The sequence below is a fragment of the Balaenoptera acutorostrata genome, chromosome 12 (genome assembly GCF_949987535.1).
Source record: "Balaenoptera acutorostrata chromosome 12, mBalAcu1.1, whole genome shotgun sequence".
Taxonomy (NCBI): Eukaryota; Metazoa; Chordata; class Mammalia; order Artiodactyla; family Balaenopteridae; genus Balaenoptera; species Balaenoptera acutorostrata.
Genome location: NC_080075.1, coordinates 87,303,518 through 87,364,465, shown reverse-complemented (window position 1 = coordinate 87,364,465; position 60,948 = coordinate 87,303,518). Strand labels below are relative to the sequence as shown.

Below are 60,948 nucleotides of genomic sequence, written 5' to 3'. Positions count from 1 at the left end.
CAGGTGAGCTGCCTCTGCTGGACGGATTCACTTCATGGGGACCTGCGCTCCGGGAGGCTGCGGGCGGTGGCCCCTTTAAGCGTAATCCTCCTCCCAGCCATCCCAACACGCTCGGGGACTTTCCCGGCCGCAGCTGCGCGGTCCCCGCCGCCCGCGCCGCCGCCGCCGCCGCCGCCGCCGCCCGCGCCGCCGGGACCTTTCCCCTACTTTCCAGGTCCTCAGGCTCCGCCCCCTCGCCGCCACCAAAATACATGCCGCATCCCGCCCTTCCCGATCACGCCGCTGCCAGGCTCTGATCACGCGGCTCCCCGCGGCGCCCATTGGCCGGCGGCGCACGGGCTAGGCGCGCATTGGCTGGCGCCCTCCAGGCCCCGCCCCGTCGGGGCGCGGTGTATTTTGGTTTGCCTCCGCGCCCCGCCCCTGCGGCCGCTCCCTCCCCGGCCGCCCCGCCCCTCCCGCACCGCGAAGGCCGCGCCGGGGCAGAGCCGCGCGGGCGGGCGGAGGCGCACGCTGGCCAGTGGAGGTCCGGATCGCCGCCGCCCGCCGTGCACGTGCGGCAGCTGCCGTGTACCGAACTCCCGCCGCGCGGCCGCTTTGTTGCCTCCCGGCCGCCGGCACCATGCACACGCCGGCCTCCGCGGGCTCGGGCGACGCACGCGCGGTGAGTGGCCGCCCATTGGAGCGAGGGGCGAGGCGGGGACGCGCTGCCAGTGCGGGCCCAGGGCGCGGAGGAGGCCAGGGGCGCGCGGGGCATCACCGCGCGCGCACCGTTAGGAGCCCGGGCGGCTTCGGGAGCCGAGAGGGGCGGTGGCCGCACGAGGCCGCGCCGGGAGGGGCGGGAAGTGGGCGTGTGCCTCGCGCTGCTCTGCGCAGCTTTGTCTACCGCTCCCGCAGCGGCCCCGCCCCGCTGGCTTCAGGTGCGGGGCTATTTCCAGCCATGACGTCACCAGGCCCTGTGAGGAGGTGGCCGTTGGGCGGGGCGCAGCTGGCGGGAACGCGGCACGCGGGCGGCGGGGGCGGGGCGCCGGCGGAGGGGCAAGGACTGTGGGAACGCGGCGCACGGGCGGTGGAAAGGGTGAGGGGGCGGGGCAAAAGCTGGCGGGAAGGTGGGGGCGGGGTAAGGGCTGTGGGAAGGTGGGGGCGGGGCAAGGGGCGGGGCAAAGGCCGGCGGGAAGGCTGCGGGGGGCGGGGCCCGGCGCCTCAACCCTGGCGGGCTCTAGTCGGGGCCTGGGGGCCGCGAGGAGTTCGCTGGTTGGACCTGGGACCTAGTCGAGCCGCGCGGACCGCTGAGAGGCCGAGAGAGGGGTGGGAGCCCCGCGCCGCTCTGTCCCTGCCCACCTATGGGCCAAGCAGGCGGCAGCCCGCACGTCTGTGACTTCACAGTTCCGAGGCCCGGGCTGCGGGCAGAAGTGGGGCTAGAGCGGCGTTTGTAAAGGCGGCGGCGTTGCCTGTGTGCTTTGGGGGGCACCTGGGCAGGACAGGTTGGATGTTTAGGCAAACTGAGTGGAAGTGTGTATCTAAGTAGATGTAAAATTTCTCTGCGAAGAGATCAGTTAGTTTCAGTCGCTTCCCGCCCCGCTCTTGCTTGACGAGAGGCGGCCTGCCGCGCTGGAAAGTCCTCGGGGCCCGGGCTTGTGGCACATCGTACACTTTGTTCCTCTCCCCGCGCTGGCCTTGCGGCGTGAATCGGTGCTCCTGGGTGTGGGGACCGGGGCTGAGCCAGCGCAGGCTCTCCCGCCCAGGGCTCTGCTGAGTGACGGCCTCACTGGTGTGGAGCCTCCGGGGTTGTCGCAGATGCGTCTGTGGGGACGCTCTGGTGGCTTCGCCGACTCAGAAGGGCTGCGCTCTCATCTCACCCAACCTCAGCCATCAGTGTCTTTTCCTCCTCCCCCGGGGACAGTTTGGTACTAGCCACTGCAGCTCACACCTCTGGAAGTAAGTGTTATTAATCATTTTCCGAAGGAGAACACTAGCTTAATAACCCTTGTTAAGAGTCAGGATTTTCGGTGGAAGCCGCTGGCGGACCGACTCCATTCCTCCTCCTGCCCCCCGCCCCGCCGCAGAACGCTGGCTCGGAGCGAGTGGTCCTCGGCGCTCGGCCGGCATCCTTTCCTGGAAGCCACAGCGCGTGCGCGTGCTGCCGGGGGCGGGGCGGGCTTCTGGTGTGCGCGTCCCCGAGCTGTCCGGGTGCCCCTCCCTGTGTTTCCAGGGACTCAGCCGCCGTGTTGTGTCGACTTTAGGTTGACATTATGGACATATGCGAGTCAATCCTGGAGAGGAAGCGGCACGACAGCGAGAGGTCTACGTGCAGCATCTTGGAGCAGAACGACATGGAAGCTGTCGAGGCTCTTGTTTGCATGAGCTCCTGGGGTCAGAGATCCCAGAAAGGGGACTTGTTAAAGATAAGACCCCTCACACCTGTCTCTGACTGTGGGGATGTTTCCACCATTGTGCACGTGGACGCAGCCACACCCGCGTTACCAAAGGACTTCCATTCTTTATCAACTCTGGTAAGAGGAGTGGGAGAGGAGCGATTTGTGCAGTGGCTGGAGTACCTTCAGTAAACATGCTGAAGAGCTCCTGGGGGGATTCACCCGATGCTGGCAAGCAAGTTCATACCCTCCCCTGTATGGGTCCTAAGAGTGAAAACTTCTTTTATTTCTTGAAAATGTGCTTTCCATTGATTGATCATAGCTTGCAGCCAGTGATGAAAATGGGGTGAAAATGTCCATAGGCTGAAACGTACAGATTGATGGGAGAAAGCAAAATGTACTCATTTCCCTGGGGAACTGAGGGTGGAGGCTTAGGTTCCCCCAGATACCCCAGGCCAGGGTCAGGATCAGCTGCCACAGCTGGGGAAAGCCTGTGCTTTGGCACCCGACAGCCTTTGTTAGCTGGGTTGAGACCCTGGCCTCTGCCACCCTGTGGCAGCCAGCTTCTTTCTTGGGTGAGTTGGGTGCAGTCAAGCACTGGTTTTGGTTTTTGTTTTCTTAACTTGTTACAGCTATGAAGTTACTGGGAAAAACTGCTTCTCAACTTGGAGAAGTTGAGAGCTGTCAATTGCTAACAAAACTGAAAATTATAATCTAATTGTCCTGAGCTGGAAGCCTGCCCTGGAAGGAGAGTGTGGAAAACCGACTTGGAGAGGGATGAGAAGGGACTTGTGGGTAGTGGAGAGGATTGTGCAGGTAGTGGGCCTGGCTGCCCGGAGCACGTCTCAGCTTTGGGATCGTCCACTGAGAGGCTGAAGATAAGTGGGAGTGGTGGGGGAGGTGTTACAGAGGCTGGCTGTAGGCAGAACCCCTGGTTAGAGCAGGGCCTTTTAGGGATCATTCTGACAGGTTTTACCTCGCATCCAGTAGGCACAGGATACGTGTGTGATTGATTGGATACGTGTGTGTTAAATGATTACCACGGAGATTTTTAAAACATTTTTGAGAATCTAAAATTATCGTGTAAAGCTTTCATCTTGAATATAAGTTTGATTTCTCATTTGTAGTCCTAATATGCAAATTGTTCATTTCAGTAGCTGTGCGAGGCCAGGAATGGCACTGGCGTCCTTATAACCGAGCAGATGGATGGGTTTGAGAGAGGTCGGGAAAAGGGGAGAAAGCTAGAAAGTAAAGTGTCTCATGCAGCTTTTATATCCACTGGGTGCGATTATGAGCAGACTTTGACCAGTCTTTTCTAGATACTTCTTTGTAAAGACCTTGGGGACAACATGATCAAAGTAAGTTCCTTAAAATTTAACCAAAACAACCTTTTCACACAGTACTTTTTTTCTTTTTTTTTTTTAAAGTGCATGACTCCTCCTCAGAGCCCTGACCTCCTGGAGCCATCAACAGGGACAGTTGTTCCTTCCCAAGTAACTGATTCCAAAGCACCCATGGTCGTGGCTGTCCCCCCAGCCTCTACTGGGGCAGCCGGAGTGCTGAGCAGGAGGTCAGAGAGGGCCCTGCCTGGTTTGAAGCCAGAGCTGCCGGAGCCAGCTGTCAGCCCTCACTGCAGGGCCACGGTGACAAGTGTCATTTGCCACACTGGGGGGTGTCCTGCTTCTGCCCACGTTCCTACCACCCAGACTCAAGCACACCAACTTTCAGCCAACGCGGAAGGAGAAGCGCAGTTTCTGGGGCCTGTTGAAGCTGTGCAGGACGCACACCTCACACGCAGCGTGCTCAGCGTTAACTCAGCGTCCTGTCAGCCTTGTTTGCACAAGTCCAGTGGCCTGAGGCCCACCGACAAAGGCCAGCAGGCAGGGTGGCCCGTTGCAATTCAGACCTGCTCACCAAAGAATTACGAAAATGACTTGACAAGGAAAGCCACCCCTCTGATTTCTGTCCCCATTCCTAGTCCCCCTGTCCTTTGCCAAATGATCCCTGTGAGTGGACAAAGTGGCATGTTACCAGCTTTTTTGAAGCCACCTCCCCAAGTGTCTGCAGGGACTGTCAAACCCATCTTACCCCAGGCTGCTCCAGTGCCCCAGCCTGTGTTTGTGGGACCGTCTGTGCCTCAGGGAACTGTGATGTTGGTTCTGCCCCAGGGGGCCCTCCCGCAGCCTGCCACGTGTTCCTCGAGTGGAATGGCTGTTGGGAATACCAAGTTACTGCCCCTTGCCCCTGCTCCGGTGTTCATCGCATCCAATCAGAACTGCGCCCCTCAGGTAGACTTTTCCCGAAGGAGGAACTATGTTTGCAACTTCCCAGGCTGCCAGAAAACCTACTTCAAAAGTTCCCACCTCAAGGCTCATCTTCGCACTCACACAGGTGAGAACTGAAGCAAGTAGGGCATAGGGAATGTCGGATCCCGTGATCGGGAAACACACGTCCAGCCGCCTTTGAGTGGGAGCGAAGCTGAGAACCACTGGAGAAGGTGGCCGTCTTTCTTTGGTTCTGAAAAGCCTTCATAGTCTTGGGGTGAACGTTAGTACAGCTGTCAGTGGTTTTCCTAGAACATGGTATCTGGTCATCCCAGTAGCTAAACTGTAATATAGTTCTGTGATTGTGAACCTGTGATTGAGAGGCTTTTAGGGTGAGGCTCACGTTCCCCCTTTCTCTTCACATTGCAGTAGACATTCTTTCTGTGCATTTTAGAAAGTGTCCATTCACGTTCAGTAAACATCTTATCAGTGTGACTTAGGCTTACTATGGGGAAAGAGCTCTCCAAAGTATGGAAAAGTTTGAATTCTAGAATGTTTGAACTTTAAAGGAATATTGTTTTTTTATTTTTGGAAATATGTAGTTTTAATTCAGAAGGAGTCACAAAAGAAACTAACTATAATGACTTAATGATCTCTTTATTGTCCCATCACCTCCATCCAGTAGAATTTTCGGCACTGATGGAAATGTTCTCTGTCCATTAGGAGGGTAGCCACTAGCCACACGCACTCGAAATGTGAACGGTGTGTCTGAGGAACCGAATTTTACGTTTTCATTAAGGTTGCATTTATATAGCTACATGGGGCTGGTGGCTACCATGTTTAGCGGAGGTGTGAGGTTGCCTGGTGGATAGAACTTCTGCTGTAGTTGATTAGGGCAGAATGTCTCAGGTGTTCTGTGACACTCTTGTTCTTTGAGTTAGTGTCAGTTGTTTTGTTTTCAAGGGTCCTGTGGTTAAATAGTCTGCTTGTTAAACTCACCTTTCAAAGGTTCACACACATATGTACATATAATAAGCCCAGTTAACAGGTCGCAGGTTCTGCAGTAAAGATGGGCTTCGTAAACTCTCTTGATCATGGAACCCCAGATGTCGGCTAGTGGCCTGGGGGACAGCAGTGAATGGTGAAATACAGTTTAGGAAAGGCTGAATTGGAGGGAGTTGTCACAGTACTTTACTTTGAAATGCTTTCCTGGTAGAGTGGTTTCTAATTAGCACATTAGAACTCCAGTTGTGGCAGCTCCCGCTTGCAGAATGAAGCCGCATCTGGAAGGCGGGCCTTACAGAAGGAGCCCTGCTGTCCTCCACACTGCGGAAGGGGCTGTGTGCTTCCAGGCTAAGGCCCCAAGCCTGGCCTGTGAAGAACTTGCCTCTCTGCCTTTACCATCTCTCTCCAGTTCCACATTTCTGCCCTTCACCTTCTGCCCCCTGCCTGTCTCTACTTACTGAAAACCCTTTAAGGGCCGTCCCAAAGTTAGTTCTTAGAACTCTTTCCTGATCTCTCCTTCTTTATTTGACCCTAGTGGTTTGTTGTGTTTTTCACCACATTCTCCCTTTGTATTTTTAGTTACTTACATACGTGTCTGATCTCACTGGATATAGACTCTTGGTGTCTGTCCCAAGAGCCTGACGCTAGTCATTGGTGCTGCAGGGTCGCTGTCGTGGCTGTATCGGTGTGAACGGGCACCCCTAAGGGGCTCATTGACTTGGCAAGCCCTGCTTTTCACTGAGAGACTGCTGAGGTGAACTTCAAATCACATCCAAACACGGATTCCACATGTGGGGAAGCAGTGGAATGAGGTTTTACTGTTTATTCAGTCAGCTTCCCTTGGTAGAAAGATAAGGTGATCATACAAGCTCTTTTCAGGTTTCCCAAAGTACTTAAATTTAAGTAACCATAAAGGTTCTGAAGAATCAAATTCTTGTGTTATTTCGCAAACACTAAATTGGAGTTTTCATAAAAAATAGAAACCTTGGATAGGTTTACCTTAGATAAGATAGTTTTTCACTGTACCAACATGAAAATTTGTTTAATTAGGATAAGGTCGAGTGAGCAAAGGCTACATTTTTGATATGCTGAAAACATAGGGCACTTTATAAATCCCACGCCGAAGGGTGGTGGTTCTCTGTCCAACATCTGGCCATCTGGTATGCTGCCAGCATTGGTGGTAGTTTCTGGAAACAGGTAACCTTATGCTTTCAACATGGGGTCTTTGAAATCCATCACAGCATCACTGTGATAATGAATTTTCCTTTTAAGTCAACTTTGAAAAACGTCAGATATTTAGTTGATCTCTCTCCAACACTCATTCATTCAAAACCATTTATTCACCACCTGTCATACAAAGTGCTGTGCTGGGGGTTAAACTGTACGTAGATGGATGAACTAGACAAGTCGTAAACCTTCGGGAAGGTAGGTCACGTGACAGCACGCAACAGCATTTAACAAATCCCTTCACAAGGTTGCACAAGCGGTCTATGGTGGTCACAACCTGGTCAAGATCAGGGCTTCAGGATGCAGGAGAGGGAGCTCTCCTGCTGGCTGGAAAGGCCCAGGAGGACTCTGCGGACAAGGGCTTCCCGCTCACCCCTGTACCTCCAGGAGGACACAGTATGGGCAGGACACCTGCCGGGTGCTCTGAAACTTTGAGTGAATGACAGATGCTTGAAGCTTGTAACAACAAGAAGGTAGCTGTTAGAATTCTAACCTGTTTTGCAGTTAAGCTCTTTGTCAGTGTAATAACAAATAGGAAGATGGAATTAATGATTCTGAGAAGTCTTGCAGGTCCTAGAAAGGATCTTTTTTAGATATGCAGCTTTCAGAGAGGGAAGGAGTCCTTTTCAAGAATCTACCTCCTACCCCAAGTCCACAGTCAAAGATTTATTTTTATTTAAAAATATCTTTAGAAGCATTAGATTAGTTTGACATCTTTGGGCCCTGACATATTACGTCTTAGGTGTGGCAGGAAGAAGTGCATCTTGGACAATTTCTTGACTTCCAAATAACCTGATACCAGAATACTAGGATATTACTTGCTTCTTAGGTTTTGATGAATACAGTTTCAAAACGACATGAATTAACCTGTCCAATAAGGTGCTGAGCATTTATGTTTTCTTTACTTTGTGTTTTCTTACCTCTCAGGAGAGAAGCCTTTCACCTGTAGCTGGGACGGCTGTGATAAAAAATTTGCTCGTTCAGATGAACTCTCTCGCCACCGCAGAACTCACACCGGGGAGAAGAAGTTTGTATGCCCAGTGTGTGATCGGCGTTTCATGCGCAGCGACCACTTGACAAAGCATGCCCGGCGCCATGTGACCACCAAGAAGGTCCCTGGCTGGCAGGCGGAGGTTGGCAGACTGAACAGAATTGCCTCAGCGGAGAACCCTGGGAGCCCGCTGGCGCGCCTGCCGGCCTCTGCATGAAAGGTCCTCCAGGGAATTGTGGATGGGAATTTTTCAAAGCCTTTTTTCAGGAATGGAAGTGATGGTTTTCTGTCCAAAAGAAATTGTCTTGAGGGCTAGGGGAGCTGGTTCTGATGAAAGTATGTTAACTTGTCTTTTTTGGTGGGGAACCCTGTTCAATATCTTTCGTAGTTTCAGAAGTTCTTTTAAGGAAAATGGAAGAAAATTTGATAATTTAAATCACCAGCATTCAAACAAACATTTCGGCAGGGGCTTCCCTGGTGGCGCAGTGGTTGAGAATCTGCCTGCCAATGCAGGGGACACAGGTTCGAGCCCTGGTCTGGGAAGATCCCACATGCCGCGGAGCAACTAAGCCCGTGAGCCACAACTACTGAGCCTGCGTGTCTGGAGCCTGTGCTCCACAAGAAGAGAGGCCGTGACAGTGAGAGGCCCGCGCACCGCGATGAAGAGTGGCCCCCGCTTGCCACAACTAGAGAAGGCCCTCGCACAGAAACGAAGACCCAACACAGCCAAAAATAAATAATAAATAAATTAAAAAAAAAACATTTTGGCAATAAATTTTACAAAATCTGGATTTTTTGGATTTTTTTTACAACCTTCCTATTCCTGTTTTGTAGAAATGAGACAGGTTACTAATTTTTATACTGTTTTTTATAAAAAAATATATTGTTGGTTCTCAAATCACCAGTTTCTATATAGATGATTTTACAATCTTCTTTTCAATGTTTAACAACATTTTTATAATAACCCTACTTTTAGTAAAGTTGGCACGTTATTCAGACAAAAAAACTTTATAACTTTGTAATCAGGCCTTTTAGATATAAGAATTTTTTAGAATCAGAACTGGTTGAATAGGGGCCTCTTAAAGAAATGGGGGGAAAAACTTTGCAGTCAGCTTCTTCATAACATTTTCAAGGGAAATTCCAGACAACCATTTCTTTAAGGCTGTAGCCCAAGGAATTAAAATTTTCGTTAAGTAGAACTTAGTCACCTGTGTCCATGGTGTGACTTGTGAAGAATGTACCCCAGAGATAAAATACTCGGTAGATACCCGGTGAGCAGAGAGCTGCTGTAGGGTCTGAGTGTCTGTACTCTGCTGAGAGCAGACCATTCAGAGTCTCCTGTTTGTACCTCAAACCCCCAAAAAAGAAAATACAAGCACTCAAACCCAGCTGCTTTGTCAGTTGTCAGTTTGACTTCTTTTGCTGTGGCCTTATCCAAGTGTTTTGTGGGTAGAGTAACTTCTTAGAGAAAAAGATGTCCTTAGTAGTTGGAGGAACTTTCCACCAAAGTAAAGCTTATGTGAGGTGAAGCGGACATGCAAATGGTCCAGCTCCAGTGTTCTGATTACTTTATTTATTAAGTATTAAGAACGATGGGGAATGCAAGTTACAGTAAGCGGCAGTAATACTACCAAGCTGTCCTTTCATTCATTTTGTTTGAAGGAAATTGTTTTGATCAAACAGAAAATTACTTGGAATGGGGTATTTTGCAATCTGCCTAGAAAATAGACCATGGGCATCACTTTGAAGCTGTGAGCACAGGTCCTAGCATTACAGAGACTATGCCCCAGTGTCCAGGTGTCCAGGAAGCTGCTGAGACTGCTTTTGTTGGGCAGCATTGGGAATCCAGGCAAGAGAGTGCACGTAAGGAACACGGTGATACTGCTCTGCCCTTCGAGCCTGGGAATGGTTTTTATTGTGCCGTATGTATTTAGATTTTTGTCTTTGCCTCTTATTTATTTGCATTTACCTTTATTAAAATGACGGTAAGGTGAAACATTGAATAAATATAGTCAGGTTTTGTGTTCAGGTCTTTTTAGTCTAATAACCCTTGCCTGGTCATTCATTTTATGTTACTTGATACCCATGAAGTATCAACTGCTAATTGACACACAGGTCTGTAAGCGCCGGCTGTGTGTTTGGTAGGCTTCCATGTCTTTGGAGACTTCTGTAGTTGAGTATTCCTACTGGTCATGAGACGTGCTACAGTTGGAAGAGAACCAGAACTCAATGTCTATAGCTTGTGATTCCCCACCACCCAGTTCTTTCTTGCACTCATATCTTAAATCAGCATAAACATTTCTATGTGTATGCTGTAAGTGGCATTAAATTTGGATATTTTTCTTAATTATACGAAGTAATGTTAGTCCTACTAATGTTCTGGTGGATAATACAACGTCTTTGAGTATTTGGTTGCTTGTCACCTTGAACTTCATTCTCTGAGCAGTGTTGTTGCTAAAGGATAGATGTGTTAAAAAAAAAAAAAGGTTTTGATTTACACTTCCATTTCCTGATTAGACTTTGAAATACCTTCTGTAAACAACATTTTTGGCCCTCTGTTGATTGAAAGATTGTAAATTGGGAAACAGCTTCATCTGAAAAATGCAACGTGAGAACCAGAACCCCGCGGTGCGTGTTCAGCGTGGAGTCCCTCCGCTGCGGCCCGGGCATTGGAGGAGGGCGTGGGCGGCATGTCCCCCAGTGCACTTTACTGCCTGAGCAATTTTGCTTGATCTTTTTTGACTTTGAGCCTTTCAAGTAGTTAATAAAAATTTAAATGTTTCAGAATTATGTTTTATGTAACAGACTTTGACTTATTATTTAAATGAATATGTGTGATGTAACTTTTTTCTTTGGATCCTATAAAACTTTTTTGATTTGCAAACTGGACTTGTGTCCTGTGTCATTTAACTGCACTCCAGTGTACCCAGTGTCTGACCCTCCTCTTTGTTTTCTGGGGTTCTTTTCTGCTTTCAGGGCACCCTTTGGCTTCTTCGGAGGGTCCTTTCTGAAAGAAATGTGTGAAGGAGCGGCTTCTGTGTTGGCCAATCTGACGTCAGGACCGGGCTTGGCAGTAGAGGACCGTGGCTGCTGGGTAACCTATGACCCTCATCCTCGTGCTGTCCGTGTGTCAGGAGGGGAGTATGGGAGGCAGCCTCTTCCCTCCCTTCCCCCGCCCCCAGCCCAGGCTGTAAAGGTACGCCAGGGGGCCACGGTCTTCGCTTCTGCTCCTGGAGGACCCGCTCTGCTGGGGCTGTGCATCCACGTCCCGCTAGGGGAGGCCCCGTGGGTGTGGCCAGGCACTGGCGTGGGCTCAGCTCCGGTCCCCGTGGTGCTTGTCTGTGAACGGCACTGGACAGGGTTGGTGGGTTCCCCTGCAGGCCGCACCGTGCTGCTTTCCTCTTACCTCACTGCTCCTTCGCCAGTCCCCCTCCTCTCCCTGACCCCTCACAACCTTGGTGATCTTTTCCAGCCTTGTGACTTAGATAAAAATAACTTCTGTACCGTAAAGACCCCCGCATGTATGTCTCTCCTTTACACTCCGCACCTGGCTTCAAATTCCTGTATCCAGCTCTCTGCTTGGCACCTGTCTAAGCAGCACCCCAAACTTTAGACGAGTGAACTCGTCATCTCCTCCACACTTGCTTTTCTCACAGTGACCCCACTGCCTTTAAAAAGAACAGGGAGTCCATCCTTCTAGCTGTTCAGGTGCAAAACCTTGGAGGCACCCTGGGCTCCTTTCCTGCTGCACAGCCTGTCTGTCACAATCCTGTTGACTGACTGCCTTCCCAAGCCAACCATCCTGGAATGTGATTCCATAAGCCACGCTAGACCCGGTTATGCGTGTGTGTGTGTGTGTGTGTGTGTGCGTGTGCAGGTGTGTGGGGAGGCGGTAAAGGATCACAATGCGCTTTGCATTTAGCAATCCACTTAGAAAAGTCTCTCCAACTCCAAGCCCCTTTGCGCCTAGGTGCCGGCCACACGCCTGTTAGCCTCAACTTTGTGACTCTGTACCTGCTATCCTCCCTCTGTGTCACCAAGATTTTACTTTCTGGCTGTAATATCCACTGTTCTTTGCTTTCAACCTGCCTCTTTGTTCAGGGACTTTTTAAATTAAGGACTTGAGACATGTTGCTAACACCCAGGCCCCATCCTGGGAGGAAGTCCAGGCACCAAGGACACCGTACCCCAGGGGGGTGAGACACACTCAGTCCCTGCTAAGTTAGGGAGGCTTGTTCTCAAAAGCCTCTCACCACTCTCTAGGAAGCCTAGTTGTCCCAGAATTGCCCAGAGCTGGCTCTGCAAACAGGTTTCCTCTCCCCAGCATGTTCTCAGCTCAGCAGACAAACTGGTCAACAGCAAAGATGATAAGAAACAAGTTATAAAATAAACGTCACAGGGATGTAATGTACAGCATAAGGAATATAGTCAATAATACCGTAATAACTTTGTATGGTGACAGACGGTAACTAGACTTACCAGGGTCATCATTTCGCAATGTAGAAAAAAATCAAATCACTATGTTGTACACCTGAAACTAATATAATATTGTAGACTAATTATAATTTAATTTTAAAAAAAGAAGACTGTGTTTAAAAAAAAAGAAACAGGATGCTACAAGTCCAGTGGTGCTGGGGGAGGAGATGCACAGGCAGAGTGAGATGATGAAAAGGTGGGGCAGTGGCAGCTAAGCTCTCACTGCTCAGCTCTGTGATAGCCTCTGGAAGCCTTCCCAGGGCTCTCCTTCTGTGGACTCCTTTAAGACTAGAGGTTCTAACCACTAGGAAGAACTTGCCAGTTTTATTGAATTTGATTGTAAGTCTTGTTGGTCCCCCAAGACTTGTGGATGGGTGGGTAGGGTTATAGATGGATGGATGGATGGATGGATGGATGTGATATGATTTCTATCACGGGGCAGCTTACATTTTAGCAGGTAGATTAGACTTGCACTGTTCAGTAAAATATGGCAAGTTCCTACTGGAGTGGTCAGAACCTCTAGTCTTGAAGGATTCCAGGGAAGAGGGGCCCTGGGAAGGTCTACAAGACTCCTGCCAGGCTGCTTTGTTAGGTAGTGTTGATTTGGCCTGAGACAGGCCTGTGTGCAGGTCTGACTCCATCTAGCTATGTGTTGCTGAGAAAGGTACTCTGCCTTTAGTCTCCTTATTTATAAAGTGAAGACTATGTAGAGACAGCAGGTAGTGTGCCTGTCTCAGGGTCTGGCACTTTTACTTTGTACGTGGAGGAAAACCTTAGTTGTTTTCTACCAAAGGGAGCTAGGGCACAGAAATAACAGAATGGGCTTAGAGTATTTATTCTTGTGCTGCCGGCTGCCATCAAGAGTGTCAGGGACTGTGCTGAACGGCACAGGGGCTCCCACTGGCCAAGTTGTGACAGTTTAAACATTAAAGTGATAGTAGTATGAATTCCACTTCTGCCCATGATGGAGTAACAGGAAACAAATATACTCTCACACCCAAAATAACCAGACAAAAGCTATCAAATGAGAGTTTTCCAGGAGTTGGACGTTAGGTCATGAAAGACAGTGACCCTGAGAGATAGGAAATAAGTGAATCCTGTGACTGCCCAGATTTGCTGCCTTGAGGAAGTTTCCAGATTGTGATGCAGCGACAAGAACTCAGCAGGGACCCAGAGGAGTCCCCGAGTTGAGGAGATGGAGCTGAGGGTCCAGGGACGCCAAGCTATTGGGGGTGAGGGGCAGACTGCCAAGAAAGAGAGGACGGCCCAGAAAACCCTGGAGATCTCCAGAGGGGGTGCCTGGGGGGAGGGGAACACCCTGAAACCGAAGGCAAGTCCTGTGCGCAGGGGCGTGTGTCCACCTCTGGGCTGAGGAGCCGTCTCTTGTATCACTTCTCAAAGGGCCACCCGACGTGGTTAGAGGGCCGCTCTAGAGGATAAGGCGCTCGGAGAGAGTATAGAGGGCGCACGCGGTGGGCCAGGACGTTGGCGGGGCGTCGGGCTCAGTGTGCGCGGTCCCCGACCCCATGCCCACCTGGCTGGATGTTGGAACCCAGGGAGATGGCTCTGTGTGTGGGAATTACACGAGCTGTGACAGGTGGTGCCCAGGTGGTTCTGCTGAGAGACACCCCTGCCAAAGGGCCACAGCGGGGCAGCAAGTCCGCACATGCACCTCTGGGCCCCCGAAGAACCCGGGACCCGGGCTTCAGCAGCCGCGCGGCCCGCCCGCCGGGCCTGGGGGCCTACGGTCGGCCTCGAGGGGGCGCAGCCGAGCTCGGCTCCCCGCGCGGGGTACCCAATACGCAGAAACCGCTCCGGGGACCCTCAGAAGCGCTTCTGCCGGGACTGCCGGGAAAATTCCTGCCGGCATGGGGCCGGGCTGGAAGCCAGGGTCCCCTTGAGTGTCTGCAGACCTGGGTGGGAGCCCCCCCCGGTGGGAGCCCCCCCCCGCCCCCAGCTCCCTCCGCGCGATGCGCGCGGGCTCTGCACCCCCGCGACCCGCCCGCCTCTCATCCACGTGGCCCTGCGGGGCACAGCGGCCGTTTGTCCCTCAGGCTCCCAGCGACCGGGGCAGAGGAAGAGGCGCCGTTGGGCAGGGAGAAGCTGCAGGGCCTCCCCACGCAGCCCGGTCCCCGCCACCCAAGCTGCCCAAGGACGGGGAGCAGCGAGGATGCTGGAACCCCGACGGCGATGGCTCTTCCCACCTCACTCTGCTCACTCGCGTCACATCTTTATTTTATCCCCCAGGGCCCACCTGGCACGGGGCCTGGCCTGGAGCCCGCCCTCTTCTAGTAGATGTTGGATTAAAAAAAAAAAAAAAAAAGTAACGTGTCTGTAACCTGTGCTACTAAGGTCATATTATTTTTATTTTTCACTCAAACCCTCTCCTCACCAGGTTAGTAGAAAAGTCAGCCCCTCCCTCTACAGTTTCTCCCCTTCCCTGCAAGTAGTCCTAAACCTCTCGGGCTTAGTCATCCCAGGCTGGGGTCTTTGTATCCGCCACTTTCCAGGGGCAGAGACACCCAGTCCAAGCGGACACCCTGCTGTGTGGACGCCTTGCTGCCACTTGGTGCCACTGTTGACAGCCGACCACAGGCCCCTGATTTTGGTGGAGGTTTGGACCTTGAAAGCGCAGCCAGGTGCCCTCAGTGCCACACGAAACCACACGCTTCTTCAGTCTCGCGTGCGCACCCCGGGGCTCCAGCTCCACAGGGTGTCCATCGGATGTCATCACCTCTTGAGGACTTAAAATGTGTCACCGCTCCTTCCCAGGGTCCACACGTCACAGAAAAGGCAGCTTTTTGTTTCCAACGGGGTTTCATCACACCAGAAAATTGAGCCCCCGCCCACCTGTTAAGGTCTGATTTGGTCCCAGGGGGTCCAGATGTCACCACCCCAAAGGTCTGGTTTTACATTGTCTCCTTCCTAGGGAGAGCACAGGACTTCAGAGCCTCAAATGTTATTTGTCCTCTCAAAGGCAACCAAGAAGGCTTTTCTCCTGCCTAACTATCGCCAGCCCAGAAGAAGAACCACATCCCCACTCCACATAGGCTAGATCTTCAGAGGGCTTTTGGCTACAGTTCTCTGACAGCCTTTAGCTTCTCTGGAGTGAATCCATGTTTACAGGTGCGCCACTAGAAACAGCATGTCCTCGCTAGTGGAGACCAGATCTTGCTACACGAACCCTGGCATCCAGCAGAGGGCCGGGCTCACAGCAGCAGGGGCTCAGAAGGTGAGAACGAGTGGGGGGGGGGGGGTTGAACAGAAATTCCCCAGGGGCGTCCACCCAGTGGTGCTATCTCACTGCATGGCAGCCCAGCGAGAAGTGGCTCTGAGACTTTGGAACCTCAAAGGCGAGCGTCTTGGAAAAGCTCACCTTAGGTGAGGACAGGGAGCCTGAGCCAGGCGGGACCCCTCTGAGAACTCGTGCGAGGGGCAGAAGGAGGGCCGTGGCCTGGCTTCTTCCCCAGGAGGATGGACACAACATTTCTCAGAGCTGGGAATGGAGCGTGTTTTCTAAATTCCTGGGCTTTGTAGCATCTCAGAGGAACTCACCACCACAGAAGCCAGGAGACACGTGTGTGGCACTGAGACTTTTCCAGACATCGATGTGTCATTGTCACCTTTGACATGGAGACGTTTTTCTTCCTGCCTCTATTTCAGCCACATTCCCCGGCCCCCCCCCCGCCCCGCTTCATGAGCAGGTTCTACACTCAGCTCCACAGCAGAAGGCTGGGGCTCAGAAGCAACACCCAGCGACCAAGAGAAGGCCTGGAGCCGCACTCGGCACCCAGTAGGCCCTCCGTGCACGTCTAGTGCAAGAAGCACTCGCCTCCAAGCCCTGCCTGATTCACAGGGTGTCAGCTTTCTCATCAGTCAGCTGGGAACGTTCTAAGGCTCTCCTGGCCTCACTGCTGTGATTTTCTACCTTCTACCAGGTGGGAAGAGCCGGCGGCCCTGAAGACCCTTTCCAGGTGTGGCCAGTGCTCACCCGCAGCGGGGAAGGCAGTCCCGTGCCCCCAGGGGACGAGAGACCGAGGAAGCCTGGGATCTTGCGATCCCTGATGGTCAGAGCTGGGGGATGGGGCGCGCCTCCAGGACTCACTTTCTAGAGAGGGACGCTGAGGACCAGAGGGGGGACGTGACTGCAAGTTAGTGCAAGAGCGAGGATCAGAGCTGGGGTCTCTGGCTCCTGTCCCACCACACCCACTGCAGGGGCACAGGCCTCTCTTTGGGGAGGCGGGTGGGTCGTGGCTCTGGGCAGCCTCCAGCAGCGGGGAAGGAAGAGTCAGCCAGGCCTAAAGCTCAGACACCTTGTCCCTGCTACTCCAGGCATAGCTGGGATCCAGCAGCCTGGGTATCACCTGGGAACTGGTTAGAAACGCAGACTCTCGGGCCCTGCTGGAGACCCACAGAATCAGAATCTGCATTTCAATAACATCTCCAGGCGACTCATTTGCAGAACAGAGGGTGACTCCTTCCAGCTCGGTAAGGCATACCTCCTGGGTGTGCCCTCCAGAGCGGAACCTCCCTGGGGCCCTCTGGGACGTGTGTTAGAGTTCCCAAAGTGTCCAGTCTGAGCCACACTCAGCTAAAGAGGCTTCTTCGGAGCAGGTGGCAAGTGGGCCTTCAGAAAGGGGAAGCATTTCAAGATCCAGGAGAACCTTGTAGACGGATCTCCCCAGAGACTGAGAGGAGGGGCAGGTATCTGGCAGGTCACCTGCCCATGCACCTGCGGGGCAGCACCTGTGCCTTCCTTCTGGCCTGGATCTGCACAGCTGATCACCTCTTGCCAGCAAGCATGATGGCCAGCAGCCGGCCACGTTCAGGACTGTGTGAATATGGATTTGAAGAGGGCAGTTGTGAAAGATCTGGGAGTAAGTGCATGTTGGAGGTGGCTAAGCTCCAGCTAGAGCCCTGGGCGGGGAAGGGGGATGTGTGCGCCCAGCCTAGGTTCCTAAGAGACCCAGTCAGCTGGGGCTGGGGCTGGGAGGAACAGCGCATTGGCCGCTGGGTGACCACGGGGCTGCTGCAGCACCAGCCTTAGCAGCAGTACTCCTGCTCGATGCTGGCCATCAGCTCCTCCTCGGAGTAGTCGTACGTGATGGCTGACTGCCTCTCAGGCCTCTTGTGGCAGCTGCCTGGGGCTCTGTGGGTGAGAAACATGGACATGGGAAACAAGATGTTACCTTCAAACTCCACATCTCTACTGGACAACCACGGTGGCCCCCTGTATGGAATTCTGATCCATCCTAAAACCAAAACTGAAAACCTCTGCCCTGGGAATACCTCCTCAACCTCTTCCATGAGCAGGCCCCTGCCTGATTCTCTGGTCTCACCTCCGCGACGTTACCCAAGACCTTATGCTGTGAGGAAGCCAGTGCCTGTGATGCTTAAGGGTGAGGGCCCGGGGGTGGAAAGACCCAGCTTGAATCCCAGCTCTGCCACTTACTAGCTCACTGATAATTTTCTCTAAAATGGAGCTGTATTCCTAAATTCATTCTGAGGCATAACTGAGATAATGCATGGACAGCGTGTGACACCGAATTTTGCACCCTGCACAGCCCTCAGCAAAGGTGAGCTCTGTCTCGACTATCCATCGGCCTGACTCACTCCCTGTGCCTGCCCCTTGGGTGGGCGGGGGTGTCTCACAGGAGCTGCCGCGCTGGGACAGGATTGGGCGTCAGGATCCCGTCAGGATCCTGGCCACTCCCCCAACCTGCTGGGCAGTGTGTCAAGTGACCAAATCCCGGCTCCTCATCCTGCCGCCTGGGCTCCTGGAAGTGGTTCCCACCAGCCTGGACCCGGCTGCCCACCCCCGCTCCAGCTTTCTGGACTCTGTTGTGCCCCCGACTTCCCTGTCCTGCAGGCTGTCCCACGGCGGTGTCCACCTGTGCCTGGCCATGGCCTTGCCCCCTTCAGCACCTTTGACAGGTGGGAGGGTGTGAAACCTGGGCCGAGCTGGGTGCCGCCAGCCTGAGGGGCTGCTTCTGAAGGAGGAGTTAGGCCAGAGCTGCCCACTGCCAGGCACGGGACCGTGAGCTCCCACCTGCCAGCCGGGGACGTGCTGCCATGTGAGCTGGGGGGCTGGGCTGGATGATCTCTAAGGCCCACCTGATCACTGCCGTCGCGCTCCTGACTGATGTTCACAGCAGCCTCCAGGGCCCTGTCTGCTGCCCCGGAATGCAGGGCAGGAGCTGGGCTCTGGGCCACCTGACTGTCACCTCAGGGTGTGTGCAGCCTAACAGGCCCCCCAGCGCTGAACAGCAAGGATGAGGGTCTAACGGCGGGACTCCACCTCCCCAAGCCCAGAGATGAGACGTGCCTCCCGCACAGACTTCTGGGGTCACCCAGGCCAGCCCCTTCTCTGTGGTTGGGGGAGAAATGCCTTGCCCACGGTCCCATGGTGACCTGGCTACAGACCGTCCTCACCTGGTCCCACAGCTCAGCAAGGCCTTTCTCTCTAGGCACCCAACGCTCCCTGCAGTTGGGACATGGGGGAGAAAGGGGGTGAGGAGGCAGGGCCGGCAGGAGAGGCCAGCAGGGGAGGCTGATGGGGAGGCCAGCAGGGGAGGCTGATGGGGAGGCCGGCAGGGGAGGCTGATGGGGAGGTTGATGGGGAGGCCGGCAGGGGAGGTCGACAGGAGGTGTTGCAGCCCCAGCAGCCGGGGCTCCACTCGGCCTCACGCCACCCTTGCCTGTCTGACGGGCAACACTGTCCACCAGCGGCCGTGGGGCTGCCGGCCCGGGAGCCTGAAGACCGAGATGGGGTCTCCTCCTACTTGGGGGAGGGGAGCACGACATTAAAAGGGAGAGATGGTTTCTAGAGGTTCTGAGGAGTCAAGAATTGAATGTTTGTTTAAATTATAATTCACTATGTCAGAGCTTCCTAAAGTCATGCAAAACAAAAGCCCATTACTCTTCCCCAGAGAGCGCAAATCAATTATAATTGGGCTACAGAGTCACATGCGAAATGAGGCCTGAGTCATTTGTACTATCTGTTGGGTCTAGAATTTACTGGCCCTTTGACCATGGGCAAATCATACCTTGTATCTGTTTACTCATTAGGAAAATGGGGTGCCTGGCCTAGGGCCTGGCTTATAGTAGGTATCCCACAAGCATTTACAGAACAAATAATGAGCAAATTTCAGCAGCAGCTGCAGACAGAAGGCTCCTGAATCCCTGTTTCCCCTCCACAGGCCCTAGGCTTCTGTTACCCAATCCTCACAGACTTCGGGTCAGGCCAGGTCAGGCCAGCCCAGCCCTGTCCTCAAAGTCAGCCCGGCTGGCTCAGCTCTGTTGCTTCCACACCCCAACCCGGGGTGGGGGGTGGGGGGGGGGGGAAGGGCGTGGCTGACATCGAGGATGGTCAGGACTCGGGGGTCAAGGCCCACAGGCCCAGGTTCACACCGAACGTTCCCTTCAGCAGCATCTGTGAAGCACCTGCTCTGTGCCTGGTGCTGTGAGGGCCCAGAGATGTGGCTGAGAGTGAGAAGAGGTAAGACAGGCTGTCGCAGGTACCCGCGGCGTTACAGGTACAGGCGTGGTGTAAACTGGAGCAGGCACTGCTGAAGGAGGGAGACTCACCAGGTCGACAGGGAGGGAGGGGAGGGTGAGAGTCTCTGAGCAGGAGATATCTGAACTGAGTTTGGGAGGATTTTCCTCTTCAACCTTTTATTACGAAGACGTTCAAGCATACCGAAAAGTTGAAATCGTGGATTCAACAATTAAGTAAATATTTTTTTGCTACATTTTGCTGGGTTTACTTTGTCACATGTCTACTACTTTATCTGATTTCTGGATGCATTTCAAAGTAAACTGCACGCATTAGGACACTTCTCCTTGAAGCGCTGCTTTGAGGGGTTCTGGCGGCAGAGAAGGGGACGGTGGGCTTGTCTGGGGCAGGAAGGACGGGCGCTGCAGGAACCAGAAGGGGAGGGTGCTGGGGGCTGCGCTCCGTGTGCACTCGGTCTGGCGGGTGGGGATGGAGGCGCACGCTGGGTGAGTGGAGGGGCCCAAGGCTGGCCGCTGGCGGTGAGAAACCACAGTGGACGTGGCGGCAGGACACCCGCCGCTGCCGCCTCAGAGAGGTTCCCCTACAGGCTGGGGAGCCCGAGTTTGGGGAACAGAGGAGGGCGGCTGCTGCCAGCCCAGACCCTGGGGGAGGCCGGTATGGCTTCAGAGGCTGCTCCCGGGAGGCACAGCCCTGATCTCACCTTCGTAACTCTCTCCCCTTTGCAGCCACTGAGCCAGGACCCAGCCCGGAGTCCAGGGCCCAGCGTGGTGCTTAGGACGCTCCCACTGAAGTATGTTGAGGGAGTGAATGAATGAATGAATGAAGTACTCCTGGTGAGGGATGTCCTGGAGTTTGCACGTGAGGTGAAGGGACCTATTCATTTAAAAATAAGAAGAAACAGCTAATTTGTTCGAGGCAGAATGTAATCCTCCTAAAGTCCCTGGGGTGATGAAAACTTAAGAAAGTCACTGCCAGTTATCGTTACAAGCGGTAGAAATATGCAGGCGGGACTGAGCTCCACTGGCACCGCGCCCGGCCCAGGTCCTCAGCCGCGCCACGTGCTCGGGCGTCCAGGTCAGCGGAGCAGAGCCGGCCCTGGCGCCCGGCCACTGCAGCGAGACACAGCGCCTGGTCTGGCATGGGAGTGCCCGGGGGCGCTGAGCCCACCCAGAGGCAGCCGTGCTAAGCGGAGCCTGTGATGGTTTGCAAAACAAGTGAAGAGCAGGGGCTGTGAGGGAGGACCGGGAGGGACGCTGCGCTCCGCTGAGCAAGGCTCTGGCCTTGGCAAGGGGCGGAGCCCGCGTCCACGTGCTCGCCGCTGCACCTCCGCGGCCACGGTGGGATCCCGGCGCCCAGAGCTGACCCCTGCGTCCTCTGCCTGGACAGCAGCGGCCCACGGTTTCAGCTTGGCCTTCAAGGCCCTCCTTCTCCCCCAGGCCCTGTGCTGAGGGTCGCCAGCCTGTGCGTGGTGTCCTGCTCAGACCTCTGTGTCTTGCTTGTGGATCCCACCGCCTGGAACGCACCTGCCCTCCTCTCTCCTTGGTGAGAGTACGTGTCCTGCAAGCCATTTAAATGTCAGCTCCTCCACGAGCCCTCGGCAGTTCTGTCCCCTTTCAGACCTCCCTTGAGCCCATGTGAAGAGACCCCAATCTTCAGGAAAAGGTCTCCTCAAATGTTTGTTAAATAAGGGAAACGGGCAAAGTTCTGGCCCTGAAGCCGTTTGGAATTGGTAATAAAAATAGCTGTTGAGCCAGAATTTGCACATCTCTGGTCTTGAGCACGACAATCACCTACCTCCCAGTGACCCAGGGCCGATCAGTGTGACCCAATTAGAGATGAGGAAGCCGAGGGCAGGATGAGCCAGAGGCCCAAGGTCATCCCAGCACAGCTTCCTGGTGCTGGCTGCTCCTGGGGCCCTGGAATCCTCACACAGCCCGGGGCCGTGCAGACAGAGAAGGCCTGGTCTCGGGGCCTGGGGTCCTCAGCTGACACTTGCCAGGGGTTTTAAATGTGTTTTCCTGCTAACACTGTAATGGGATTACAGGGGGCCCACCTGCCATCCTTCTAGGCTGTAAACTCCTGAAGGCCAAGGACTGTACCTCATTCACAGATGAGCCACTGCAAATAGTTTCTGAGTGAATGAGTGGGGCCAGGGCAGGCGATGGGGAGCATCCAGAAGGGGGATGCGGAGGCGTGGGGAGGGCAGGGGGTAGGGTGGCTGTGACTCTGGTAGAGATGTGCTTCCCCCCCGCCCCGTACTTACTCAGAGACACTGCTGCTCTCTGGGTGGTCTTCAGTGCTCCGTTTTGGGGACACCTTGAGAAGGACAAAAGGAAGAGGCATCAGAAGGCTGTCAGTGGCGCAGCCTGCCTTTGCCCTGGCTTTGTGCCGACAGACGGCCACCACATTCAGCCCAGGGCTGAATAAACCAGAGCTGGAAAGTGGAAAGGCTCCGCTGCCGTCTAGTTCCATCCGCCTGTTCTGCGTGTGGGAAGCTGAGGCTGGGAGAGGGGAGTGACCTACACAGCTCACACCGAGACACTCCCCACCTCCCCGGCAGCTAACGGCCAGCATGTCCCCATCTCTCACTCCAGGAGCCAAAGTCCTGACCTCCATCTAAGCACTGCCTGGCAGCCCGCCCTGCAGCTCTGCTGTGCCTTCTCTGTTCTCAGTCAAGGGTGCACAGATGTCGCACGTGTCTGTCTGCAAACTCTTCCAATGGTCCATGCCTGTCCTGTGCTAGCACCACCCCGTCTCAGTTACCACAGCTTTACAATAAGCCTGGACTCTTCCCGGTTCTTTGCACCTCCTTGTATGTGTACTGCAGTCAGTTTGTCCCCCTTGGGGATTTTGTTGGGGTTGAATTAATATACAGATCATTTTAGGCAGACTTGATATCTATAATAACAAGTCTTCCAGTTTATAAACAGGGAACATCTCTCCATTCATTTAGGATTTCTTTAATGTCTTTTAAGAAGTCTTATCGTTTTCCCTGTAGAGGTCATAGATATCTCTTTTTAGACCAATTTCTAGATACTTGATATTATCCTTTCTTAAATAAAATTTTATTTTCTTCCTGTTTGTTTCTGCAGATATATGATTGAAATATATGCATTTTATGTTCAGCAGTCTTACTAAACTCTCTTATTCGTCCTAATAACTTATTTGTAGATTCTTCTGGACTTTCTTTCTTCCCGTTCACATTATCTGAGAAAAATGGCCATTTGATTTTTTCCCTTCTGGTCCCTACACACTTTTCACCTAGCCCTTCTGCACTGGCTAAGACCTCCAGTACTACCTTGAAAAGAAATGATAACAGGCATCTCTGTCTTGTTCCTATATTGAAAGGGAAAGTTTTCATTATTTCAAATGTAATATTAGGTTTGCTGTGGCTTTTTCTCAAGTTGTCCTTTATCAGATCCTGGTCTCTCTGTGTAGGTCATTTCTTCAGCTCTGTCTTCCAGGGCACTGATCTTCTCTTCATCTCTGTCTAATTTCCTGTTAATCCAAACCATCAGAATCTTTAATTTTGTTTATTGTATTTTTCATTTCTTCAAGTTCTATCTGGTTCTTTTTAAAATATGCTAGGTCACTTTCTAGTGGTCCTGGTTCTTCACAGGTATTTCCCTTAAATAAGATAAAATAAACATAGTTGATTATAATCTGTGTCTGGTAATCCAAATAAATAACTGAAGTCTTCTTTGGTCTATTTTTGTTGTCTTTATTTCTTCTAGTGTTCACTTCGTTCTCTGGCTGATTGGTTTTTTTTTCTTGTTTGATGCTCATTATCCTTGAAAACACTTTGTTGGTGGTCTCTGTCCTGAGAGGAACATGCCTTCCTCCAGAGAGGACATGAGCTTGCTCTGTCTGGGCACCAGGGGGCATTCCTCGTCTGGGGCCACTTGAAATTAAATCCATGCATTCAGGTATTTTGGACCACCTAGGTGATGGGAACTGGGTCTGAAAACCTTAAGAGGCAGCTAGACTGTGGCTTTTCTACCCTCCTGCACTGTTCTGTGCTGTGACACTTTTCCTTGCAGTCCCCCGAAGGTCCTGGATTTATGAGGGAAGGATCTACTATTACCTTCATTGGGCCCTAAATTCTGTTCCCTTTACTGCTGGACACCATCAGACCCAAAGCTCAAGTTCACCTGAGGCAAATGCAGCCCAATGTCTCATTTGCATCTCTGATTCTGCCTTTCTTGGATCTGGGCTGGTGATTCCTCACTATCTCACCAGCCACTTAATGCTTCAATGATACTCTTACTACATTAATTATATCCAGTATATTAAGTTGTTTTCAGCAGCAGAGGGGTCTGTCTGAATAACCTTCCACACTGTGTTCCCAGCATAAGGCACTTGAGGGCACTGTGGACACCAGCCTTTGACCCATGAAGCTGAGCAAGGCCATGGCCCAGCCAGATGTCAGCCTGCTTTGTGCACGAGATCCCCCACTGGCACAAGCAGTGCCCTCCAGGACAGGCCATGACTGTCAAGAACCAGTCTTCAAGGAGCTCACATTTCATGGGGAGAGTCTCATAAAAATGCAATGTGATGCTATATGATAAATTCTGTAGCCAAGTTATAAAGGGCTGGGAGAGGAGGGGAAACCAACTCTGAATGGGAAAAACACCATGGGAGGTTTCCAAGAAGAGTGGCAAGAGTGACATCTTAGCTGGAGTTTTGAAAGAGTAGGGGTTTACCAGGTGGAAAAGAGGGGAAGGGCACTTCAGATAAGGAACAGCATATGCAAATACATGGAGTCGTCAGAGGTCGTGAATAAGCATTCATCAAGTCCATGTGCCCTGTTGTGCCCCATGTTCTATTACCCATACAGGATATGGTCCCTGCCCAGAGCAGCTCACAGCTGGGCAGAAAAAAACTAGCGTGATGACACTACTAGAGAAAGATCCAATGCCAGACCCCGAGGTGTGGACTACAAGTGCACAGGTCATCAGAAGTCGTGATTACAATGGTGAACCAAACATGCAGGCCTGCTTCCTGCTTCCATCCCAAATCCTTAGAAATGACAGAAGACGCCATAAGCAAAAAACAAAAACCAAAACCAAACCAAAACAAAACAAACAAAACTCACAAATCTCTAACAGTACTGCAAGACTAGAAAGTAGTAGGGGTTTTTTAAATAAATTTTTTACTTTTTATTTTTATATATTTTTTGGCTGTGTTGGGTCTTTGTTGCTGCACGCGGGCTTTCTCCAGTTGCGGTGAGCGGGGGCTACTCTTCATTGTGGTGCACGAGCTTCTCATTGCAGTGGCTTCTCTTGTTGCAGAGCAAGGGCACTAGGCGAGTGGGCTCGGTAGTTGTGGCTCGCAGGCTCTAGAGCACAGGCTCAGTAGTCGTGGCACACAGGCTTAGTTGCTCCGTGGCATGTGGGATCTTCCCGGACAAGGGCTTGAACCCGTGTCCCCTGCATTGGCAGGCAGATTCTTAACCACTGTGTCACCAGGGAAGCCTGGTAGTAGGGGTTGTTGGAAGACAGACTGGGTTAGGTCGATGGAGGAAACCACAGCCCCCAGCACACACAGGAGGGGACTGTTGGACAAAGCAGCAGCTTTGGGGGCTCCAAGTTCAGAGGTGACAGACACCAGAGCAGGAGAGGGCCTTGGGGCAAGGGTCAGAGAGGAGGGGCCTGCTTGTGCAAATGACAGGGCACAGAGGTGCATCCCTCAGGCTGGGGCAGGAGAGGGAGAATAGCATGGGCAGCCGCTGACACCAGGAAGCACGGGAAACTGTTCCCAGACCACTAACAATGGCCACACTCACCAGGAGCACATCCTGACCTGCTCTGTGACACGTGGAGGCAGGAACCAAACTCATCAGTTCAAAGAATTAAACCTGAGGAAAGAGTTATTAGAGCAGACTGAAAGTGACTTTAAAAGGAGAATGATTCACAGTCTCAGCCAAACAAGAATAAGCTGTTGTGCAAGATAACCAGCTAGAGATTTTGGAAATGCCATCTATGATGGAAGAAAGTAAAATCTCAGTAGGTGGTCTGAAGAGTAAATTAGACACAGCTGAAGAGAAAATCAATTACCTGGAAGATCAAACTGAGATATTCTCTCTGGAAGCAACACAAAAAGACAAACAAATGGGAGAGAGATACTAATCCTAAATAAATTATTAATCAATAGTCTTATTCTGACGTATTCTGCAGACATTGGGGAGTTTTAAAGGATTCATTTTTTCCTTTTAATAGCAGAGCAGGATGAGCTTTCCACTGTGCTCCTTGTGCACATAATCCTACACCGCCAATAGGCAGAACTGGGCTTTTGCCCCCACAGGAAGCTGCTTACATTCTCTCCAAATTCTTTTTTAAAGTCCCCCTCCATCCTCCTATTCTGAGGCTTAATCCCAGGGATTAATCAATCATCAGTACCCAAGTGTGCCCAGTGCTTTGTCAACTGCTGTGGAGACCCACACCCTATACTTTTGAGGTGCAATGTCAACAGAGAAGTAAGTCTTAGACATGTTAACAATGAGCAAAATGATAAGAGCACAGACTGGGGGCTATAAACCTCTGTGCAATCAGTTTAACCCTCAGTTTACTCATTTGTGTAATAGGTACTTAGCCTTCAGGGCTGCAGAGATATGAAAGATTATCTGTCTCTCTCTCTTCTGTTTCATCCCTAGCATAATGCCTATCCTGTAAGTGACCAGTAAACACCATTACGAACATCTGACCCAACGTCCAGCCCAGAGTAGCCTCTGACACAGCCCTGCTAGAAGAGAACCTGAAGGCGTTAGGAGGAGGAGAGCACAGGGAAGATCTTGGTGCTCAAGGCCTGAGAGGTTCCAGGACAGCACATGCTTCCCTGAGAAACTAGTTCTGATGTGTTTCTTGGGAAATGTTAGTTAGTGGTGGTAAACAGAAGCAAGCTGACCCTGGGTGTGTCCTGCCACACAGGCCCTGTGGCATGGGCCGTGGCAGCCGCCTGCCACTACAGGCACTCCCATGCATTGGCCAGAAGAGCCTGTCTTGCCCACCTGGCGCTCTGTCCACGTGGAGGTGGGCTGCACAGCAAAGGTGCACAACTTCCTTCCAGGGGTACCTGAGGCGCCGGCTAGCGTCTGCTAGTGGCTGGTGATCTTGCCGCGGGGATTCAGTATTCCCTGCATATTCCTTTGAATATTCGTGCCTTTGGGGAGTGTAAAGATGAAGAGCAGATGACTCCCAAGTCAGCAAGGAATTCACAGTGGGAAGAGGGACAGAGGGTGGGGAGGGGCGATGAAGATGAGAGAGAGGAGGGGAAGTCACACGGGCACGCACACGTGTGCACGCACATGTACACACACACACTCACCTCCACCGCCTCCTGAAGCAGCCCATTCCTGCTCGGGCAGCTCAGACTAGCTGAAAATTCTTTTTAATTTTTTTTTTATTTAAAAAAAATTAATTGTGGTAAAATACACACATCTTAAACTATCTTAACCTAAAATTTACCATCTTAACCATTCTTAAGCGTACAGTTCAGTAGAGTGAAGTACATTAACCAATCTTGCAAACTTCATCTTGCAGAACTGAATCCCTGTCCCCAGTAAACAACAATTCTCATCCCCCAAGCCCCAGCAACCACCATTGTACTTTCTGTCCGATAGATCTGAGTCCTTTAGCACCTCACCTGAGTGGAATCATACAGTATTTGCCCTCTTGTGCCTGGCTTATTTCACTCAGCATAATGTCCTCGAGGTTCATCCATGTTGTAGCATGTGCCAGAACTTCATTCCTTTTTAAGGCTGAATAATATTCCACTGTACATGTATATCATGTTGTGTTTATCCATTCATCCATCAAGGGACACTTGGGTGGCTTCCACTTTTTGGCTATTGTGAACAATGCTCTTATGAACACAGGTGCACAGATATCTCTTTGAGACCCTCCTTTCAATTCTCTTGGGCATATGAGAAAGTTCTCTCGTATAATATTGACACCAATCTTCCTCCCTGCAGTTTTCAGTCACTGAGGCTGGTTATTTTCTCAGGGACAACAGAGAAGTAAAGTAATACTTTTACTCAACTACCCTTCAGCTATTTTTTATGAAGTCATCCAATAGGGACCCTAGTTCCCTCTTGTCCATTTCTGCTGGAACCAGCTTTTGCCATCACCTGCTGGCGCTTTTCCTCTCAGGTTTTGTAAGAGTTGTTACAGATATGCTTTCTCCCATCAGGAGGGCAACTGAGTGAAAGAGCAAGAAATTGGAATCAAACATTTGCATAGTCAGCCGGTTTCCACTTCTCTGCGCTGCTCTACTCACTACTAACGGGCACACACTGCCAGCTGTAGGGCAGCGATGATGTGCTCCATCAAGTGTGTGCACTGGACGCCCCGAAGCTGCACTCACGCAGAAGGCCATACTCTTTCTTTTATAACTTCCCTGACAGCTCAGCTTTGTTATATCTTTCATTTCTTTACCTGTGTTTCTTTCTGTGGTTTGAATGTGTGGTTCTTCCTCTCGTCAATTTAAGTCTTTAACTTGACTTTCTCAGATGCAAAATGTGTTAGACAGGCCTCCCAGAAGATCCAGCTTGCTGAAGAGGCTCAGGAGCTTGTGAAAAGCAAAGACACAGCGGCCCCTGGTGGCTGCTCCCGGCCTAGTGCAGACACAAGCTCCCAGCCAGCAGGAGGCCTGCCACTCCTGCTCGGTAGGACACATCTGGACCCCGGGGAGGCCGTGGCGCCTGGGCTGGGGCCGTGGGAACCCGGCTGAACTCAGGATGAGCGTGTGATGTGTCATCACTGGAGATCGTAGGGAGGCTTTGAAAAGCCCACACCACAGCTGAACAAGCAGCAGAAAACATCTGAGGAAGAACTGAATAAGATGATTTCTTAAGGTCTTCCCTGGTGGCGCAGTGGTTAAGAATCTGCCTGCTAATGCAGGGGACACAGGTTCGAGCCCTGGTCCAGGAAGATGCCACATGCCACAGAGCAACTAAGCCCATGTGCCACAACTACTGAGCCTGCGCTCTAGAGCCCGCGAGCCACAACTACTGAAGCCTGCGCACCTAGAGCCCGTGCTCCGCAACAAAGCCTGCACACCGCAACTAGAGAAAGCCTGCGTGCAGCAATGAGGACCAACGCAGACAAAAATTAATTAATTAATTAATTAAAAAAAAAAAAGTCTCCTCTGACTCTTACAACTAGGGTTTTTTGAAAAAAAGTGAAGTATCAGTGGTTAATCTTTAGAAAACCCACTGAAAATTTTATTTAACAATATGTATATCCTGCTTCTTCTGTTTAAAGAGTTCTCCCCTTAACTCTTAAATGTTAACAGCTTTATATGTATATATGTACCCGTACCAATAATATCTATAATTGACATGGAACAAGCTGCAGATGTCTGAAGAATGAGATCTGACAGGTTTTGACATGTGTATCCACTGTTAAACCACGTCCATCACCCCCGGATTATGCTCCCTCCTCCCCTCCTCCGCCTTCCCATCTCCAGGCGGCCACTAGTTGGCCGCTGTCACCGCACACCCGTGTGCCCTCTTTAGAAGCCTAAAGACGTGGGGTCAGACAGCACGCACCCTTTGTTGCCTGGCTTCTTTCACGCCGCACGACGAGCCTGAGATCCATCCACCCTGTTGTGTTTTATCAGTAGACTTCCCTCTTCCTCTCTAAGAATTGTCCTTCTTTGAAGCCCAGGTTTGCTTATGTTTCATTATGGAAATGTTAACACATGCAGTGGAGAGAAGAGTGAACTCGGTCTCCGGGTACCGAATCTCCCGGCCTCGGCAGGTTTCAGCACTCTGCCAGTTGGGTTCAGTCCTCTCACCACCGGGGGCGCTACTGTCCCCACACGGCTCCACTTCATGGCTTCCCAGGCAGCACACGCTGCAGGCCCAGTGGACGCTGCTGTGAGGGCTGCTTTGCGTTCCTAAAGTGACAAAGGACTTTTGCAAAAGGAGGCTCTGACTCTGAAGCCACCAGTCCTAGGGCGCCCACCTGCCCTCACCAGGCCTTGCTTCAGGAAAGTGTTTCCAGAGACAGAAGGCCAGGGAGACCTGGAGAAGGTGAAGGGTGGGACTGAAGGAAAATAACAATAAATTACATATCTACAGCGTCGTAACACCTTATGAAGCACCTGCAAATGCATTTTCACACGGGCAGCCAGATCCTCACCCCCGGAGGCAGATGACCTGGCATGGATCCTGGTCCTGCTGGGGATTTGGGCAATCACCCTGCTGGGACCCAAAGGCCTGGGATGTAAATGAGAAGGTAGCCTGGGTGGTCTCTAAGGTCCCTTCAGCTCCAGCAATCTGTGATTCTCAAACTGTGAAGACACCAAAGCAGCCGAGTCTGCTGGGAATCTGAATGGGTAGCCTTGGGCTGGAGGCTGCCTTCTGTGCTGGTGACAGCTTCCAGCACTCGGGTGCTAAGAATCTCCGTCTGCACAAACCACTGCTGACCCTCCTCACCGGAGTCCAGCTGGGGCTCGTCCCAGGCGCTGGGGGGGCCCGAAGCTCCTGTGCAAGGAAGGCTTCCTCAGCATCTCGCTGAGACGCTGCAGTGACGGCCCATCCACCTCATTCCCCCACCTCCCCGCACCAGCACTCAGCAGCAGTCGCTGGGGCCTGGCCTCAGGCAAGGCGCTGGGAGACCCTGCTTCCAACCTTCACTACGGTCAGGCTTCCCACCATGGACAAAGCCCACATCCCGGAACCACGGAGGGAGGGAGCCCCCTGGGGTCACACCTCTGACCCCATCTCCAGGCAAGTGCTTCTAAACACTTTTAAACCTGGCTGTCTTCGTACATCTCCTGAGAGGAAGCGTCTTCCTCCGGCTCCTGGAGTTCTCCAGGGCTCCAGCTCAGGACTCTTCTCCTCCCACCCACATGCTCTCCCTCGTCGCCCCATCTAGATGCTGAGGTTCACAGAGTTACACGCCAGCTCCAACCACCTTGCACAGTGGACCTGAGCTTCTGACGGCCCACGAACTTGTCTGCCTCACATCCCAAAGCCAACTTGCACAACACTGAGCGTCACTGTCGACTCTGCGACACCAGCAGGAAACCCGGGTGCCTCTGCCGCAGCCTGCCTTCCCTTGCTCTCGCACCCAGTGTGCACCTCGCTTTCTCGCATCACCTCTTACCTGGATTTCTGCAGAATCTCCCACCTGGGCACCCTGCTTCCCGCGCCATCTCCTCTTCTCCTCTGCCCTCCTGCCACCCCTTGTCTTTCTAAACACAGGCTGGGGAGGAGACACAAGGACTCTGTAAGGTGGGCGTCTCTGGAGAAGGGAACTGGAGAAAGTGGGAGACAGGGAGGAGGGGAAACTTTCCTTTCAGTGCACCTGTTACATTTTCTCTCATGTGCATGTATATTACCTATTCTGATTTTTTAAATAATCATTTAAAAATAAAAAACACAAAATTTCCACTAGCTCCCTGTTGCCTACAGGATAAAGTTCAACCCTTTAGCCTAGAAGGTTGTGAAACCATGACCCAAACCGATCTCGTTGTCTTTTGCGCTCTGTCCGGCCATCATCACCTTGCTGCCCGGCCATTATGGACAACATGCTGTTCTCCTAAAGCACTTGGTCCCTCTGGTTTTTCTACATGCTGCTCGCTCTTTATGGAATGCCCCCTCCTTTACTGACTGCTGGAAAACTCTACCGATCCTTCACAACCAACTCAGATGTCAGGTCTTCTTGGATGGGAAGACTTCTGCCTTGGATGGGATTATTCAACTCCTTGTATGTAATAATTCCTACTTACCTCCACTCCAGGGCTTCCATGATGAACGCTCACTTCACAACCCTCCCCCAACACAGTATGAGCCTTGGGGGTAAAGCACTATGCTTTACTCTTCTGTGACTCCTAGGTTGATCAAATACCACTTACTGCCACTTAAATTTGTGTTCTTTGCTAGAGATCTGAAAGCAGACAGATGGTAACTGTCTTCAAAATAGTGGCTTTTTGCCAAAAGTCCATTATAGTATCCATCACTTTCAAATCCCTCTGGTGGATCTGCTTTCCGGCCACGTAATCATTTTTAGGCCTGTTTTCACCTTCACATCCCACAGCAGCTGTGACCCAGGATTACTGTGAAGCCCTGGCTGATGGTAAACGACAAGAAAGAGTTACCCTGGTCCTCCTTTGCTAGAGCAAAATGGAACCTTTGCAAAAATGGTGGACAGTGGATTCATTCAGCCTAGAAGACAGATAATGATCTTCCCTAGATCTTGAGTGACTAAGATTTATTAGGTGGCGGGGGGTGGGAGGGGGGGGAGTATGAATTATCACCTGGTAGTAAAAACACTGAATTTATTTATATCTATTAGACTGAATCAGAATATCCTCTTTAAGGGTGCCCTTGAATTTCACTAGCACATTTAAGCCCCCAAACTTCTTTTATGTCGCCCATTCTGGGACTGAGATTTCATGGTTAATTCAGTGTCCTAATGGAGCCATCTTTATGGCTACCCACCAGCACTGCACTGTAAAAAGAACCTTCCTGAAAGCCTTGGCTACTCTCCAGTTCCTTGCCTCCCATTCTCGATGAAGTCCAGCCCATCAGGCTTCCCGCACCGCTCCACTGAAACGGTGCAGGCCAAGGGCACCAGGGACCTCCAAGCCGCCAGATTCAACGGTCAGCTCTCAGACTTCATCTCACTTGTCCCATCGAGCAGCATTTACAAGAGCTGGCCACTTCCTCCTCCTTGACATACTTTCCTCCCTTGGCTTCCAGACCTGCATCCTCTGGGTTTTCTTCCCTTTAGGATGTCCCCTCATCTTCTCTACCTCTGAACACAGGTGACACACATAAACACCCAGAGCAGTGCCTGGCACACACGCAGGTGTTAGCTGACCTCGGGATTACTGGTGGTCCGATCTAATCTCGAACCTTCTATGTTTTAACGGCTGCCAAATTTATAAGTCCAAACCCAGCCTCTCCCCTGAATGCCAAACTCTTACAAAGATCTTTTCAATTGATATCTCTATGTGGATGTCTAGCACGCATCTCAAATTTAACATATTCTAAAACAACTTCCTGATTCACAACATTCAAACCCTGCCCCTTCCACATTTCCCATGTCACTTAATGGCAACTACGTCCTTCTAGCTGCTCAAGCCGAAATCCTTGGGGTCCTCTGACTCCTTTCTCACACAACCCACAGCCAATCCATTAGGAAACTGGCGGTCTCTATTTCTAATCTAGGTCCATATGCCAACCAGTCCTCCCCAGCTCGCTCACTACCATTCTGGTCCAAACCAGTCCCTCTTCTCACTTGGATTCCTGCAAAAGCTTCCCAGCTCTGCTCCCAGCTTTGGCCCCGCCATCCCATGCCAGGCTGTCTTCAACAGGGCAGCCAGGGTGAGCCTTAAAACAAACCAGATCATGTCATCCGCTGTTCAGAATTCCTCCAGCCTTCTCTACCTCATTCAAAGTAAAAGCCAAGGCCTTGGACTTCCCTGGTGGTCCAGTGGTTAAGATTCTGCGCTCCCAATGCAGGGGGCACCGGTATGATCCCATCCCCTACCCCCCCACCCCAAAAAGCCAAGGCCTTCCGGTGGCCACAAGGCTCACCGTTCTCTGCCCGGGCACCAGGCCACCACCCTGTCTCCCCCAGCTCTGACCTGCTGAGAGCGGGCCCACTGCTGCTCTCCCCAGCCCCTACTGCTTTTTTGTCCTTTGTACTTTATTTTGTTCACTGTTGGACTTCCATGACCGAAGGTTAGTGAAGGTTTTGTCTGTTTAGTTCACTTATGTATAACCAGCACCTAGAACAGTACCTGGCACACGTAGGCGCTCAAAAAATAAACGTTGAATGGATAGACCAATATTAGATGGTACATTTTTCTAATTAACAGACCACTGATTGAGAGAGATGCTACTGCATTTTTTTTAAAAATCACAATTTGATTAAATAACTTAATACAAGACAAATCCAAACCCTTAGATTTTCACACATAATTCTCCCACCCTAAATAGTTTTCAGTTTCAGTATCTCACTAAAATACTGTTGATTTTAAAGTTCTTCTGACTTTGGGAAAGGAATTCTGCCTTGGGCACCTAAGACTGCCCAGGAACAAGCTGAAAATTAGTCTAGAACAGTAATAGATGCTTTAGTGAATTAAAGTACGTGAACTTGATGAAATATTTTGCGTTCATTAAAATAATAATGAAGAATATTATGCAACAGCATGAAAAGCCGCTTATGAGATAGTTTACGTAAAAAAATTTTAAGACTGTTATAATTCAATGATATATATCTTTAAAAGAACAAAAGAGGGCTTCCCTGGTGGCGCAGTGGTTGAGAATCTGCCTGCCAATGCGGGGGACACGGGTTTGAGCCCTGGTCTGGGAAGATCCCACATGCCACGGCGCGACTAGGCCCATGCACCACAACTACTGAGCCTGCGCGTCTGGAGCCTGTGCTCCGCAACAAGAGAGGCCGCGATAGTGAGAGGCCTGCGCACCGCGATGAAGAGTGGCCCCCACTTGCCGCAACTAGAGAAAGCCCTCGCACAGAAACGAAGACCCAACACAGCCATAAATAAATAAAATTTAACAAAACAAAACAAAAAACCCAAAACTTTAAAAAAAAAAAAAAAAGAACAAAAGAAATGAAAACAGGTGACAGCTGATAAGTTAAAGAGTATATTGGGAAACATTTTAAATTGTTAATGATGCAATATGGTCTTTGCCTATACAATTTTCTTAAGATCCTCAACATTACGGGAATTCTCTGGTGGTCCAGTGGTTAGGACTCCACGCTACCATTGCAGGGGGCACGGTTCAATCCCTGATTGGGGAACTAAGATCACACAAGCCACGACGCGGCATGGACAAAAAAAAAAGATTCTCAATATTGGCAAAAAATAAACAAACAAAAAAACCTACCTGGAAACAGCCTGAATATCTCACAATAAGAGATTAATTAAATAACTCTACCTCTGGATGGTGGGCAAATTATGAAGCATTATGATGGGAGAAATGCTTATACTATAATGCTAAATAAAAGGATGCTATAAATTGTATATCTACACTATGCTCTTTTTTTTTAAGGGAACTTTATTATTATTTTTTAATTTATTTTTGGCTGCGTTGGGTCTTCGTAGCTGCGTGTGGGCTTTCTCTAGTTGCAGTGAGCAGGGGCTACTCTTTGTTGCGGTGCGTGGGCTTCTCATTGCGGTGGCTTCTCTTGTTGCAGAGCACGGGCTCTAGGCGCGCAGGCTTCAGTAGTTGCGGCATGTGGGCTCAGTAGTTGTGGCACACAGGCTCTAGAGCGCAGGCTCAGTAGTTGTGGCACACAGGCTTAGTTGCTCCGTGGCATGTGGGATCTTCCCGGATCAGGGCTCAAACCCGTGTCCCCTGCGTTGGCAGGTGGATTCTTAACCACTGCACCACCAGGGAAGCCCTATGAGCAATCTTTATTTCCTTTTCTATATATTTTTTAAATATATATTTTTTCTGTTTTCCAATTTTTCTGCAATGAGCATATATTCCTTTACAATTGTAGAGTGAAGCTAATATAGGGCTTATCTTTTTATTTAAAACCTCTCACGTGGGACTTCCCTGGTGGTCCAGTAGGTAAGACTCTGCGCTCCCGATGCAGGGGGCCAGGGTTCGATCCCTGGTCAGGGAACTAGATCCCGCATGCATGCTGCAACTAAGAAGCCCACGTGCCACAACTGTGAGCCCTCATGCCACAACTAAGACCTGGCGCAGCCTAAATAAATAAATGAATAAAATATTTTTAAAAAAACACCCACATCTCTCACGAGTAAGATCATTTTAAGTTTTTTATTGCAGAGAACGACCAAGAGCAATTTTTTTCTCATGTGCATGTATATTACCTATTCTAACTTCAAAAACAAACACTTAAAAGTAAGCATAACCTTTTCTGGGCTGAACACATCTTTAGTGACTGGAACACATCTTGTACACAATCACGGAAGCCGGGGTATGGAGACCTATCTCAGAGAAAAACTGAGCACCAGAGGAATCAGGGAACAAGTGAGAATCCCTCCTGATGGCAAATTCACTCAGTTAAAATTCTAGTATACACAGTGCTCTACAGAGGTATAGTCAGAGAGACTCCGACTGGCTCTTTCAAACTGCACGATACTGGCCAAGTTAACTACCTCTCTGGGCCTTGTACCCTCCCCTCTGACATAAAGTTGGGGGGAGGCGACACCAATTTGGCAGGTACCTATTCTGATGAGGATTAAGTAAAACAATGGATGTAAGGAGCTGGCTGTTAGAATAGCCCGAATAAATAGCGGCTGTATTACAACATCTGAACAATTTCCGAGTGATTGTAAGTGAACTGCAAAGCCCTCTGTTTCACAGGAATCAAAACTGATACAGGATGGGGAATGGACTCTTTCTGAGTCTTTTGCCTCTTTGTTCTTCTGCTTCTGCCCCCGTGCAACCAGCAACATGCTTACACGCAGGGGCTCATGAAAATGCTCAAGTAAAAGGATGCTGGTGACAGACGTACTAAGTGAATAACTGGGAGTCTCACAACTTTTAGTAAAAACTGTATGACCCCTAAGCACATAAACATCTGAATGAATAAGAAGGCTGCCGAAAATAACATTCACGGGGTATTATGAGGGCAAGACGGGTGGTACTTTTATCAGACAAAATACAGGTTCTTGATGAGTTTGCTTGGTGAATGCTAGGGATTATTGAATGTTTAAAAAAAATCGTACAGTAAAGAAAAACGGGCCAGGCATTAGTGCCACTGTGACCAGAGCACTGGAAGTGCTGGATCTGCCTTGTGACTTGGACATCTGGAAAGTGGAAAAGGCATGGAACATTCCAGGTTATCTACGGAGGGGCTGGACCCCGGCAGGCCTGCTACAAACTCTGCTCCCCCCACTTACTGGCTGTGTGGCTTTGGGTATGTTATCAGTCTCCTGGGCCTTGTTTGTAAAATAGAAAGCACTTTATTTATCTAAAAGGCTGTTTGAAGAGGGGAACGTGGGGCAATGACCAGGAAGTACCTAATTCAGTCCTTAACACAGAACAGGTGCCCAACGGACGCAATCCTCCCTCCCCTCCTTTACTGCGCACGTCATCTGACGGGAAACCGAACATCTCACTCTCACGCGCATCTCTGCAGTGAACACGCACCCAAACTTAAAACTGCATGAAGGGGGCTTCCCTGGTGGCACAGTGGTTGGGAGTCTCCCTGCCAATGCAGGTGACACGGGTTCGAGCCCTGGTCTGGGAAGATCCCACATGCCGCGGAGCAACTGGGCCCGTGAGCCACAACTACTGAGCCTGCGCGTCTGGAGCCTGTTCTCCGCAACCGGAGAGGCCGCGATGGTGAGAGGCCCGTGCACCGCGATGAAGAGTGGCCCCCGCTCGCTGCGGCTGGGGAAAGCCCTCGCACAGAAACGAAGACCCAACACAGCCAAAAATAAATAAATAAATTTATAAAAAAAAAAAAACAAAAAAAACTGCATGAAGGGAACGACTTCTTTCTAGCTGACCTGTATTGGTACCAAGAGTTTATGCAACTGGACTGGAAACTAGGAATGTCATGGAAATGCTCTTTATTTGGGGAAGTGTCTCAGTAGTTATATTTCAGTGAATGTAAATCCACACACAGACACACACAGACTGTCACGGGTTCCCCAGTGGCCTTGGCCTCATTCATCCTATTTTCTCCCTGAGATCCTGTTTCTTGGACATGGGGATTCGTAACACAGCCCCAGTGCAGAGAGACTACTGTATCCTTCACATTTGTGTCTTACCTCAAATTTGCCCATAATTTTTCCTAAATTTACAATCCAGAGTGAAAATCCTCTTACCTAGTGTTTTATTACAAAGTATTACGGTTCACAGACAAAAAAAAAAAAAAATTTAACTGAAAGTTGCTTCTACCAAAATGGAAGGGGAAAATTTACCTTGATTCGGAACATATACACAATAAGAGCTGAAAAACTCCATGGTTAGAGAGTTTTTTTTAAATAGGTGATTGAAATACTTCTTTAAAATTAATTTTAAAAATTCAAGTTTTAGATGGAATGTAGCAATACCTTACTCTTATCCAGCAACCTAAACTGTATCAGGAAAACAACCAAGAATTAAGAAATAACACAAAAAAAGAGCACTTGATCAACTAAAATTATTGCCACAAAGCTCATTCACTGAACAGATGGCCCCTCAGGCCGGGGAGGAAACCTCTCCCAGGCCTGACCTTGGGGGGTTCTGCTCCTCCTTTAAGCTCTGTGCCAGCGAGCATGCTTCCGTGATTCTACCACCCGGGGCAGCTCAGAGAGGTGTCTATTTGGGCGAGGGATACAGAGAAGTTTGGCTGGTTGCATACAGACTGACAATGGTAAACAGTGACAGTTGTCAGACTGAGGCTGGACCAAGGACAGAAAGGCAGTAACAAGCAAGTCTCACAGCTGCCGGGGCCATTCTGGTATGAAGGGTGCAGGAGTCTGACTGTCAAGGTCGGGGGGGTCTGATCTCTGCTCTGCCATAACCATGTGGCTTTAGTCACTTAACTTTCAACTGTGCCTGTTTCCTCTTGCCCATCTGTAAAAATGGACGATAATAATAACGGTAAAAATGAAATGAGTTAATACATGTCTGAGACCCAAGTGCTCGCTGAAATATTAGCTACAATTATTCTTGGACATAGACAAGAATGATACATAAGATTCAGAATGAGGGTTCAGAGATATACATAATTCGTCTCTAAGAAATTCTAATCAACAGTGGTCAAAATTTTAAATGTGGGTGCTTAAAGGGATAATTTCACTTGAGTTTGACATTCTCTTATGAAGAATACCTCTCTCCTCCAAAATGCTAGATAGTTATGAACCTAAGAAGGCTTTTCTTCCTTCCTTCCAAAGAAATTTAAAATAGTGTTTATTTACATGCTCAATCAGGCTTTTTCTCTGTCCATGGGAACATCATTTCTAACATTTTGAAGAAGGGCCAACTTCTACATATAGGCTTCAATACCGACTCATCAAAATCCCCGTTTTTTCCCTAGGTCAATGGTGTCTTGTTAACGCAGAGTCTTGTAAAATGTACAGCTGCCAGAGACTCAGTTGAAGGGTGTAAACTGTGAAGTAAAAAAGGCACAGACTCCACACTTGGCCATACAGGCAGTTAGCCTTCTACCTGTGACCTCTAGAGCCAGGAAATTAAGAGGCTTCAACCTTTTTCCTTCATCTCCCCAGACCTGAAAAGAATGAACTGGACTCAGGAGCCTCCTTGCAGCTCTAATAGTCTAGGATTCATTCAAGAAACATCTATGGTACAGAAGATACATACAATCCACATCTAAAAGAGCAACACAGCTGGCTGACTTGACCTCCTAACCGCTCTCGACTCCATCTCCGCTTCAGCCCTCTTGCTGCCCTGCTTCCCTGAGGACCTGCGCGTCTGGACCACTGAAGCAGCCCCAGTTGGACATCTCACTCCTAGTCCTTACTCTGCCCAGTTCATCCTCCCCATGGCTGCTGGTCCAACCTTCCTAAGACACAAAATGTCACTCCCCTTAGTCCTTCAAAGATACCCACGGCTTTTATGGTAAAGTCCAAACTCCTCAGCAGGGAATACTCCTAGCCTGGCATTCACCCTTCCCAACCTCTTCAACTCCAGTGCTCCCACCCACACCCTGGGTACCGTATGCCCCGGCCGCCATTGCCTTTGCATTCAGCCTTCTCTCTGCCCAAATGCTCTGCGCTGCTTGTTTGCCTGGCTAGTGCCATAGACCCTTCCAGATCCAGGTCAAGTGCTGTCCTGCTGGGATGCCGACCTGACTTCTCCGGAGGACCAGTTGCTCCTCCTGTGGACTCTCTCTACAGACTGCCCACAGGTATTCTACTTTTTGTTTGTAGATCTCTCTCCCCCATTACACTGTCAACTTCTTGAGGGCAAGGACTGCGTGCCCGCAGTGTTCATCTCTAGGACCCAGAGTGATGCCCGGCACACAGCAGGTGCTCAAGCAATACCTGAGAAATGACTGAAAGAATGAGTAAGGCAGCCCATGCACCCTAGGAGTTGCTGTGATACTCAGCGAATGGGGGTGGGGACAGGGGAGGGAAATCCATTCCTTCTGTTTTCTTTTCATCTTCGCTTCTGAAGTTTCCAAAGCACTTGACAACTGATCCCTAAAAGATTGCTTCCATGCCGTCTCAGAATTTCCCCCAAAATTTCTCAACTGTTTATCCATTTTGAGGGTTATATAATGGAACTCTGATGTAATCTTAAAGGAATCTTGTTATATAATTGGGTCTCACTTGCTGCAGCTCACTTTGGGAGGGTAGCAGGGGATGGGCAGGAGGACAGGCGAGGAAGACCCTGCAGTGTCTGGGCTGGCCCAGTCCTTTCCACCCACCCCTCCCCACCTCACTGAGGAGCTTCCAGGATTCCACTGCTTGGTGTGTGCCCCGGAAGACACCTCCCTCTGGTCCCAGCAGTTGTTAAGCAAAGCCTGCAGGACTCCGGGGAAGGGAGGAACTGCCTTGGACATCCTCCTCAAGCCCAGGAGCTGATATCACAGATCTTGTTCATTCAGCTCTGCTGGAGTGAAGGCTGTTGCCATACGAGAGTGCTCACTTTTATTGTTTTTCTAGAACAGCGGGGATGTTATTACAAGTGTTCTGGAAGAGAGAAGAGGGAAGCCAAAAAGAAATTGCACAGCATCTTAAAAATAGCCAGTAGTATGCAAATTGCTTGACCACAAGGCAAAGATCCTGTTGTGTCTGACGCGAGGGGCCTTTGTAAATAAACACTGTTTGGCTACCGGTCCCACCTCCTAGCATCCTCCTCCGACCGTGCCCGGGGAATGGCCAAGGGGGAGGTACCTGAGAAGAAAGCAGCCCCGCTGGCCAGCCCCTACCTAGGCTGGAAGGAGCCACAGTTCCAAAAGGAAAAAAAGGCAAGCTCTGGCCAGAAGCAAGCCTGGGAGATGCGTTTCTGCTAAGGGATGTCTGTCTCCCTGCCTTTTAAGGCTGCTGCCAGCACTGTCACCCCCCAAATTGGAGGCAGTGAGACCAGCACCCGGAGGAGGCAGAGAGGGGAAGGGGGTGAGCAGGGAGAGCGCGGCGGGACGGCCGCGGGGGCTGGGGGACAGGGCAACAGGGCGGTGGCCCCGGAGGGACAGGGCGCGGGGTGCGGGCCGGCGGGGAGGGGGCTCCGGGGCACGAACCGGCGCAGCTGCCCCACCGGCTCCGCGAGCTCCGACACTCACCGGGCTCCCGGCGCCGGCTGCGGGTCGGGGCCGCGCCGGGCCCCGCGGGGCCAGTTCCCCGGGGCCCCAGGCCGCCGACTCGGCCAGCAGCTGGTCCAGCAGGCGCAGCGTCTCGTCCCCGCCGTCGGGGGGCGCCGCGGGTCCGGGTCCGGGTCCGGCTCCGTCCGCCCCCTCCGCCGCCTCTGCCGCCGCCTCCCGGGCCTCCTCCCGGGCCGCCGCCGCCGTCGCCGAGACTGGCAGCCCCGTCCCGCCCTCCGGGGCTGCCCCGCCGGGCCCCGCCGGCCGGCTGTCGGGGCTGCGCAGCCGCCTCAGGGCGCGGCCGCTCCGGCTGCTGCCGCTGCCCATGGCGCGCCAGCCAAGCAGGCCTGTGGCGCCGCCGGAACGCGGCCCGGGGGCGGGGGCGGGGGAGGGGGCGCGGACCCGGGCCGGGCGTGAGCGGGGGGAGGGGGAGATCCCGGGTCTGGGACGCGATTGGGGGCGGGGACGCGAGCCGGGCCTGGGGGAGGGGCGAAGCCACCGGTGTGCGGAACGTGGGGCGTGGTGTCGCGGTGCGGGAACTAGATCCCGGGACAGCGGAACGTGGGAGGGGGCGCGACCGGGGCCGGGGTGCTGAGCCCGGCCTGGAGGTGGGGGCCGAGAGCCGTGGGTGAGGGCTCTCGGGGAGCCGGCGGCCGGGGGCGGGGAGCGAGGGCCGGGGGCGGGGAGCGAGGGCCGGGTATCCGGGCACTGGATGGCGAGGGCACTGGGGCGCGGCGTCCCCTCCTCCTCCGACTCCTTCCTCCTCTCGGGCCCCGCCTCTCCTCGCCGGGTCAGCCCTCCAGGCGCTGGCTCCCCGACCCTCCGGGTCCCCGCCGCCTGGAAGAACTGAAAGCACTGGGGCTCCTGCAACACGCCCAGACCGGCCTGCGTGGGGTGGTGATGAGTGCGCAGGTGACTCCACAGCCGGGCCCCTCCCGAGCTTAGAGCGCGATGGGGACTTCACCTCTCCCAGCCTCCTATTCCTCACATGTTAAGTTGGGGGAAGGGGCCGGACGGTAAAAATACCTCTGAGGATGGAGTAAGATGATGAAGGTGCCGGGCCTCCCACCCTTCAATTTCTGCCCTGCTCCGTCGCGCGACCTAAGACAGGACAGAAGGAGGGAAGGGGGCGATTCTCCCGGACCGGACTCCCCGCTGCAGCCTTTCCGCAAGGGAGCCGGCAGCAGGCAGTGGTGGGCCCTGGGTTTCCCGTCCCTCTCCTCCTGCCCCAAAGGAGATCTGGTGCTTGAATGCCGAGCCTCATTAAAAAAGTAACTACTTTGGGGAAAGAAAAAATTTGAAAGGAGACAGAGAAAGCATTCTCTCCCCAAGGAAAAAGCCAGTAGGTACTGATCATAATTAATTCTAGCTTTTGGTCATTGGATAGTAAAAAAGAAAGAAAGAGAAACGTTTATTATTTTTAAGTGAACCAACCCCCAAATAAGAAAAAGAAAAAGGCCGAAGCTGTCTAATTCAAACCCGGTGGTGTTATTGTTGGTTGTGCTTGCATTTTAAGACTTGACTTCTTTCTCTCCCTTCCTCGCTTACTTAAAAAAATCTAACCTTTCCAAAGCAAGACAACTCAAACATCTTGTGTTTAACTCACATTTTGACATTAACCTGAATCCAGATGGGATTGCAGAATAATTGTTAAAATGAAATTTTGGCTAGGACTTCCCTGGTGGCGCAGCGGTTAAGAATCCGCCTGCCAATGCAGGGGACACGGGTTCGAGCCCTGGTCCAGGAAGATCCCACATGCCGCGGAGCAACTAAGCCCGTGTGCCACAACTACTAAGCCTGTGCTCTGGAGCCCGCGAGCCACAACTACTGAGCCCACACGCCGCAACTACTGAAGCCTGCGTGCCTAGAGCCCATGCTCCGCAACGGGAGAGGCCACCGCAATGAGAAGCCCATGCACCGCCACGAAGAGTAGCCCCCGCTCGCCACAACTAGAGAAAGCCCGCAGGCAGCAACGAAGACCCAACGCAGCCAAAAAATATAAATAAATAAATAAATAAATTTATAAAAAAAAAAATGAAATTTTGGCTAAACTTTCCCTACCATAGACTTGAAATTTTACTATTTTATCACTTCAGGAGTAGGCATTGAAAGCTTTATACCCAAGACAATGGAATAAATATGGGATTCAAGTCTATATCCATTTGTTTTATTATCAAGAGACTAAGGAAGTATTTGTAACTCTGTACTTTTTTTTTTTTTTTACAGTTTTTTGATGTGCTGTCTTAACCATCCAGATGCAGGAGATGGGCCAAATACATTATTTGGTGTCATTTGGGTGTTCTGATTCCACAGATGTGTCTAGTTTGGAAGCTATTGATATACGTTTTCTTTTTAAGAAAACAAATCGCATCTTGAAACTCTTTAAACCTGGTAGAAAAACATTCACAGGGAAAAGAAATCTTTCTTGTACTAAGTTCAACTAAGTTTAATCATTTAAAGGAAAACATGTTTTACTACTGCCTAAGTAGAGTCTAGTCATGTGACTCATCATTTAAATATATCCAGAGCTCCCTGTGTTCACCTCCCAGGGCAACTGATTTTTCTGACCGCTCTTGATTCCAACCCTGTTTCCCCAGACTTGTCTGGCTCACTCAGCTTCAGTGAGCGTAACTGCCAAAGCCTCTGTTCTTTCCACTCTGAGAGTGCATTTAAAATCAGCTACATTTGGGGACCTGGCTTCCATCTACTTGTGCTAAAAACCCAGATTGCTTTTATTAGAAGTTTCCCATGACAAGCAAACAACCTGAGTTTTCCCACATGACCAATGCCACCTAAGATCATCTCTAGAAATAAACAAGAATCTCTTTGTCCCAAAGGGTTGGCAAAGTCCCAGGAATATTGGGACCTTGAAAATGGGGTCTGATCCCTCTTAAGGAAGCAGCCATACTGGTGGCCACACTTCTCCAGCTAAAGGACTTATTTATGCAGCGACTGGGGTGGTGGCTGGTGAGGGCAGTGGAAGATGAGGCCCAGGGTGGGAGCTGTCTGCTTAAACTCCTGGAAAATAAGAACATCCTGCAATGAATAAATTAAACTTTGCAAGAGAACTACAGTTGTTGATACTTTCGGCAGGAGATGTGTCCTGAGTGATGTTTCCCTTGGCAACAGGACTAGCCTGGCATCTGGAGATGAAGCAGGTCCTTTCCTTACCGCATCCTGAGGACCACCCTCATTGCAGTGGGCGGGCAACCTCTGACCCCCCTTGCAAAGCCCCACTCAAGTGCCCTTCTTCAGGAACCCTCTAGATCTCTCTGCTCAGAACCTCTATGATTTCCCACCATCCCTGACCCATCACTAGCTATTACATAGGAGAGAGATATTGTATAGGTGCAGGTGATTATGAATATGCAGAAGGATAGTGTTTGTATTCAGATGAGAAATGAGATAGCATTTGAAATGTAGGCAAGCCATGTTTCTATTTTTAATGCTTAATCAGTAACTTGAGAGAGCCAAAGTGCTATCAATATTGCTGATACCTTCATACCTTTTGAGAGCAGTATCTCATATAATTGCTATTGTCTTCTTGCAAAGTTCCAAGCTTTTGCATTTGGTTTCATGGCTTCACCACTAAGAGGGGTGGGAGAAGTTGTAAAGGAGAGTCAACACCATTCATTAAGGACTATTATTGAGTTACAGAACTCCTTTGCAAGATTTATTCAGAAATAACGTATCTTGGACTTCCCTGATGGCACATGGTTAAGAATCCGCCTGCCAATGCAGGGGACATGGGTTCGATCCCTGGTCCGGGAAGATCCCACATGCTGCAGAGCAACTAAGCCTGTGCACCACAATTACTGAGCCTGCGCTCTAGGCCCTGCATGCCGCCAACTACTAAGCCTAGAGCCCATGCTCCGCAACAAGAGAAGCCACCGCAATGAGATGCCCCCGCTCACCACTACTAGAGAAAGCCCGCACGCAGCAACAAAGGCCCAATGCAGCCAAAAATTAAAAAATTTAAAAAAAGAAAAGAAATAACGTATCTTAAGTCTCAGAGTTGGCATGTTTACATCATGATTGATTTGGCCCATTCTATAACATTGTAAAAGATTCTGACCCTATGCGGTAAAACATGGATGACTTATACCCCATTTGAACAAAAGATGGAAAGTGGGATTTGTGACGCAGACTTTCCATTAGTTGACCAGTTCTCACTGCTTAGAGAAACAGCTACGGGCTTCTGGTTCAAAATGACAGATCAGGCAGAGTTTGCTTCTCTTGATACTTGAGACCCCCCTAAAATTAAGATATTGAAGTTTAAAAAAGGAAGTTCAGAAAAGAAAAAAGGGACGGGGAAGGAGCTGTAAAGGGGAGAGAAAATCACAAATGAGAGATTTCAACACACTTCTGGAAGATGGAAAGCTGACAGTAGAGAGCTGCCAGATGGAAACAGGAAGAGAAATTACAACCTAAGCTATGATGTCAGGGGCTGGAGAGGAAACGGGAGTCAGCCTTCTGACAGATGAGGCTCTGGGACCCTTCCTACGGACAGTGCCTCATCCCCCACCCCGTTCACGCGTAAGGAGAAAGGACCAGGTCGCCGGTGTGGCTTACTCTGCTACTGTGTGAATAAGACTTTTCCTGCTGAGTTTTTACTTGGAGTGGGGAGCTGTGTGTGGACGGGGCGTTTGCTGGCCGCTCTGGAGTTGCGTTCCTCCAGGTTCAGGTGCTCACACCTGCCCACTGAGCTGTGGTGATGGCTTGTGTGGAAAGACTGTCCTTCCCAGGGTCTGTGGACAGGGCAGGCATCGTGACTGTGCAGTACAGTATCCATGGCTGCTGGCCTTGACGAACCCGTTCTCTTCTCCTTGCAGAGCCGCTGCACAGAAGCCATAGGCTGAGTGTTCTTTCCACGAACCCACAGTTTTGAGTTGGAGATTTGGAGGCTACTCAAAGCATACTCAGATTCCAGGCTTTGTTAGGGTTATTTATCACGCCAAGGAAATTGTGTAGCAGGAGGGGAGAGGGGAGAGGGCAATGGTGAGGAGAGGGCAATGGTGAGGAGGGAGGCTGTGCACATGTGGCCATTAACATGCTCTGTTTATCACAGAAGTTAACCTTTGCAATACCACTGGCTGAAAAAGAGTGTGTAACATACATGAAATGTCGAACTTTAAGCTCAAACGTCCTCACCATGAGTGGCAACTCTGCAATGTGGAAACTGCCCTGTTTGGATGGTCACTTCTGCACAGAAACAGCCTATGGTTCCAGAGAGCTGGGAAGATGCTTACAGTCCCACTTCTTGCTGGAGACCTAAGAACTAACTAGTGAGATAATCAGCTGAAGGCACAGAGGTCAGGTCTCCGCTTAAAGCTCAGGTTAAACGTTAAGTCTCTTGACTCTTTTGTTCACAACTCTTTAACTTGTAAAGCGGAGTTAAAGTCCTAGCCTGCTCACAACTGTTCCTGATGAACGCCTGTGAGCTGTTTGCACAAGTCCTCCTGCTGGGAAGGATCTCTTGTCCTCTGGAATGTACCTTCTTCCTCTGTGCCATCAACTACCGTTTCCTGAGAGGCTGCCCTGGTTCCCTTACAGGCTGTAACTCATTGAAGGAGCCGATCAACACATCCTTCAGATGTGGATATCAACTTCCTCCATTTTACGGATGCAAAGCTGAGGCTCAGGAGAGCGGGGGACCTACCTAAGGTCTCAAAGCTAGTAAGTAACAGAGCTGGGACTCAAACCCAGGGTCTTTTCATTATGCTAGCTATGCCCAGATAGATGAGAAACCTAGTAGAATAGACAAGCTGACCTCTGAGTATAAGGAACTACTACCCTGGTACCCAGGGCTACCATGCAGGTGGGGTGACCAACCATTCCTGCTTGCCTGGGTCTGGGGGTATTCCCAGGTCATGGGACTTTCAACTGGATGAGTAGGTTGCCCTACATGTAGGGTTGTACAGGTTGCTCACTGCACAAAAGTATCTGACCAAACAGCAAGTCGAGGCTGCAGTCCACCCACGCTCCATTCACCAAGCTGCCCCTGTAGAGCAGAGCTGTATCCCCCTAGACGAAGGGCAGCATGGGCTCACCAAGGCCCCGCTGGTTCCTCTGACACTATTGACCCAGAACTTTAAGTAATTCAGTGATTAAGGTAACAGCTTCATTTTAAACTAAACTTTTTACACTCTCTTGCCAGAGAATTTCTCCCAAACCCTGTACACACACACACACACACACACACACACACACACACACACACACACACAGAGGATCAAAACACAAAGTCCTAATCATGTTCTTACAAGCTAGTCCTGTCACAGATGGGAAACGAAGCTGGAGAAATACCATGACAGATCTAGAACACCGCATCTGATGGTCGTGAGTGCTGCTTTGTGAACATTTCTTCCTGGATGTGTGGGAGGGATGTACTTTCCCCCTGGGGACTGGGTGGTCCTGGAGCCAATCTCTGGCCAATAACTCATGAGCAAAAGTGAGTGTGTCTCTTCTGAAATAGAGCAATCAATCTTGCTGAAGGAGTCCCTCAGTAACTGGCTGTGTTAAAGATGGTGGCAGCTCTGTCAGCCAGGGTCCTGGAGGGGCCAACTCGTGACGGACGTGGAGCCTGGGTAAGAACTAAGCCTTGGCTGTCCCAAGCGAGTTCTACTGGGTGTGTTTCCTACTGTGGCATAATCCAGCCTACCCTCGCTGATACTCCACGGTAAAGACAGTGACACTCGATTCTGTGACCCATGCGGGGCCCTGGAGAGTAAGAGAGTCAGGTTTGCAGTTTTCAAAGACCACCCTACTCTATCTCACTGGGGATTTTAAACATGAATAAGTTTAATAATAAGGTTAGTCTTAAATATATTCGTTTTTTAAAAAATTTATTTATTATTATTTATTTATTATTTATTTTTGGCTGTGTTGGGCCTTCGTTTCTGTGCGAGGGCTTTCTCTAGTTGCGGCAAGTGGGGGCCACTCTTCATCGCGGTGCGCGGGCCTCTCACTGTCGCGGCCTCTCTTGTTGCGGAGCACAGGCTCCAGACGCGCAGGCTCAGTAGTTGTGGCTCACGGGCCCAGTTGCTCCGCGGCATGTGGGATCCTCCCAGACCAGGGCTCGAACCCGCGTCCCCCGCATCGACAGGCAGACTCTCAACCACTGCGCCACCAGGGAAGCCCCCTTTTTTTTTTTTTAGTAAAAGTTACTTTAATGGTAGATGTGTGGTTAATTTTATGTGTCAACTTGACAGCGCTAAGGGATGCCCAGATTGCTGGCACAACATTATTTCTGGGTGTGTCTGGGAGGGTGTTTCCAGAAGAGATTAGCATTTGATTCTGGACTCAGTAAAGCAGAGGCCCTCACCAACGCGGCTGAGGGCCTGAAGAGAACAAAAAGGTGGGGAAGGGAGAATTCTCGCTCTCTGCCTGAGCTGTAGCATAGTCTTCTCCTGCCCTTGCACGTCAGCCATCCTCATTCTCAGGCCTTATACTCAGACTGGATTACATCACCGGCTTTCCTGGGTCTCCAGCCTGCAGACGGCAGATTGTGGGACTTCTCAGCCTCTCTAACCCTGTAAGCCAATTCCTGGAATAAGTCTCCTCTTATATACATCTCTATATGTATCCTATTGGTTCTATTTCTCTGAGAATCCTTACTAATACAATAAGCCACATAAAATCTCTGAGTAATAAAAGAAGCAAATTTACTTTCCTACATTTCTAAGAAAGTTAACACTTCTAGTGTATGAAGGTTTGAGTAGTTGCTTCAGAGACCATTTGTCCAAAAAAAAAAAAAAAAAAAGGGAATTCCCTGGAGGTCCAGTGGTTAGGACTGTGCACTTTCACTGCCAAGGGTGAGGGTTCAATCCCTGGAGACCATTTGTCCTATGAAGCCTAAAACATGTACCATCTGGCCCTTTACAGAAAGTGTGTGGAGCCCTGGTTTAGTTGAAAGCGCTCTGAGTTTCACCCATTAGTCCTGGATGATAGGGTTTATTCATGAAAGAAAAGGAAGTTAATATTAACCACCTACAATTTTTAGTAACTTATTTCTGCCTTCATACATAACTCAGTATGCTCACCTGGGCCCCCAGGTGAGATTGCTGAGTTACGAAACCCAAAGTAAAAAGGTTCTTCTAGACAAATCAGCCTTCCCAATGTTTAAATTCCTTCTTGTGTATGAACCAGAAACTAGATCTGAAAGTCACCTTTACTTTTCTACTTCTAGATTGTATTTTTTCCTTACAGATAAAATATTAAGAGCATTTCCCTTCCTTGTTTATTTGGATACAAATAAAAATCTTTTTTATACAAATAAAAATCTTTTCGATTTTTTGCAAGTATCAACACTAGGAATATATTAAAAATTATTTTTGATCCACTCAAGAATACTTATCCAAATATGTTTTGATTATTTAAACTGAAAGCAAACTTATACCAAAATGAAATCATCAGAAAAGAAAATCTGTTTGAACAAGGATACACCCCTTGTATGTAGATGAAATTTAATTCAACTCTACAAACATTTGAAAAGCACTTACCATATGGTAAATTTGGGGAATATACAAATAAATGATCCATAATCCATGCCTTCCAGGAGCTCAGGGACCAGCGAGAGAGACAGCTGTGTTGAACAATTAAAATAAAGAGAGAAATGTGAAATAGGTACAAAATCAGAGGAAAGACAATTTATGTGAGTTAAGAAGGAGAGGTCAATAAAGCATCATGGAGAAAACACCAGAGCTGGGTTTTAAAAGAGGAGCAGGGCTTCCCTGGTGGCGCAGTGGTTAAGAATCTGCCTGCCAATGCAGGGGACACGGGTTCGAGCCCTGGTCCAGGAAGATCAAGAATCCCACATGCCGCGGAGCAACTAAGCCCATGCGCCACAACTACTGAGCCTGCACTCTAGAGCCCGTAAGCCACAACTACTAAGCCCACGCACCACAACTACTGAAGCCCGCGCGCCTAGAGCCCGTGCTCTGCAACCGGAGAAACCACCGCAATGAGAAGACCGCACACCACAACGAAGAGCAGCCCCCACTCACCGCAACTAGAGAAAGCCCGCGCGTAGCAATGAAGACCCAACGCAGCCTAAAATAAATAAATTTATTTTTTAAAAAAATAAATAAAATAAAAGAGGAGCAGAAGGAGAGTCTCCAAAAGTAGAGGCGAAGGCACCGAGCTGCGAAAGGCACAGGACATGTGGGCTCGGGGGTGAGGCAGGGAAATGAGAGCTCGTGCCCTCTTCCAAACCCCCTCCCAGATACTTAGCTTACTGTTATAGTGGGGAAAACAGCCACCTGATTTTTTTTTTTTTAATTTTTTAATTTATGGCTGTGTTGGGTCTTCGTTTCTGTGCGAGGGCTTTCTCTAGTTGCGGCAAGTGGGGGCCACTCTTCCTCGCGGTGCGCGGGCCTCTCACTATCACGGCCTCTCTTATTGCGCCACCTGATTTTTAAAAAGAATCCTGCATTTGGTACGAATGAAACCCTAAATTAAACGATGACTTCTCCAGCCCCAGCCCATCTCCCCTCCCGGCGCCGACATCATTCTGCCACTCGGAGCATAGCCCGCGTGGTCCTCTGTGTGTGACAGCCACAGTGAGGAGGCGCACACAGCGAACACAGGGGTGTGGAGCCAGCAGTGGAGGGAGCCCTGGGTAGTGCATGCTCAGAACAGAGTCCTCTCCAGGGACAAGCATGGGCAAACTGTCCACAGAACTGTTCTGTTGTGTTTGTTTTTCCAGAGCAGAAAAACGTCACATGCACACCGTCCAGCCAAGGCCAACACAGAAGTGGGGTCTGTTCTCAAGTGTTAGCTTTACGGAGCAGTGGCACCTTGGAAATGGAGACACTCGGGTGTGAATCTTGTCTGCACCATCTGTGTAGCTTAATCTCACCGTGCCTCAGTTTCCTCATCTGTCAAATGGGGATTAATAACGCCTGCCTCATCGTGTTGTTGTGAGAAGTGAATAAAATTAAATGTGGTGGGCTTCCCTGGTGGCGCAGTGGTTAAGAATCCACCTGCCAATGCAGGGGACACGGGTTCAAGCCCTGGTCCGGGAAGATCCCACATGCCGCGGAGCAACTAACCCTGTGCACCACAACTACTGAGCCTGTGCTCTAGAGCCTGCGAGCCACAACTACTGAGCCTGCATGCCACAACTACTGAAGCCCGCATGCCTAGAGCCCGCGTTCTGCAACAAGAGAAGCCACCGCAATGAGAGGCCTGCGCACCACAACAAAGAGTAGCCCCTGCTCGCCGCAACTAGAGAAAGCCCGTGCGCAGCAACAAAGACCCAACGCAGCCAATAAATAAATAAAATAAAATAAAAAATAAATAAATTTATAAAAATAAAATAAAATGTGGTAATGCCTGTCAAGCCATCAGCACAGAACAGCGTCTAGCCCATAACAAGCACTCAAAGAATGTGAGCTCATAATGCATTTGTAAAAGACAACTGTTTAAAATCCAAAATACATTTTTCCAGAGAATGAATGGAAAAAGATGATTATTCCCTAGAGCTCGTGAGGAAAGTTTGGTAATTGAACTGAGGCTGTATAATCAGCTAGAGGCTGATATCAGTTCGGTGAACATTTATTGGAGACACACTGTCCAGTGCAGTGGTGACAGGTAGGACTTATTTCTCACGCACTGCACAACCTGGTTTTACCTTCTGGCTCTGGACTCATCAATAGGATTAGAAAGCAGAGTGGGACAGAGCTCAAAGGACCCTTAGCGATGACACAGTCTAAATGCCATCCTTCAGGATGAGCAAGCTGAGGCCTGGAGAGGGTGTAAATACCTTGACCAGGGTCACACAGCTGGCGTGTGCCTCACACCATGGCCCTCCTCCAAGTCCTGCCCTAAGGACTGAACAACGCGCGTGGACGAAGCACCTTAGCCAGGTGGCTGTTATACTGAGTACACAGCTTCCCAGGGTCGCACCAGCCGATGGAGAAGAGGAATTCAACACAGGTCTGCCTGCTTCCAAAATCATGCCCTCTTTGATGCTTATCATGACTGTATCAATAACTATTTTATGGATTAAAATGTCTCCTTTGTAGTAAACACGCAGCCTGGTGTCTTCTCTGTAATGAACAACGGTGCCACTGCTCTCGGCCTCAGCCTGTGTGGCCCGAGCTCCCTTCTCCAGCGTCGCTTTCTTTCTGCCATATTTCATAACACAGTCGCTCTCAGGGCTGCTGGAGAGCAGCGAGGCTGCCTTCTGTTTGGCTCCCAGCCTTGAGGGAAAGAACTCATTTGTGTCACAAAGGCTAAGCACACCCCCTGCTGACCACTAGTGGTAAACGTTTTCCAGGACAATAATCCCAGTTCCAGCAGAGTATGGGCTCCCAGAACCTCTATATGAGGGGCTGAGGGGCACCCACCTGCCCTTACGTGGAGGGACTTGGAGTGGCTACGGGCCTTGACCGATGCCCTTTGGAAAATGCACTGTTTGATTTGAGTTGTATGTTTATTTGAGGAGGGCTTAGGAGACATGCCCCATCCCCCAAATTCACACCACCGCTGGCTTGTTCCTTCAGCGTCACTTAACTAAATTAGTATTCATCAGGTGCTACCAGGGGCAAGGCACTGTGCTCAGGGCAGTAGGAAATACAAAGATTCATAAGACATATATTCCCAAAGATGAAAACACAACGCAGTGTTCCATTCGGCCTCTGGAGCACTGCTATGGGCTGAGGAGTGGGCTCTGCAATTGTTTAAAGGCAATAAGGTTGGGGCCTGAGCCAAGAGATGGGGCACACACACCTCACAGCCTGTGCGCAGTCAGCGTGAGTGGTCATCAGCTCTACCACTGCTCAAGGATGAGTGGACACGTTGGAGGTCCCAGAGTGGGAGATGGGGCTTTCAGTGGAGTGAAGGGTGCATATATATACATATATACACATACATATATACACACACATATACATACACATATATACATATACACATATACATACTAATATACACACATGCACACACATATATGTGTATGTTTATAACTTTTGGTTCAAATGCTTTTTCTCTCTTAAAGCATCCATGGTGCTGGAAAAAAGAAGTTGAGCTTGAATGGTTTCTCCGTCTTCCTGGAAAGGCCAAGGGGAGTGGAGTGGGGTCTTCTTCCCCACACCTCCTCCTACAGCTGAGGAAGATCCGGAGGATGAAGGCCAGGTGGTGGTCCAGGAGCCCAGGGTACAGGCCACCAATTTTAGTCTTGGCCACTGAGGTTAATGGAGTTCTCTCCTGCAGGATTCTCAGGCCTTTAATCTGCTAACGTGACCTCCAGGAGGGAGATGAGGAGGTAACATTTCCCAGCATCCTTTGTCAAGGAGCATCTCTCAGGGACAAGTGTTCAGAGGGGGAAATAGAGTCCCCGTGGCCTTGTGGGGACCCTGTAAGGCCAACCAGGTTGGAAGTTGTCCTTGGTGCTTCTGAAATTCAGCCCTGGCCCCGTGCAAGCCGCCCCAAAGAGCCATTCTCCCAAGGCTCAGGAGCAGCGCCTCAGACAAAGGTGACCAAGGGGTCACCCTGAAAGCAGGATGGACTGTCCAGGTTCACTGTCAGTGGGGTCTCTTCTTCCTTTGCCAGGCAGCTCTGACAGTCAGCTGAAATCTCAGGGCGCTGGGTCATTAAACACAGCAGCGATGTAACTAGGGGCCGATAGATGGATCTGTTTCTTCCTTTGATAGAAAGCTCAAAACAAGCCACTGGAAATAGATGCAGTTGAAGCAACCCATACAAGGGACCCAAAGGCAAACAAATAACATTGGGTTCTTAAGTGGTTTTGCTTCCTCAGGTATGAGGAGTAGCCCAGGGACTGAAGTCAAAGCCATTATTCCTGCCTGTGGCATCCAGACAATGACACTGTATCTGGAATTCCTTGAACCAAAGTCTGAAGGAAGAAAGAGAGCTGCTCTAATGGATGGGCTGCTCTAACGCCCTTGCCGAGCCCCCGGCGTTAGTGAAACCCAGTCAGAGAAAGGCCACAGCAGATAGGGCTCTAGCTCGGGATTGTTGATGGCCAAGGCTACAGAATGAATTAATTCTCCAAACACTGAGCATCTGGCTGGCCCCTGAGGATGCAGACCCAAGATCTAAGGCTCTCATGGTCTAGAGTGGGGGGACAGACCCTTAAGAAGAGGGTCGGGATGCCACCAATGGGGTCTCCTGGGAGCATTGTGGAGAAGGGGTGGCTTGCTCCAGTGAGTGTGCGTCAGGGCTGTGGGTTGCCAGCAACTACAACCCGTAAGCAGAAAAATAATTCATGAGATGGAGACTGGAACTGATAGGAAAATTGGAGAGCCTGGCTCCCAACACAGCAGGAACTGAGGTGGGCAGGACAAGAGCCCTCCACAGGGTAAGAGGAGGACCAGGGGCGGCTCCCTAGAAATGGTGCCTGAGCTGCGTGCTTGAAAACGGGTGGGAAACTCGAGGAGGAAGCGGGGAGGCGTGCGCGAGGGCGTCCAGGCAGAGCTGGGTGGTGAGCACGGGACAAGCGGGTCCACGGTGCTGTAGCAGAGGGCGGAGCGGGGGGCTGCGGCCTCGGGCGGCTGCAAGGGGCTCAGGGCCCAGGTAAACTGCGGGGCTGCACCTGGAGCTGGGGCGGGTGGGTTTGAGGAGAGGGCTGGTGCTTCAGTGAGCTGGATCACTCTGGTCCTGCGAGGCACATGGAGTGCAGGGGCCGGAGTGGGGAGCCTTGGGAAGCTCCTGCCACAGCCCAGGGCCTGAGCAGGACGCGGCACCGGCAACGGAAAGGCAGGAGGAGGTTCGAATATGGAAGGAGGGAGGATAGCGGGACTCATGAGTGATTGGAGGGTGACCTCTGGGTGATCCTTTAAGGACGGATGAAAAGCCCAGTGTGTAGGGCCCAGCAAACTGGGGAGAGTGGTCAGCTCGGGATGTTACAATCCCAAAGGGAAAATACGTCGTGCTGACCCCAGAAAACAATCCCCGAGGCTCAGCGGGGTCTGGACCACCGCAGGCAGAGACCACTTCCCATCCCCGCTCATGGCTCCACCCGTGTCAACTCACAATCTGGACCTGCTCGTGGGAGGAAATGCCTCTTCTAATTCTGGTCTTGTAAGATTATTGTAACTCTGGGAAGGCGTCTAAACAGGTAGAGAAGTTAGTGACAAAGTGAGTTGAAACCCTGGGGCTATCAGCCAGTGCCCGGGCGGGAAACAGCTGGCACGCTCCAGTGGGTTCATCTGAGAAGAGTTGAATAAGGGAACCCTTTGCGGCTGGAGGTGACGCCAGAGCCGGAGCCCAGGGCTGGGAACAGCGGGTGGCGTTCCACCCCGACCTCTGCAGGGGAGGGTGAGAGCGCAGTTACCAGAGCTGGGACCTCGGTCAAGGTCAACAGCCTGTGGTGACCCTTGAGGGAGAGAGCCAGGGGGATAACTACCCCACCCGTCTCCTCCCTTCTTCCAGTGTCCCATGATGCTCCCATCGGCCAAACCCCTGAAAGCCAGACCCAGGGAAGCTCTCAGATGCCACCCACGCAGGGAACAGGGCAGGGTGGGGGAAGGGTGGTGAACTGCAGGACCTGCATGAGTCAGTTATGATATGTCTGTAAATATAGCTTAAACCCCTTATGGGAATTTAAATACATGTGCAATAAAATGTCTTAAATACTTAAGAACACATGGTTTTTAAGGTTTTGTTTTTTATGTACCATACGTATGTATGATTTTACATATGTGTGTATATACCTTTTTTAAGGGAATATTGTCTAAATACCAAAGAGATGTCTTTTGTTGTCAAGCCCTATTTTAATCACTAGGTTCTTTTTATAAGGAAGTAAGTAAAAAGTTCAGATTTGTAAAAATTTATTTTTTTGGCCATGCCACATGGCTTGCGGGATCTTAGTTCCCCAATCAGGGATCAAACCCGAGCCCTTGGTAGTGAAAGCGCAGAGTCCTAACCACTGGAAAGCCAGGGAATTCCTGAAAAAGTTCAGATTTTAAAGAACTAAATATCAGTTGAATTTTTTTTCTATTCAAGCTAACATTAAGTGGTGTTTAGACCTTTCCTGCACTGTTTTGAGCTCTCCTTGAATAGTTTCCTGTGTCAAAGCAGAGCTGGAGGGTCTCACCCACACATCCTTGTCTTAGGAGGGGCAGGCGGGACAGAAAGGTGGGGCTGCCACCCATAGGAAGATGCTCAGGAATTAAGCCGACATGGGGGTGGGCAGGAGCACAGCCAGATGACCGTCCCAGAGACGGGGTGGAGGACAAAGGCGGGGGCCAAGCTGATGGCGCTGCAGGTGCTGGGGCAGACATGGCGGGATGTCTACTTCGGACCGTTCAGGCACATAAACCAGTAACACCCTTTATGCTTAAGTGTCCATCACTTGCAGCCAAAAGAGTCCTAACTAACAGTCTCCCTCTCCATCTCTGTTCTGCTTTCCTCTACGTTGATTCCACTTCCCACTCTGTGCTCCCAAGAGCCTCAGGCTTAATTCTCCAAGCTCCAAATGCAGCAAAAGTCAGAGCTTCTCTTCGCCCTTCCCCTGTCCCCCACGATCAGCCTGAAATCAGGCTTCCTTAGGAAGGTTTGAGTTGGTTGCCGTTCCTGAATGGGTCAAGAGGCTAGAAATTACCAAGGTCATGTCCCTCTCCCACATCTTCAAGGGCAAGGAGGACAGGTGGGGAGCTGACCCGCTTAAACCTCATGAGCCTTGTGGGCCTTGTAAGGACTTGCACTTCTGCTTTATGTGGGACGAGACAGATGAAGGCAAAGTGCGTCAGGACCAGCGCTGAGTGTGGAACCCAGGCATCTTGGCCCCCTGTCCACACTCACTCCATGACCTCATCCTGTCCCTCTACTTCCTGGAACATTTTCTTGCCACTTTGGGTTGTGTCAACCCACCCTAAATGTGATTCTGCAGGTTTTTAAAAATGTGCATCTGCCAGGCCCAGCCACCAACCTGTCTAATCTCCCTGTACCGCACGGGGGGCTGAGCCAAGATAAGCTTCCCATCAGGCACAGGCAGAGAGAGAACAGCGACACCTCTGCCGGGTCTCCTGAAACAACACAGTGGTGGAGCTTTTGGATGGGGGGTATGGGGTGGGGTCTTGGAAACCCCTGGAGCAAAGCTCACAATCATCATAACAGCTACCATTTATTGAGGATCACGACATGCCAAGCACTGCGCTAGATCTGCCACGAATTCTCATTTAAGCCTCACAACATCCTACCACAGCATGAATTCCCATTTTACAGATGAGGGAGGTAAAGCTTGCTAAAAACGCAACTTGCTCAGTTACACAGCTAGGATGTGGCAGGGAGGATCCACCTTGGTGTGTCTGGCTCCAAAGGCCATGCACTAAAGTCACGGCACCTCCGTTTCAATGTCCCACCTCAAATGAATCTGGTCTCTTGTTGAACTTTTTCAACCTTTTTCACTAAGTAGGGTTATGTGATATGCAGCAGATAATAGTATCAGTTTTATTCCAAACTCTACATTGTCCACCTATTAAAATACTCCTATAAAAGTTAATGATGGAAATGTACATCAAAGCCACAACGGTTATCATTTTCTAAAAAACATAGAATAACAAATGTTGGTGAGGAGGTAGAGAAATTGGAACCCTTGTGCACTCTTGGTGGGAACGTAAAATGATGCAGCCAATGTGGAAAACAATATGGCAATTGCTCAAAAAATTAAAAATTAGATTATTCTCCATACTTAACAACATTTTTTTAATGAGAGAGAAAAACATGCCACATTTTCTGATCACAATGCAATAAAAACAGAGAGTGGAAATCAAAAGATATCCCAAACTGAAATCAAACCAACATGGATTATTAACATTTTTGACCTTCTATGTAACTCAGATCAAGGTGGAAATCAAAACCAAAAATTCAGACTATTTAGAAAAGTGCAAAAATGAGATCACTACCTATTAAGACCTGTGGGATTTGCCCAAAGCATACTCAAAAGAATGCGCAAGGGCATTAATGATTTCATTTTTAAAAATTGCTAAATGCAACGGGGGATCCTGGATTGGATCCTGGAACAGAGAAAGGACATTAGTGAGAAATCTAATGGAATCTGAATAAAGTCTGTAGTTAATAGTTTGGTGCCAACATTAATTTTTTAGTTTTAATAAATGTAAGATGTTAATATTAGCGGAAGCTAAATAGAAGTCAATACGGGAACCTTCTGTAACATCTTTGCAATTTTTCCGTTAAATCTAAAATTATTCCCAAATACAAAGTCCAAAGTAAAAGATAGCAGTTTATAGCTACATGGGTGTCAAGAGGAAGGGCATAGAGCATCCAGCTGGTGGCAAGCAGTGCGGACCGGAACCCTGCAGTTGGGCACTGGCTTCCTGATACCAGTCTGCTGACCAAGGCACTGGTGGAAGCTCCCGTGGGGAGATCTGCAGTGTTCTGGGACTTGCCCCTGGCGCCCACCCCTCTAACCCTTCCAATAATTTTATAAGCACTAATTCCCCCTAGTAAATCCTTTTCTGCTTAAATTGGCTATAGTAGTTTCTGTTATTCTCAACTGACCCCTAACTGAGGTGCAGATAGGAACACTGAATCTATTCACCCCATAGAAAGAAGTGAAAAAGTTGTCAAATATTTAGCTCCCTCTGCCCAAAAAATGGTGATAATCCTTGATAGTTTTTACAGGCAAATTCTATCAAACTTACAAAAGACAGATCATTTAAACTATATCAGAGCAAAGAAAATATGTTAAAATTCTTATTTTATTCTAATGAAACTACTTGGATTCCAGACTATGTGAGAATAGAGAACATAATAAAAAACTAACAATTTTATTTATGAATGATGCAATAATCTAAATAATCCTACTCGTCCTAGTAGAGTAATAAAAGAATAAAAGACCATGACAGATACAGACTAACTTTGTAGTTAAAAGCACAGATTCAGGAATAAGACATGGAGGTTCAAACCTGGCTTCACCAGTTTGATTTTGGGTCAGTTACTTAACCCCTCTGTTTCACTTTCTTCATATGTAAAAGGGGGATGACGATGTACCTACTTCACGGGGTTGTTATGAGTTAAAATAAGTAAATGCAAAAAGTGCTTAGGTGGCTTCCCTAATGGTCCAATGGGCAAGAATCCGAGCTCCCAATGCAGGGAGCCCAGGTTCGATCCCTGGTCGGGGAACTAGATCTCACATGCCGCAACTAAGAGTCCACATGCTGCAACTAAGGAGTCCGCATGCCACAACTAAGAACAGGTGCAGCCAAAATAAATAAATAAATAAATAAATAAATATATTTTTAAAAGTGCTTAGGACAGTCCTGGTGTATAGTAAATGCTGTGTATGAGTTGGCTATTATCATTAATATCATTCCAGGATGCAATGAAGCAATTGCATCAATAAATTTAAGGAGAAAAGTCATACCATTTTATTGGCAGATGTCAAAAGAGTTTTTGATTAAATTCAACTTATAAAAACTCTCTGTGATCTAGGAAAATATTAAAATTTATTGTAAAAATGTGTGTCAAGCATCAACAGATACTGCTGGGTAAAGAGAGTGAAGTGAAGCCCAGATCATAGACTCACTTGATTCACTCTCCTGTCATTCATTCAATGAATATTCATCAAGAACATACTGGGATCCCGCGCTGGGGATGCAGCAGTAAGCACAGCTCGCTGGTTCCTCACTCTCGTGAGCTTACATTCTAAAAGGAAAAAATTCAGAGACTGACAAGTACTATGTAAAACATTGAAATAGGGTGGTGTGTTAGAGCGTGACCGAGCAGGTGACAGGAGGCTGATATCTGAATGAGAAGAGTGAGTCAGCCATGAAAGAGGCTGGGAGAAAGGGCATCTCAGGCCCTGAGACCAGCTACTGCAACAGCTCTAAGTGGGAGTCAGGTTGTAATGGCCTTGGGACAGAAAGAAGGACCATGAACTAAGCTATAAAGATACGGAGAATTAAACCCTACAAGAAATATGCAAAACCTACAAGAAGAATATTATAAAACTCTACTGGTGGTCATTGAACAAAATCTTAATGAAGGAGTATACTATGTTTATGAACAGGAAGATGCACTAAGATATTATCTTCCCCCAAATAATCTATAAAATCAATGCAATTACAATTTTTAAATTCCATTAGTGGTTTCAATTTGGAACTTGACAAATAAATTGTAAGATTCACCTAGACAGGGTCTCCCCTTGTTGGCGCAGTGGTTTAGAATCTGCCTGCCAATGCAGGGGACACGGGTTCGAGCCCTGGTCCGGGAAGATCCCACATGCTGCGGAGCAACTAAGCCCGTGTGCCACAACTACTGAGCCTGTGCTCTGGAGCCCACGAGCCACAACTACTGAGCCCGCATGCCACAACTACTGAAGCCCACACACCTAGAGCCTCTGCTCTGCAACAAGAGAAGCCACCGCAATGAGAAGCCTGCGCACCACAATGAAGAGTAGCCTCCGCCTCCCGCAACTAGAGGAAGCCCACGCGCAGCAACGAAGACCCAATGCAGCCAAAAATAAATAAATAAATTCAAAAAAAAAAAAAGAAGAATATGGAGCAGCTCTGTGATAGATCAGTGAAACATAATTGGGAATCCAGAAATAGACCATGTACATATGGAAATTTAGTATTGTACTCTAAAGGATAAAGATACATTTAAAATTAGAATAGAAAGGATAAATGGATTATTCGATAAGGATATTGGAACAATTAGCTATCAATTAAAGAAAAAAGTAGAGCTTGGTCTCAACCTTATTCAGCAGATCAGAGATTCAAGTATAAAAAATAAGCTATCAATGTTATATGAGAAAATGTATCTTTGTATGGTGTTCGAGCAGGACAGCAAAACCAGAAACCTTTAGAAAAGGAAAACTTTAACAGTTCTACCACAGAAAAATTTGTAAATTTCTGAATGGTAATAGACACCATAAATGATATTAAATGATACATGA

General features: G+C 50.0%; 2 protein-coding genes across 4 annotated transcripts; one reads left to right on the top strand and one right to left on the bottom strand.

The window, feature by feature from the left end:
• Window positions 1-451: 451 nt before the first annotated feature.
• Window positions 452-10,748, top strand: KLF11 (KLF transcription factor 11). 3 transcript variants are annotated; one of them, XM_057558538.1, is made up of 4 exons: window positions 452-661; window positions 2,241-2,510; window positions 3,800-4,763; window positions 7,796-10,748. In XM_057558538.1, exons 1-4 carry the CDS (start codon window positions 620-622, stop codon window positions 8,074-8,076), a joined length of 1,557 nt encoding a protein of 518 aa, XP_057414521.1. In that variant the 5' UTR covers window positions 452-619; the 3' UTR covers window positions 8,077-10,748. The 3 variants fall into 3 exon arrangements, with proteins under 3 accessions (XP_057414521.1, XP_057414522.1, XP_007195722.1); XM_057558539.1 differs by lacking the exon at window positions 452-661 and adding an exon at window positions 923-955; XM_007195660.2 differs by lacking the exon at window positions 452-661 and adding an exon at window positions 1,200-1,935.
• Window positions 10,749-16,019: 5,271 nt separating this feature from the next.
• CYS1 (cystin 1) lies at window positions 16,020-41,722 on the bottom strand. Its single transcript, XM_057558464.1, has 3 exons — window positions 41,046-41,722; window positions 22,115-22,167; window positions 16,020-17,484 (listed from the first exon to the last, which is right to left on the bottom strand). The coding sequence occupies exons 1-3, from the start codon at window positions 41,388-41,390 to the stop codon at window positions 17,379-17,381; spliced, it is 504 nt and encodes a 167-aa protein (XP_057414447.1). The 5' UTR covers window positions 41,391-41,722; the 3' UTR covers window positions 16,020-17,378.
• Between the last annotated feature and the right edge of the window lie 19,226 nt (window positions 41,723-60,948).

Excerpts from the sequence above, each read along its gene's own strand:
- KLF11 (XM_057558538.1), top strand. The coding sequence starts at position 620 with ATGCACACGCCGGCCTCCGCGGGCTCGGGCGACGCACGCGCG. Across the intron at positions 2,511-3,799 it reads TCCATTCTTTATCAACTCTG|TGCATGACTCCTCCTCAGAG; the intron begins GTAAGAGGAGTG and ends TTTTTTTTAAAG. Across the intron at positions 4,764-7,795 it reads TCATCTTCGCACTCACACAG|GAGAGAAGCCTTTCACCTGT; the intron begins GTGAGAACTGAA and ends CTTACCTCTCAG.
- CYS1 (XM_057558464.1), bottom strand. The coding sequence starts at position 41,390 with ATGGGCAGCGGCAGCAGCCGGAGCGGCCGCGCCCTGAGGCGGCTGCGC. Across the intron at positions 22,168-41,045 it reads CAGCCGGCGCCGGGAGCCCG|GTGTCCCCAAAACGGAGCAC; the intron begins GTGAGTGTCGGA and ends GTCCTTCTCAAG. Across the intron at positions 17,485-22,114 it reads GAGAGCAGCAGTGTCTCTGA|AGCCCCAGGCAGCTGCCACA; the intron begins GTAAGTACGGGG and ends TCTCACCCACAG.